Genomic DNA, 72,089 nt, shown 5'->3' with positions numbered 1-72,089 from the left:
TTTACAATGTTGCTTCCCATTCACCCATTCACACACAAACTCACACACCGATGGCGGTGGCTGCCATGCAAGGCAGAGATGATTTCTGCCTGACCCACCGGGAGCAACTTGGGGTTCTGTGTCTTGCCCAAGGACACTTCGACTTGTAGGTGGGAGCAGGGATTGAACCACTGACCCTGTGGTCCATAATCAACTGCCTTACCAACTGGGCTACAGCCGCCCCTCAAATATGAAGGCAAACCAACTTAGCTTTCAGTATTTTGCTGCAATTGGCAGAAACAAGCATATCAGCTCATTCTGCCTGAAAATGCTTTTAAGCGCATAAAAACTTACAGTCTTGATTTCTGGCTAAATAAAAGCTGTTGCAATGATATTTTCATGCTGAACTGAGTTGTTCTGGGTCAAATATGAAGGCAAACCCACTTGCACTTCAGTATTTTGCTGCAATTGGCAGAAATCAGCTCATTCGGCCTGAAAATGCTTTTAAGCGCATAAAAACTTACAGTCTTGATTTCTGGCTAAATAAAAGCTGTTGCAATGATATTTTCATGCTGAACTGAGTTGTTTCAGGGTCAAATATGATGGCAAACCCACTTTCCCTTCAGTATTTTTGATGCAATTGGCAGAAATCAACTCATTTGAGCTGAAAATGCTTTTAAGCGCATGAAAACTTACACTCTTGATTTCTGGCTAAATAAAAGCTGTTACAATGATATTTCCATGCTGAACTGAGTTGTTCCGGGTCAAATATGAAGGCAAACCACTTACCTTTCAGTATTTTTCTGCAATTGCAGAAACAAGCATATCAGCTCATTAGGCCTGACAATGCTTTTAAGTGCATAAAAACTTACACTCTTAATTTCTGAATAAGAGCTGTTGCAATGATATTTCCAGGCTGATCTGAGTTGTTCAATGTCAAATGGTAAATAGTCACTTATATAGCACTTTTATCCTCATCGCTTTACAGTGTTGCTTCCCATTCACCCATTCACACACACACTCACACACCGATGGCGGTGGCTGCCATGCAAGGCAGAGATGATTTCTTCCTGATCCACCGGGAGCAACTTGGGGTTCAGTGTCTTGCCCAAGGACACTTCGACTTGTAGCCGGGAGCAGGGATTGAACCACTGACCCTGTTGTCCATGGTCAACTGCCTTACCAACTGGGCTACAGCCGCCCCTCAAATATGAAGGCTGACCCTCTTTCCCTTGAGTATTTTGCTGCAATTGGCAGAAACCATCTCATTTGTCCTGAAAATGCTTTTAAGCGCATAAAAACTTACACTTTTGATTTGTGGCTAAATAAAAGCTGTTGCAATGATATTTCCATGCTGAACTGAGTTCTTCTGGGACAAATATGAAGGCAAACCCACTTTTCCTTTCAGTATTTTGCTGAAATTGTCAGAAACAAGCATATCTGCTCCATTCGTCTTGAAAATGCTTTTAAGCCCATAAAAACTTACAGTGATGAACTGTATATTATATATACACTGTATATATATATATATATATATATATATATATATATATATATACTGAATATTAAAATAAAATATAGCGTTGCATTGTTTCCTTGTCAACAAACTTTAAAAGTAAACCAGAAAGTTTTCTATCAAAGGCAAACTATCAAAGGCAAACTATCAAAGCTATATGGTGTCACTAATGACATTTATTTGCTTTTATAAAGCAATATCAGTACATAGACACATCACAAACATACATTACATTACACACACAAGCAAACATTACATTTAATGTTGGAAACTATTACTAAATTACTTTGAACAAACCCTAACAGTTGTTATCAAAATGGTGCTGTTTTTTGGAGCTTTATAAAACAAAAAATGTAAATGTGAACTGTTTTTAATTCCTTGCAGACTTTAAAACATAAAAACTATTGTTTCCTGTGTAACTGTGTGTGGCAGGAAGTGCATGTATGTGTGTATGTATTAAATAACAAATTGCTGACTTTATTAATATGTGTTCCCTCTATACACTTCATAAATTACTAGAGAAAAAGTTAATGTCACAATGTACCAAATGTAATTTCTAAGCTAATAACTCTTTGTGTGGGTGTAGTGAGAAGAGAGAGGGAGGGGGATGGAGGGATCTCTTGTGTTCTGCTTGAGTAAGTGAGTGAATGCATGTGTGTGGGTGTTTTAAGTCTCAAAAATGCTAATATTACAGACCACAATTTGCTGTGTTAGAGGTTTTTCTTTAACATCTGTGTAAAACACAATTTACAGTCGAGTGAAAACGTCATCCCCTTAGGAAATGGAAAAAAGAATATAACAAAGAAGGTTTTGTTTACTCAACAAAATTTTGCACATTCAGCTAGTATAAAACAGAAGTAACAGTCAAAGAGTGTATAAGAAGTCATAGTAAAGTAGTAGTAAATCAATAAAATAACAGCAAGAATTGGGTAAACAAGGTCAGAAATTCTGTGGTTTAATGAAACTGCCCTATTTTCACATTGATCAAACCACATTAAATTTACATGCAGTCATTTAGCATATGTTTTTATACAAAGAAACTTACAACTGAGTTACAAGGCAAGCAAAAATCTAAGTCATTGATCATTTCTTGTAAAGCTTTCACTGACCTTGACCGGTGGTATGGTTTCGTTATTTATCTTAAAAAGAAAGAAATTAGCCTCAGCTTTACCCAGCACCCTTGCAAACCTGAGATGCAAAACAAAACATCATAAAAACATCCCTGCTGCTATACAGAGCTTAATAAGCTTTAGCAATACTGCACAAGCACTTCAAAAGCTTTTTTTTAGCAAAAGCTCTAAATTAAATTATCTTTTTAAATGCTTAAGTATTTATGTTTTTGTTTTTTTAATTTTGATTAGTGAATGTTACGTATGTCTGTAACTGCAGCTTATCTTATCTATCCACAGATATAAATACACAACAATAACACAACCTAATCTAACCTATTCACACTACTGGCAATATTTATATTGGCCAGCTGCCATCCATGCAGTACAGACAAAAAAGATATTCGATAATTTTCCATTAACATTATTCAAAGGGATTGTAAATATGGAAGGTGTCTTATGACATGTTTTCTCATTATATAATTCCAGGCACAGTGAATGATAAACCTAGACACAAAAGGCTCACCACGTTTGGTTGTAGTAATTTCTGTGTGGTGCAAACACTGGTGAATTTGTACACAAGCATATTGACATAACTATTGAAAATATACACAGCCTGTAATAATAATAATAATCACCATCATTAAGGCTGTAACACTGCAGAGTATTGCAATATTGAATCATCAGGGACCTATGGTAAAAAAATTCTTAACTGGATTTGTCCCAGTCAGGGAAGAACCCACACACTATCGCAAATGGACTTAACCTATGTATATCTGACACATGATTAGAAAACAGCACAAGTAGAATGCTTGAGCTCAGTGAGGCCTGTGTCCTTACATGATTTTAACCATTTAGCCCTTACAGATTTATTCTCTTGTTCTATAGCTCTGTAGTCTGTGAATGATAAACATAGTGTTATTTCACATCAAAACACAAACAACCTGTACCTGCCCCATTGAGACTGCTGTAGCTGGTCATTGTTACTGTCATGATGTATTTTTCCTTGTTCGATCATGCTCTCTATCATTCCATTTGACCATTTCTATTGTGTTTTTATAGTAGCTTCCAGTATTTGTATCATGATGTTATTGTGGGCAACTGTAGCGCAGGAAGGTATAGCGGTCATCCACCAATCCTCCAGTTGTTGGTTTGATCCTCGGTTCCTCCAGTCACATGTCGAAGTGTCATTCAGCAAATCACTCAACCCCAACTTAGTTGCTCCCGGTGGGAGTTGGCCAGCTGCATAGCAGCTCCCCAATCTCTGTGTGTGTGTGTCTGTGTGATTGTGAGTGTAATGCAGGAGATGTAATAAATAGATTAGTTCATACTGTCAATGTTACATGTAACTAACTCTTTGTGGCTTATTTACAAGATTTTATTTAGAAGTAAAAATAACCTAAGAAAATAATTTGAAATCCAACTTAAAGGTTGAGGTCTAGAAGTCAATATTGATAGATAAACAAAATAAAACATAACATGAGTAACATGAAAGTATGCATAACAAAAGAACATTTTAATGTAAAAATGTTAATGGAACTATTAATATGTAATTTGGCAAATTAAAGATAACAAAATCCTTTAAAATTAATAATCATTATGTCACATCACTAAATTATCATCTTAACCCGAGGATGGCAGTATTGTACTTAAACACACTACCAAGCCAAGGTAAAAGCAGTGCTGGATGAAGCCTTTCTAGAAATGTCAGGAGGCATAAAGTTACAGTTTATACACTTTTGTTTTTATCTTTATGGATTATTTGTTTAAACTCTGGGTTTTAACAGAAACACAATTTTTTTAGACTGGATCTGTAGGAGTTGCCTAAAGATTTCAAGTTAGGTGGAAAACCACACAGGTTACTGATTGTACAACCCCAACCCCTTAATCAAATAATTGGCTATACTAACACATAGTGCCCATTTGTTTATTCCTGCATTTCTAAATGAACAGAATTTTCACCATCAGCACCTGTGGTTACCAAGAGTACCTTGGAAATTAAAACCTGCTAAATACAATACCGAGTAATTGCCACACAATTTGAATAAATTAGTTTGGAATTTTATTATTACCTTGTAGTTTTGGCCACAATTGCAATTTAGGCTCCTAATTACTTCAAAAATTGTCTACTATTAAAATAGCATTTCAGCACTGTAGCCAGGCTGACTAAGAGCCATAGTTCTGTTGATCCTACTATTCCCTTAACTTTGAGCAGCAATGACTTCATGACCTTCTTTATGAATAAAATTGTAGCTATTAGAGAAAGAATTCACCAGATCCTCCCCCAAAAATTACAGATAGATGTACAGCAGTGCTTGAGTCATCGGCCCCAATCCCTGTTAGACTGCTTTTTACCCATAGATCTCTCTGAGCTAACTTCAATTATTACCTCATCTAAACCAACAGCCTGTCTGCTAGACCCTATTCCAACTAAGCTGCTAAAGGAAGCTTTACCCTTAATAGATACGTTCATATTAGATATCATCAATATATCTTTAGAAGCAGGCATATACCACAGGCCTATAAGGTAGCTGTAATTAAACCACTACTTTAATAACCCTCTCTTGACCAAGGTGTTTTAGCCAATTACAGAACAATATCTATCTCCCCTTTATTTCTAAAATAATTGAAAAAGTAGTCGCAAAACAATTATGTGACCACATTCATAGAAATAATTTGTATGAAGAATTTTAGTCAGGATTTAATTCAATTCAACTTTATTTATATAGCGCCAATTCACAACAAAGTCATCTCAGGGCACGTTACAGAATAAAGTCAAGATTATAAAGATATATAAAGAGAACCCAACAATTCCCCCTGGAGCAAGCCATAGGCAACAGTGGAGAGGAAAAACTCCCTTTAACGGAAGAAACCTCCAGCAGAACCAGGCTCAGGGTGGACGGCCATCTGCCTCGACCGGTTGGGGTGAGTGGAAAGGGGAGAGAGAAAAGAACACAGCAACAAAAAGTAACAACAAAACATCGGGCAGATTGGTAGGACCAGTAGCTGCACGCTGGTAGACGCACAGCTTCAAAGCCGGGGGACACCTGCAGAAAGGGACAGAGAGAGGGGGACAGAGGAGGACAAAGATAACTACGGGAGAGAACACACAGAGTTAATGACATACAGTGGTGACAATTGCGGGGTGAGATGAAAGGAGAGAGGGTCAAGAGGAGGAAAGGAGCTCAGTGCATTGGGGGGTGGGTCCCCCAGCAGTCTAAGCCTATGGCAGCATAACTATAACTAACTATATGCTTTATTAAAAAGGAAGGTTTTAAGCCTAGACTTAAAAGTAGAGAGGGTGTCTGCTTCCCGAATCTGAACTGGGAGCTGGTTCCACAGGAGAGGAGCTTGATAGCTAAAGGCTCTACCTCCCATTCTACTTTTGGAAATTCTGGGAACCACAAGTAGGCCTGTATTCTGAGAGCGAAGTGGTCTACTGGGATGATATGGTGCTATGACATCTTCTATATATGATGGAGCCTGACCTTTCAGAGCTTTATATGTAAGAAGCAGGGTTTTAAATTCTATTCTAAATTTAAGGAAGCCAATGGAGAGAAGCTAGTGAAGGTGAAATATGATCTCTCTTGCTAGTTCCAGTCAGCACTCTTGCTGCAGCATTTTGGATTAATTGTAGGCTCTTTAGGGAGTTACTGGGGCATCCTGAAAGTAGGGAATTACAGTAGTCCAACCTGGAGGTAACAAATGCATGGACCAGTTTTTCGGCATCACTTTGAGACAGGATGCTCCTAATTTTGGCCATGTTCCGTAGGTGGAAGAAGGCTGTTCTAGAGATTTGTTTTATATGTGAGTTGAAGGACAGATCCTGATCAAAAATAACTCCAAGGTTCCTTGCAGTAGTACTGTAGGCCAGACTTATGCCATCTAGGGTAACAATATGGTTGGACATCATATCTCTGAGATTTTTGGGCCCAAATACTATGACTTCAGTTTTGTCTGAGTTTAAAAGTAAAAAATTGTGGGACATCCAGGCCTTTATGTCTTGTAGGCTTGAAGCTTTATTAACTGATTATTTTCATCTGGTTCCATAGATAAATATAGCTGGGTATCATCAGCAGTGGAACAGTGGAAATTTATGGAGTGTTTTCTAATAATGTTGCCTAAAGGAGACATATATAAAGTAAAAAGTATTGGTCCTAACACAGAGCCTTGTGGAACTCCATAGCTAACCTTTGTGTGCATGGAGGATTCATCATCAACATGAACAAATTGAAATCTATCAGACAGATAAGATTTAAACCAACCTAATATGAATGTATCTATTAAGGGTAACGCTTCCTTGAGCAGCTTAGTTGGAATAGGATCTAGCAGACAGGTTGTCTTGTATTAGATGAGGTAATAATTGAAGTTAGCTCAGAGAGATCTATGGGTAAAAAGCAGTCTAACAGGGATTGGGGCCTTATCCATGATTCTAGCACTGCTGTTCATGAAGATCTATCTGTAATTTTTGGGGGGAGGATCTGGTGAATTCTTTCTCTAATAGCTACAATTTTAGTTATAAAGAAGCTCATGAAGTCATTGCTGCTCAAAGTTAAGGGAATATTAGGCTCAACAGAACTATGGCTCTTAGTCAGCCTGGCTACTGTGCTGAACAGAAACCAGGGGTTGTTCTTGTTTTCTTCTATTAATGATGAATAATATGCTGTTCTGGCATCACTGAGAGCTTTTTTGTACGTTTTTAAATTATTTTTCCAGGCTAAATGAGAAATTTCTGGAACGCCACTTCCTTTCAAACTTTCGTGTTGCCTGTTTTAGGTTGCGTGTTTGTGAACTATAGGATGGAGATCGCGTCTTCTGGTTTACTGCCTTCTTTTTCAGAGGGGCAACACTATCGAGTATTGTACGTAGTGAGGCTGCAGAATTGTCAACAAGATAATCTACTTGTGCAGGAGTAACATTAAGGAGACTACTTTCCATTGTATTAACATATGGTGAAGCAAATGATGAAGAAATAATTTCTTTAAATTTGTTGACAGCTTTTTCACTTAAGCATCTGCTATAGTGGAATTTTTCCCTAACTGCTATATAGTCCGTTATTGTAAATTCAAATGTTATTAAAAAATGGTCAGACAGAAGAGAGTTGTGAGGAAATATGGTTAAATTATCGGCTTCAATTCCATACGTAAGGACAAGGTCTAACGTGTGACTAAAACAGTGAGTGGGTTTATTTACAATGAATTAAACGCAGTGCTCAGGCAGTTACTGTCAGCATCTACATGAATGTTAAAGTCACCCACTATAATGACTTTATCTGTACTAAGCACTAAATCAGATAGAAAATCAGAAAATTCAATCAAAAACTCTGAATAAGGGACTGGAGGACGGTACATGATAACAAATAATAGTGGTTTTTGAGTTTTCCAGTTTGGGTGTGAAAGGCTAAGAGAAAGGCTCTCAAATGAGTTATAACTATGTTTAGGTCTAGGAATTATTGATAAGCTAGAATGGAAGATTGCTGCAACTCCTCCACCTCGGCCTGTTCTTCTAGGAACATGATAATTAATATGACTTGGGGGGGTTGACTCATTTAAACTGACATATTCTTCCTGCTGCAACCAAGTTTCAGTGAGACAAAATAAATCGAATTGATGATCACTTATTAAGTAATTTACTAACAGAGATTTAGAAGAGAGAGATCTGATATTTAATAATCCACATTTAATAGTTTTCGGGTTTTGTTCTGTAAGAGGAGTAGTCTTAACTTTTATTAGGTTATTATGATTAACTCCTCTTGTTGTCATATTTACTTTATGTAATTTAGGTCGGGGAACAGACACAGTCTCTATAGGTATGTGGGAGTTGTGGGGGGGTGACGGTTGTAAGGACACTGCAGAGAGGCGTGTAGGACTGGATCTCTGCATCCTAGGCTCAACTCTGGATTGTCATACTTTTGGTTGTCTAATAAAACCAGCCATATTTCTGGATAAGAAAGCTGCACCATCTGAAGTAGGATGGATGCCATCTCTCCTAATCAGCCTAGGTTTTCCCCAAAAATGTTTCCAATTGTCTATGTAGCCCACATCGTTTGCTGGACACCACCTAAACAGCCAGCGGTTGAATGACGACATGCGGGTGTACATGTCGTCACTGGTCAGATTTGGCAGGGGGCCAGAGAAAATTACGGAGTCCGACATTGTTTTGGCAAAGTTACACACCGATTCAACGCTCATTTTAGTGACCTCCGATTTGCGTAATCGGGCGTCATTAACTCCCACGTAAATAATAATATTACTGTATTTACGTTTATCCTTAGCCAGGAGTTTCAAATATGTTTCAACGTCGCCCGCTCTGGCCCCAGGAAGACATTTGACTACGGCCGCTGGAGTCTCTAACTTCACGTTTCTGACTATGGAGCTGCCAATTACCAGAGTTGGTTTCTCAGCGGGTGTGTCGCTGAGTGGGGAATATCGATTAGAAACGTGAACCGACTGGTGGTGAACCTCGGGGGTCTGTTTAGCATTAGATCTCTTACGAACCGTCACCCAGCCGGACTGGCTTCCCGGCTGCTCGGGAACTGCCAGGGGACAGCTAGCAGGGGCTACGCTAGGTCGACCCGCACCAGCTACCGGGGCCTGACTAGCGGAGTTGTTTTCCATGGTGCGGAGCCGTGCTTCCAATTCCGTGAGCCTCGCCTCCAAAGCTGCAAAAACCTTACACTTGTTACATATACCATTATCACTAAAGGAGGCAGAGGAAAAACTGAACATGAGACACACTGAGCAAGTGAGAGAAGGAGAGACAGAGGGAGACAGAGAAGCCATTGCTAATGGATAACTGCTAAGCTAACGAAGCTAATATAAGTGAAATGTGGAATTTGTAAACTTTAGCTGGTTATGTTTTGCAAAAGCAGGTGCTTGTGTAATACAAGCGTATGTTACGACTAAGTATTAATCCTTGTGTGAAGAAATCACTTATTTAAGTAAAAATAACAGCTACAATTAATCAGTAAACAGTCTTTCGGTAGAAACCCAAGAGTGTGCAGAAACAGGAAGTGACGCTATACGCTTACCGCACGAGCAGCCGTTCCACAGGATGTTGTTGCTCTGTTCTTTTCTCTCTTCACTTTCCACTCACCCCAACCGGTCAAGGCAGATGGCCGTCCACCCTGAGCCTGGTTCTGCTGGAGGTTTCTTCCATTAAAGGGAGTTTTTCCTCTCCACCAGCAATTATTTTCACAGGCTCTCACCACTCTGTTTATATACCTCCTCAGTTCCCCTCACCAAGCTGCCAGATCTCTCTACCAGGCCTGCCTCTGTGTTACGGATCCAGACCACTATATTTCCCTACCCTATAGTCAAGTTACTAGATCCCACCGCATCTCAAGATTTGTCTATTCTACCAGGACCATACTTCACTCTTCCCCATAAGAACCTTGCGTCTCCTGTAGACATTTTCCCACTGACTCTAGTAAGTTTTGATTTCATACAGGTTTTTCTCCATGCTGGCATGTATTAAAGATGGTTCATCACGGCGAGTCCTTTCTTCAAATATCTAGTAACATCTGACTGAGAAAGAGGGAAAATTTCTACTACCGTTCTTGCTGAATGGAGTTAAGTTATTAAGAATTTCCAATGACTGAGGAGAACATAAGCCCAGTAATCTGGTCTGACTGTAGGGGGCAGGTAAGATGGCGGATGACAAGATGGCAATGCCCAGGGTGCAAGTGTCTCTGACTGTAGGAGCAGAGATCCTGGTTGGAGAGAACCAAGGTTATTATTAAAATTATTGTAAGAAATCTAGAAGGTGTGAGGAAAAGAAACAGAGCTGTGAGAGTATGAGTCAAACATCCTTAAATCCCAAATCTTCCAATATCTTAAGTCCAGTGTCTGTCCAATAATAATAATAAACTAATCCAAAAATCCCCATCTAAGATCCTTATCCAATAACTCTCAAAGTCTAATCCACAGGTAGAGACATCCACCTATCCAAAAGGTTATCCTACAGAACAAAGCACATAGAATCTGGGACGTCAAAACCAGTATTCAGGTCACAGCTTGAAAACCTATAATATCAATTTTTGTGACCTACAAAGAATTTGATAAGGAAAGTGTCATGCTATATGGCAAAAGTAACCTAGGAAACCTTTGTAATCACAGCGAGGAGTACAGAACCTTATCAAACACATTGCTGCTTTATAAATCTGTAATATAAAATACTTAAGAGTTCAGTATGAGTATGTTTAAAAACAGGAATTTGAAGTTTGATTGGAATTACTATTCAAAATAAAATTAATGACAAATGTTATCCATTGTAAATCCAGCCAAACACAAAATTTTAGTGATAAACTATGTGTTCAATCATCCTACACATTTTAATCAACCAGAAACTCAAATCTTACTTCTCATACTTTATGTGTCAGTTATCAACTGTATGTTGATTAAACTGAATGTTAGCACTGAGCCTCTGGTTGGATTTGTGCAGTGACAGTTTCTAAAAAAGTTTATTCAAAGATGATGGCCAAAAATATTTCTATAACGCAATGTGAACAAGAGAGGGAAATTGAGGCCCCTAGATTATTCCTATTTATAACATATAGCCGCAGCGACTATGTGCTATAAAGGACAAGAAACACTTTAACAAAAGGCCAAAATAGCTCACAGACAAAGCAGAGAAAGTAACATTAGCATTAGTTCCATTACTGTTAACTTTAGCTACATGCTAATTTTCTCTATTTTTATTGCCACCAAAATTGCAGCTGAATATATGGGCTCATTTTATACCATAATATGTGATAACAATGTCCAATTTGTGTGACTACGGCGTTATTATGCTTTTGATTAGGCAGATAGAGCAGCTGGTTAGGGTCAGGAGATTGAGGGCTGGTTTAACACAGGAAATGTCAGGTTTGGTATTTAGGGTGGACCCAAGTGCAACAATGCGAGAGGGGTTTGGTGAGAACATAAGTTTTATTAATAATTATAAGAATTACTAACACAAATTCACTCCACTAGGACTAAACTGACACAATTTCGGAAGGAGACAATTAAACTAAAGACAAGAAAATAACTCACACACATACATACGGGACTAAACAAGGGTTGAGTTGACATGCTAGAGAACCAGAATGAAAAGAAAACACGGACTAAACAGGTGAGGCAAAAACTAAAACTGAGTTGTAGACACTAGAACCCATAAGATAACCATTACTAGGGACCGTGAAACAAAAACATGCACCTTAATATAAACACAGGAAAACTAGGACTTAAACATGAAGAAGGGCACGACCGTGGTGGGTCTAATCAGACGTGTCAGCTTACAGAGAGGAGGTGCAATGGTTAACAGCCTGGCTGTGGAGCAAACAACCTGTCTCTGAACGTTGACAAAACCAAAGAGATTGTTGTGTACTTCAGGAGAGCACAAAGGGACCATTCTTCACTGATTGTCGATGGATCCTCAGTGGAAATAATTAAGAGCACCAATTTCCTTGGTGTTCATCTGGCGGACAACCTCACCTTGTCAGTCAACACCAGCTCCATCACCAAGAAAGCCCAGCAGCATCTCTACTTCCTGAGAAGGCTGAGGAAAGCCTATCTCCCTCCCCGCAACCTGGCCATGTTCTACAGAGGGACCATTGAGATTGTCCTGAGCAGCTACATCACTGCCTGGTTTGGGAACTGAAAAGTCTCGGACCGCAAGACCCTACAAAGAATAGTGAGGACAGCTGAGAACATTTGAGTCTCTCTCCCCTCTTTTATGCACATTTACACCACATGCTGCATCCGCAAAGTCAACAGCATTGTGGACGACCCCACACTCTTCACACTCCTGCCATCAGGAAAGAGGTTCCAAAGCATTCGGGCCGCCACGTCCAGACTGTGCAACAGTTTATTTCCCCGCAAGCCATCAGGCTCCTCAATACACAGAACCGAAATGGAACTCACACACTACAACTCAAACTTAACACACACTGATCACTCATTACTCATCTCAATTCATTCCACCATCATTTATTTATTTATTATTATTATTCTATACTTAACCACACTACACTGTTTACCTGCTGTTTTTTTGCACATTCCACTGCAATTGCACTGTATACATGCTGGACATTTAACTGCACTATACTCTTTACATAGTGTATGTGTGCTGAAGGTGCTTTTTGCACCTTTAGAACACTTTACATGTACTGTAAAATCGAAGTATACAATAGGTTTACTGGTCGGCGCTGTCTTAGGTTTTGTGTCCTGTCCTGTGTTATTTTGTGTTGTCTGCCTACACTGTCTGGCGTTACTATTTTTCTTCTACACGGTTTGCACTAGGTTGCACTCAATGCACTTTACATAGATTGTGTTGTTTTGTAGCACCATGGTTCTGGATTAATGTTATGTCGTTTCCACTGTGTACTGCGTACCACTGTGTATAGTAGAAATGACAATAAAAGCCACTTGACTTGAAGGCCTAAAGAAACTACAGAATTAAAAAAGGGGATAGTACCTAAAAAATCAATGTGAAATCATTAGCGAGACAAATCACGAACAAGGAATTCTCAAAACATAAAATGAGCACAGTAAAGGTGACTATGACAACGAATCCAAACCAAAACAAACCAAACCTCAGACCAGGACAAAGATAACAGAAACCGACACGTACAAGAGTCGGGAGTCCAAAACAATGAAACAGTCAAACTTGAAGACTGTGTGTGGCATGCATCACAAAGATAAGACGGAGATAATGATCTGACAGCAATTCAAGGGGAGAGCTGGGTTTAAAAAGGCAGGGGAACAGGTGAAAACAATTGTGACTGCTAATAAGTGGTAAAGGTAGAAAAACGACAAACAGGAAGTGGAGAAAAGGGGTACAAAATAAAAGTGAGGGCTAGATCATGACAGGAAAGTCGTGGAAAGGCAGAGTGTGTTTTATCACTAACACATGAATATTGTTTCTCTAACTATAACATCAGTGGGTTTCTCTGATAAAGCTAATCACATTAGCACTCAGGAACCAAACTCGGGTCTTTTGGTGTCTGCCATTGTTGAAATGCTCTCTCATACTAACAGAGGAAGAGAGAGTTGTTTGTGTAATATTAGAGCTCAGAGAGTGGCAATCGGGAGAACAGACAAAACAGAACATAATAGACTAAATTAACAGAATATCCAGACACTATCACACCAGTGACGAGACTTGAAAGGGCTGGACTTTTAACACCTGCCAACCCCCTAAATCCAGGGGGTTTCCATTAGTGGTGGGTAACACTGTTACTCTCACTAGCCACTTTGATGGGTTTAATTATACATAAATCCACAATCTGCTTCTTCAAAAACTGTGGGTCTGCTGAGTCTAGAAGTCTAGGTGCGTTAAAGGACACTACAAACTGTAGTGTAGTTTAGGCCATTTGTGATTTGTCAGAAAGCAGCCTTATGCAAGGTGTTCAGGCCGAACAAACGTGAACTAAACTCCCTCACAGCTAACAACAAAGACGCTCTTTCATAATACCATGTCTGCAGTTACATCAGCAAGATCATTCCTACTGCTCTGCATGCAGTCTCTGTTGCCCTGTACAGTGTACCCAAGTAAATGAGGATCTAGTAGTACAACTCAGAAAACCATGTTCACTGATGTCATGAGAAGTCAAAACTAATTAAGCCAGTCTGTAATTGCTCAGAAAAAATGATAGACCATAGAGCATCTCTAAGACCATTCCTTCCTAAATATGGCATTTTCTTCAGAATTGGAACACTTGTTGATTAAAAATGTGGAGAGTTTTAGGAGTATTGAATGCGATTATAGGTGTAAAAATTGATGTTTTTGTGTTCCCAACATTCAGTGAATGAATTTAAAACAGAAATATTTCAGAAAGTGACATAAATAAAATATTTGTGTATGTGCTCATGTGTGTGTAGGTATGTCTGATGCTGCTGGGTTAAGGACATACAAAAGCAAGTCAAGGATTAGACACCAACACAATATTATAAAGACAAACTCCAGTCCCTCCCTCCTTGAATTAATTACTGTCCATTTAGATGATTACATGTAATTACTTGTTAGCTGTCAGCATCAAAAAGAACCCTGCTTGGAGAATGTGGTAGAGGAAGGTAGAATTAGTGAAAAGGTTGGAAGGGGACAGAGGTGGTAGGAGAGAAGATGACAGAAGGAGGAGTACAAAGAGGAAGAAGTGATGTAAAACGAGTACTGAGGAACAGAAGAAGATAGAAGAGAAGGTAGAGGAGGAGCTGAGGACAGAGAGCAGAGCGTTGACACGTGTTTCTGTCAGCCAAGGTCAAGCTGATGCTGTCTCTTCTTTCAGCTGCTGTCCATCAGAGAATACAAGTGAATTAATCACCCATTCATTTGCACAGATGAGGTAGACCTGTGACAGCAGCAGTAATTGCAGGGCTACTGATCTGCTCTCAGATGAGAGAGCTGCTGCTTTTTCCTTAAGTCATGTGACAGTAACATTGAAGTCTCACACTGACAGATTCTGTTTTTTTAATTTAATGTTATTTTGTTACAAACAATCATTGATGTGGTGTTATTTCTACCTGCTTTGTATCTAAAATTGCCAAAACTAGTATCATAAATACTTATAAAACTGTAAGGCTATGTCAATAAATAAATTAAAGAATAGCTGGGAATTTATGACCAGCATAAAATAATACCAGTAAGAAAAACTGACAGTAAAAAAAATATCTCTACAGTTATAAATATTTAACATAATGTCTATTTACATTGCGCTAATCCTATAGTTAGATGTCATTTTTTTAGATTATATGAATGTCTAATACAGGTTCAATATTTGAACATCTGATAAGGACCTGTTCCTTCCATCTGTGGACTTTCTCAGTTTTTCTCAAGACCTATTTTAGAAGATCATTGCCATGCAAGAAAAGGCAGGAGGTCTCTCTATAACTATTTAGAATGTCTATAAAAATAATATATACTATAAAAGGTCACATATTATGCAAAATCCAGTTTTTGGTAACTTTTTCACATTTATATGGGTCTGTCTGACACACACCAAGTAACATAGAAGCATATTTCCTCAATCTTTCACTTTTTCCTGTTTTCTGAAATCCCCGGTTAATAGCTGCAACATTTCTGGATTTAAAACTACTATAGAGCTGAAGCTGAAAGTCCAACTGATTCTGTCTGTGACCCACAGTCAAACTTTGAAGCTGTAAGTGTTGCAGTTTTTAGGCTGTTTATATAGTCAGAATGTCCTGGAGACACTGTGTGAAACTTTTACAATCTGTTTAATGAGAGCAGAAGGTTGGATGGTGGAAAAGTAGCATGTTTCTCTAGCCTCATTATAACATTGACATTGTCAACTGCAGCTCAGCTGTTTGAGTTGTTGACCTACACAGGATCTCCTTGATCTCTCCTTATGCGTGTTTCATCAGAGTGATATGTCCTTATGCCACATGTGAACAGGACAATCTGACAGAAACTATGGTTACTAGCCAATCACTTGCTTAAAAACATTTAAAAAAGGACAGTGGCAATTTTTTCTCAAGCTCAGAACAACACCACAGCTGTTATGTGTTGAATATTAGTGGACCTCCTGCTTCGTGTGTAACTATGATTTGCACCAACTTGAAAGCTGCAGTGGCAGCAGGACATCAAATTACCATAATTATTATTATTATTATTATTTATGACACTACTGTGTTACTTATTCCAAAATGGATTAAATTCATTATTTTCCTCAAAATTCTACAAACAATACCCAATAATCACAATGTGAAAGAAGTTTGTTTAAAATCTTCGCAAATTTATAAAAAATAGAAAATGAAAAAAAATCACAGGTACATGAATATTCACAGCCTTTGCCATGACACTCAGCTCTAGTGCATCCCCACAACTTGATTGGAGTCCGCATGTTGGAAGTTCAGTTGATTAGACATGATTTGGAAAGGCATACGACTGTCTATAGAAGGATTTAACAGTGCATGAGGCTTTAATTAGTGCAAAAGGTTCCTCAATAAAGTATTGAGCTAATGGTGTGAAAACTTACGTATGATTTTTTTCTTTTTCTTTTTAATATACATTTGCAAACATTTCAAATAATCTTCATTCACGTTGTCATTATGTGGTATTCTATTTGTAGAATTGTGAGGAAAATGATGAATTTTATCCATTTTGGAGTAACCGTGTCATAATAAAATATGGAAAAAGTTGTAAATACTGGATACACAGCATATTGCAGGTCTGTTGCACTTCAGTATAAAATGGGTATCCTGTACTCTCTTTATAGCCACAACTATTTTTCTAGTAAGGTTTGCAGATGACACAAGAGTGGTGAGGCTGACAATAATAACAATACAACAAGAGCAGAGGTACATAACCTGGTGGACTAGTGTTTAGCAAACAAGCTTTCTCTGAATACTGGGAAGACCAATGAACTCATCATTGATTTCCGGAAATCACATGGTGGGGATTAAGCTCCAGTCTTCCACTGTGGGAGAACGTGAAGAGAGATCCGAGGTTTCCTAGGCGTTCACATTTCATAGGACCAGACCTGGACAGTTAACAAATTAAAAAGGCACAGCAGCGGCTGTTTTTCCTGAGGACATTGAAAAAGGCCAGTCTGCCATGAGAACTACTTGTAGCCTAATACCGCTGCTCTATAGAGAGCGTTATAGAGAGCAATGTGTCGTCTCTAGTGCACAAACGGTCCATGCCATCAGGCAGATGTTACAATGCCATCTACTCCCATACAATAAGATTTAAGAACAGCTTCTTTACAAAAGAAATAGCCGAATCACATTATCTACCAATGAGAACTGGCCACAGTACTGCTCGGTGCAGAGTGGCTAGCAAATCTTTTCACTAGCTCTATGTACAGTCAATTAGACATATCACACTACACTACTGTACACTTAGTGCCCATTAGATACAGATACTTTGTATACGTTTTGGAGGCCATTTGTGGTACTGTTAAAGTCTTCACATTTTAATTTACTTTCAAAGTATATAAGTAAACACAAGCATTCACTAAAGGAAAACATTTTTCACTTACATAGTTCCACAACTGTCATTTAGTGTCACAACAGTTTCCTAAAACTGTATGCTTGACTACATGTAAACATTCATAAAAGTGACAAGGGGGTGGATGATATGTCTGGACATTTTTAACTTCTTTCTTATGGGCTAGCTTTAGTTCTGGAATATTAGGCAGTAAGGGTTGATGGAACTGTTAATGGACTTCTGAATAGCATGATCCTCCAAACCATTATATCTGTGCAGTCAAAATAAATTTTAGAGCAATTTAGGCATAAATTGTAAATGTAATTTTACAAATAAATCTGTTACTTTAAAGTGAAATGGCTTCCAAAAAAAACTTAACTTAACTCACATATCCCTTTTTCTAGTTTTGGAAATTAAACATTTTCTATCTGTAAATTAAGCCATGAGTAAGTTCATGACTTACTCATGGCTTAAGAGTACAACAGATACACTCTTTGCTTTGAAGATTGCTACAGATCACGTCATCTGCAAACATCACAGTCCATGTATAATTCTGTCTAACCTCATCTGTAAGCCAGTCCATGACCAGAGCAAACAAGAAGGGGCTCAGAGCCAGATCCTTGATGCAGACCCACCTCTACCTTGAACATCTGTCACATCTACAGCACAATTACAGCTCCCATACATCTCTTGCACCACTCCAACACACTTCTCTGATACTCTAGACTTCCTCATACAATACCCCAACTCCTCTCTCTGCATGTCTGTGTGTGTGATTGTGAGTGCAAATGGGTTTATAAGAAGCAGTGTAAAGCGCTTTGATTGCCAGTAGGTAGAAAAGCACTATATAAGGGCAGACCATTTACCATTAACCATTTACCCTGTCATATGCTTTTCCTAAATCTAGGAAGACACAATGCACCTCCCTCTGACCTTCTTTGTACTTCTCCATCAGAATCCTCAAAGCAAAGACTGCAGAACAGACTGTTCAGTGATGAAAGTGGAGACTTTAATTGATGTTAAAAGCTGACTATTTGTATTCTAGGATTGTTGCTTTGTTAAGTTTGATGCAGATCTCTCTCCCTGCGATAGAACAAGCGCCTGGTTTCTGGCTTCATCCTGGGGAGGAAAACAGTTATGACACCTCTCCACAAAAAGATATGTTTTCTATTCCAGAAGGATTCAATTCAATTCAATTCAACTTTATTTATATAGCGCCAATTCACAACAAAGTCATCTCAGGGCACTTTAGAGAATAAAGTCAAGATTATAAAGATATATAAAGAGAACCCAACAATTCCTCCTGGAGCAAGCCATAGGCAACAGTGGAGAGGAAAAACTCCCTTTAATGGAAGAACCTCCAGCAGAACCAGGCTCAGGGTCGACGGCCATCTGCCTCGACCGGTTGGGGTGAGTGGAAAGGGGAGAGAGAAAAGAACAGAGCAACAAAAAGCAACAACACAACATCGTGCAGATTGGTAGGACCAGTAGCTGCAAGCTGGTAGACACACAGCTTCAAAGCCGGGGGACACCTGCAGAAAGGGACAGAGAGAGGGGGACAGAGGAGGACAAAGACAACTACGGGAGAGAACACACAGAGTTAATGACATATGAGATGAGAGCGCATGAGGAATCAAAATAGTTGGATCACAATAACCAACAATGTCTCTGGGTGCCATGGCAGCTTTCTTTGCAGCTGCCACAACCCGCAGGCAATGGGGTAATCTAGCAGGATCCAGACTGCGGATGAACAGCTACGCTGAAAAGTAAGCAACGCGTCTAAGTCTGTCACTATGGTACACAGATGTCATGCAATCAATTCTCTTAACAGATGTCTATGTGAATGGTCTGGTGGATTCAGGCACACCCATATATTGGAGAAGTTTCGAATGCTATTTTTAAGTCCCTTGTTCTGCCTCTGGTATCCTTGTTACCTTCATTATGTACCACAATATACCTGAGTGGAGCTGAATAGTAGAAGCACATTCCCATAAATAACATGTTTCTTGGTGATAGGTTTCAGTATGTTTTGGATAGCTTCAATTAATTTGGTGAGAGGGATTTGCAATCTGCTGTGATCACATGACCCAGAAATGTTACCTTTTGCTGGACAAACTGGAGTTTAGAGAGGCTGGTTTTATGGCCTTCTGCAGCTAAATGTTTCAAGTGTGCAATTGTGTCTCATTTTAGATTGGTCTCATGTCAGGCTGCAAATCATCAAATCATCAACATATTGTAACGGATAGGCACCTCTAGTGAGCTGTAGAGGTTAAAGCCTTTTCGAGAGCGCTTCATTAAAGATTGTGGGAGCTTTACGCAGACCAAGACATAAATGAGTGAATGTATAATCCCTGCTTTTCAATTGAAAGCTGAACCAATATTAGCTTTGAGGATAAACAGGTACACTGAAAGGTATTTTTATACAAGCATTTACAGCTTGTAAATGTACAATGCGCCACTCATTTTTGTCAGCTTTTCGATATGGAAAAATAGATGTTCCCACTGGTGAATTTTCACAAGGGACATTAACCCCTGCCTTTCTTAGAGATTCAAAAACTGTTGTAATTCCATGAATGGCTTGTTGTTTTAACACTTGTGTTATGTTCACTTTTTGGTCCATTTGGCAATGTTCAGGTAAAATTGACCTGGGACAATTTTGGGGGTTTGTAAAGCATTAAAATACATAAAACCCTCAACATACACTGTCTTTATCTCAACCACAGACACTATAGTTAACATTTGTGGTTAATGGTTGCAATTAGTAGATCAATTAAGAAAAATTTAAGTGGAACAAATAAATGGAATTTATTAAAGTTTCTTATTGTATGTATGTATGTATGATTTTGATTCATCAGCATACCTTTTTCCAGTGTCCTTTAGGTGTGGTAGATGTGACATTGCCTCATTGATGTCCACTTTTGATCAGGCAAAAAAACACAATTGAGTGCCCTGTGAACTGAACTGGTGCTTTTTGTTGGGTCAAAAGGAGATGCTACAGACCAGCTGTCCCAACCATTGTCATGGGGAATGTGAGATCTCTGTCTAATATGATGGACAAGCTAGCAGAGTGTAGCATCAAGCATGATGCTACACTCTGCTAGCTTGTCCATCATATTACATATTAAAGCAGTTTATGGAGTCTTGGCTAACTAAGCTAACACTGGATATGGCTGTGGATTTGGATGAATTTCTGCTGATGCGAGCAGACAGGACCAAGTAGAGCAGTAAGAGAAAGGGAGGAAGATTAGCCGTATTTTGAATAATAGATGGTGTGTCCCGTGGCACATCACTGTAAAAGAGCAGGTCTAAGGAATTTGAGCTGTTAGCATGAGACCATACTATAGAGACCCACAGCTTGTGGTAGCTAACTGTGGGAGGTGGCGAAGCTAAGGCTATGGCTAAGGTTAACACTAACTGATTTAGCTAAGTGGCTTACTTGGGCGGTAGCAGCTAACACGGGAGCAAACTTCCCAAAATGGCAAGCAGAAGTGAGAACACTTGTGCCCCGTACTCCGCATGACCCCAAGTGTCTTGAGCTGGGTAACAGGAAGAAATGACCAGACAGCCCTTGCCTTTATTATAGCTACGTATAAAAGAACACACAGAACTACCCATAATTCCCACAGGGCTCACTGTGCCAGCCCCCACACTAATTCACTAGCTGGGCCGTTACTATACTATCTGCTGAGGGAATTCTCAAGTTATCATGATAGCTACTTATATCTCTCCCTCAGCTGATGGTAAAGAGGCTTATGATGTTCTGAATGACATTGTGACATCTCTGAGCAGCACCTTTAGTGACATATTGTTTCACTCTAAGTTCCTAAGGAGGGATATCGTAGGTCTTTTCTCCCTGCTGCTTTCAGACTTTGCTACTTTGCTTGAACTGCTGCTTTCAGACTTTGCTGCTCCCAGTAAACCAAAACTCACTCCAATATACATTCCTACCAAGGATTGTAACAATGTGCAATAACATGAACCCCAGTGCAACTGTTTCTTTGGTGGTTGTATACTTATTTGCACTGTACGATTTATAAAATAACTTTTTTGTATCGTACATATAGAGATTAATGATTTTGCAATTTCTATAACTGTGTTTTTCTTTTGTCTGACCATGATAATCCTATCATGTTTTGGGTAATTGGATGACGTGTTCTGAAAAAGGCTGAAAAGGGTGGGAAAAAAAAACACAAATACAAAAGTAAATGGTCTGCACTTATATAACCCTTTTCTACCTATTGGTACCAAAAGTGCTTTACACTGCTTCTCATGGCCTACACTCACTGTGAGCAACTAACTTGGAGTTCACTGTCTTTCTAAAGGAAACTCCGACATGTGACAGGAAGAGCCGGGGATCAAACAAAAAAACCCTGGGATTGGTGGATGACTGTTCTACCTCCTGAGCCACAGTTGCCCCACACGAAAGTGTGAGACATTTGTGCTAAATGCTATATGGTCTGCAATAATGTAACACTTTTCTATGAGAGGCCCCCTGAGCCATAAATCATACTAAGTCACACACACACTGCATCATAATCTCACACGTAAACTACTATACTCTTTTACACATATCCATACTATGAGACATAAATCATACTAGGTCACACACACACACTGCATGATAATCTGACACGTACACTACTATACTCTAAGGATCTATATGAAGCTTTGTTTAAAAAATGTAAGGATTATACCGCAGCATGGTGCCCAAATTCTTTATATTTTTTTACTTTGTTTTTCAATATCAGGTGTTTGTGGAAGTAAATGAAGAGATTATGATGCAGTGTGTGTGTGTGACCTAGTCTGATTTATGGCTCATAGTATGGACGTGTGTAAAAGAGTATAGTAGTGTACGTGTGAGATTATGATGCCGTGTGTGTGACTTAGTATGATTTATGGCTGAGGGGGCCTCTCATATTAAATGGTAAATGGTATGCACTTATATACCGCCTTTCAACCTATTAGTACTCAAAGTGCTTTACACTGCTTCTCATTCACCCATTCACCCTTACAATCACACAAACCAATGGGGGAGCTGCTATGCAGCTGGCCAACACTCACAGGGAGCAACTAAGTTGGGGTTCAGTGTCTTACTCAAAAACACCTTGACATGTGACCGGAGGAGCTGGATATGGAACCAATAACTGGGGGATTGCTGGACGACTGCTCTACCTTCCTGCACCACAGTCGCCCCCAGTTTCTGTCCGAGTCTCGTAAGGAAATGGAGATATAGCTCTAATTGATTTCACAACACAGGGTGGGAAAATACGATGGCTTTCCTTGGAAAAAGTTCCTATTACAGGATCTATGGTTAAAATTGGTGACATGATATATTACCTAAAATATAATATATTAGCATTTGATTTGCAAATATCTGCCAAGACAAAGGTAATGGCCCAAGCCAATGTTAGAAATCTTTCTAAACCTGACACTATAATGTTGGTTACTCAAAGCCAACACACAAAGCCAGACAGGGCTGATATCATAACTTTACTAAAAGCTAGTAAGACAAGCATAAACATAAACTTGGATGAGCATCATGTTAGTACAATTGAATGCTATTATGGAATAGTGTTCAGGTAATGCAATGTGCCTGATTTTAGCCAGATTGCATTACAATTATCTTTAAAATATTAGTTAATTAAACAAGAAATACATCCTAGAAGATGAACTCCTGGCCGCAACAGCAGAAACAAGGTTTGATTTAACCAGTAACAATAAAAAGATGACAGTATTGCACAGTGCAGTGTAATTTTTATGGCTGCTTTTAAACTATGACTGTGCATCTGTAGAGGCCTTCGGGACAGATAAATTGTTGGCGTGCAGAGTGGGGTTGAAGGGGGGCAAATTTTTATATAGGTGCACCGTATGGTAGCGTTTACTTCCACCTCTCCTTCCACCTTCAGTCTACAGTTTTTCTGATGTCCTATTGTAAACAAAACAAGCATGCTAATTGGCTAGAAAATACTGACTATGATATACAAAAAAAATATAAAAAGAAAACAGTAATTTTACTTTCCATTCATACGTATATGATTTTTTTTATTGGTTTTGCTACTTTTCATTCAGCTTGTCTGTGAAGACTCCAGAGCCTCCAGAGCCATGTGTCCCTACTGTACATTCAGTTGTCAGTATATCTGTGATTGTACAGACCTGTAATCAGTTCTCTTTCATGAACTTAATAATGTTCAGTTTTTTGGAATCGTGAATGATGTAGTAAATGCTTCTATAATTTTATCAAATTATACTGACATGTGGTGGGCTCAGTAATAGAAACATATAATTAAGGCTAGGTTGTCTATTTAGAGTAAAATGCAGTGCATTTGAACAGCAACATGAAGCGATCCATGCAGCACATTTGTTATAAATAAAAAAAGTATTGCTACTGCAGTGGGTCCATTTTACAATACTTGTTTGTAAAAGTGTAAGTGTAAGATGAGTTTAAGTGGCTGAAACATTTGTCTTTGATTATTATATTGCTAAAAAACTGTTCTTTTCAAAATTACCTGTTTTTCTGCAGTGGGTGGTTGTTGGCTGAGAGCCAGCTACCCACAGCTGAAGTTGAGGAAGAAACTGTAGCTGCAACATGGTACTGTTGGCAAATGTTGCTAAGGGTCTTGAAGGGGAATTCTGACAATACAAACCAGTTAAACATTAGACTTTGATATTCCCAACGTAATGCAATACTGTGACCTATATGCAGCTATGTTTTACTGCCGGGAAACTGAGAAGAGCCTGGTTCTTTTCCAGTTCTTTGTCCAAGTTTGCCAAGAAAAACTGAATTAAAACATTCTGCAGAACTAACAAGAGCAAAAGAAAAACCTCTGTTTTTACTTGTCTACCATTAAAAAACTAATGGTGAATTGCATTAAATTTCCTTCATTAGTTTCTCTCCATTGGCTCCTGATGAAATCCAGAATTTAATTTGAAATTGCAAAGACAAATGCAAAACTGGGTTACTTTTGGGGATATCAGTGAGTTACACACCAACATTAATGGTAAGAAAGAAAACATTCTCAATCCAAGAACAAGATTTGGGAGTTTATGTGCAAGCTTTCTAGGACCTGCCAATGATGTTTCAAATGTGGCACTCCCCGAACAAAATATGCATCTGTATTGTTAAAATGATTATTTATTTGTCTGGTTGTTATATATACCTAATTTTATCAGTACAGCTGTAATCTAAGGTGTTGTTTTAGCTTAGAACCTCTGGTTTAATTCATGGTCTAGTTGCACCCTCTACTGGCAACAAATTTGTTTTGGGTTTTTGTGTAACTACAAAACTGAAGTCAACCTTCCCAGAGTTCTGCTTGTTGTTTGGTTTTTATATACCAGAGAGTGTTCGATGCTTAATGCCAGGTTTTATAATTAGCTTACTGGATTTCTTTGTGGACATTAAAAATGATTCAGTAAGAAACAAAGCACATCTAATGGTACAATTATTAATGGTACACCCATACTCATACACGTGTATATACACACGTGTATATACATATACGTATATATATATACACACACACACACACACACACACACACACACATATATATATATATATATATATATATATATATATATAAGTGTATACAGATACTGATACTTTATATGCAAATAATAAATCGGTAAATACCACTTGAACTGCAAAACATCTACAGCTTTGGGTGATGATAATGTTGTTAAGATTGCACATACTTGTCACGGTCAGAAGTGCACTTCCTGTCCGTGGACGTTTACTTTATGGCCCTTTCTCCCTACTTCCTGGGCCTTGGTTCTTTTCCCCAGCTTTGCCTTCATTTGTCCCTGATAGTTTGCACCTGTTCCCTCCTCTATTTAAGTTCAGTCTTCCCTGGACTCTAGGTAAAGCTTAATGTGTGTTTCATGGACTCTTGTATTCTGGACTTTTGTTTCTTTTTGGACTTTTGTATTCTGGACCCTGTGCAGCTTTCCCCTTTGCTCTGAGGTTTGGTGAGATTCCTGTTTGCAGTTTTGTTTATCCGTGTCTCGTTAGTTTAGTTGATCTGTTTGTTAATTTCCTTAGACTTCCCCGTGTGTTTACCTGTGTAGTGACTTATGTTTGTCTGTGCCTTATTTATCTGGTTTACCTCTGTTTGTCAGTTTTCCTTAGTCCCCCTCTGTGTATTACCTGTTACTTTTCACTTCATGTTTATCCCTGCCTTGTTTATTTAGTCACCGATGCTTTTCCCCATGCCCTGTTTTCTTTCTGGAGTTTTATTTCAGTTTGTTACACTCCTAGTTTTTCCCCTGTGTGGTCATTTAGGCTATTTGATTTTCCAGTCTTGTTATTTCTGAGTCTAGTGTTTATTTTTGGTTAACTAAGTTTTTCTTTTGTTGTCGATGTTAGTTTCTGTTGTCTTCCTATTTTCTATTATGTTAACGCCCCTCGTGTTTCGGTCCTGTGAATAGTTTGTCTTAGTCTTATCTGTTCTGAACCTGTTTTCTGTACCCTCCTGTTAGGAGCGATTTCCATTACCCTTATCAGTCTGTCAATAAAAGCCCTAGGTTATTTTCTATCACTCCCACTGTATCCTCTTTTGGGTCCATCCTTAACCAAAACCCATGACATAAGGGTCTGGCCAGACTAGGACCCAGAGATGTGCAAGTGCTTTTTCTTTCTTTTTCTTTTCTCTTTCCTGCCATGGATGCCATGAGGGCATAGACCCCAGAGGCAAGACCAGACTCCGTTCCTGACCGGTTATGAAGGGACCCGTCTGGCTTTCTGTTCTCCGGGCATTGGCCCACGACGTAGAAGGTCCAAACCTCAGACCAAAGCATTTGTCCCTGGTCCCTCTCAATCTGCCCCTGCTCCTGAGTGTATTTCTGGGCTGGCTGACGCTCCCTCTGCCCCTGACACTACCCCTGAGTCTGGCACAGCACTGCCTGCCCCTAAGCCGGCCTGCTGCCCAACTGTTCCATTTCTGTGTCCTGTAGAGCCCTCTCCACTGAGGTGTCAGCTCTTGTTTCTGGGCTGGCTACATGTCCAGTCGACGCCGAGGGTGGCGACCGCGCGTCTGGTTCCTGTTCCTGTCTCGGCGACCGCCCGTCTGGTTCCTGTTCCTGTCGCTGCATTTCTCTGATCTCTGTTTGTCCTGTTTCTATGTGCCCAGGTCCAGCTCCCGACTCTGATCCTACTTGGGCACCTGCCTTTCGACCGGTCAGTGCTCTGCCGGGCCCCTGCCTCCAGGTCATTCGATGCCTCGTCCTGCCTCGACTCAAGTCCTGCTATGGCACCTGCCTCCAGGTCGTCGCCACCTCGCCCAGCCTCGACTTTGCTCCGGGCTCTGTCCCTGTTCCTGGCGCCGGGTCTGCCGTGGTCCGGCCTGGCTCTGTTCCTGTCCCTGTTCCTGGCGCAGGATAGGCAGTGGTCCGGCCCCCTCCTGTTCCTGTACCTGCTCCTGGCGCCAGGTCGGCCAAAGTCCGGCCCGCTCGTGATCCTGCTCCTGTTCCCTGTTCCGGGCTGGCCGACACTGCTGCTGGTCAATCTCCCGGCCTTCCACTATGGGGTCTCAGCCGTCATCGCCGGTCTCCTGCCTGGCCCCCGGAGGGCCTTCGCCTAAGCAGTCGTCGCCGGCCACCTGTCTGGCCCCCGGAGGGCCTTTGCTTCTGCCGTCGCCGCCAGCCTCCTGTCCGGCTCCCTGCTGTGTCTCCTGTCTGGCCCCGGAGGGCTTCCGCCCAAGCCCACCTCCAGTCCCCCGCCAATACTATTGTCATGATCTCCAGATCCACTTCTGATTTCCTGGCTTTTATTTCATAGTCACTAAGTCCCACTTTCTGGCTATAGTCATTTCAGTCACTTTAAATAGAGTCAGTCCTGAATATTTTTAACTGTGCACCTGTCTATTTAAACTCTCTTTTCCCATCATTTTCTTCCAGTTGTCTCCTGTTAGTTAGCCTTTTAGTCTTTTTTTTTCCTTAATTTTTGGGGGTGGGGGAACCTTTTGATCATGAGAATCTGCTCTGCCTGTTTTTGTCCTGTTTCATCTCTGGCTATCTCCCAACCTGTCTACCTGACTGCCTGCTGTTTCTGCCTGCCACGTGGCATGCCACCAGATCAGACTGAGTTAATTGTCGAATTGGATTGGAATTACTGGATTGAATTGGATTGTTTATTGAAGTGAAATTGTATTCTGCACTCTGACACCCTGTGTATTTTTACTCCTACCTGTTGCCTGTTGCTCTGGAACCTTCTCCTAAAACACCTCAACCTATCGGCTATCTCCCCAGTCACATTGTGCTTCAACTTACCTGTAGAGGTCAGCATCTTCCACCATATCCACCAGTAAGTCCTCTACTATTACAAGTCATCCTGGCTAGACATGAATAATTAGACATTTTAAGCTGGACCAAAGTAGTGGAGCAGCTAAGACATACACAAGTGGCAACCACCACAGATTTTCATTATCTCACTTGGATAGGCAGTGTTTTTGTAGGCATGATAAAAGCCACAGCCAAGTTTGGTCCCCAATTCTAATACACAGACAGTATGAGATGTATACCATCAGATTGTGCTTAGTTGATGTACCATGGAGTCCAGTTTAATTCAGTTTATTAATAAAATAATGCTTTTAACAGAAATGCATGTGGAGGAGGTCTTCCGTGTCTGACAAATATAGTGTGCGCCATTGTAAAACCAAAAAACACCATCAAACACTCAAACGACCAGTAATATTACAATAAAAAGATTTAAAAAACAGATGTAAAAGGATAAAAACAACACATTATCTAAAAAATAAACAAATGGATAAAAAAGTGAATATGGTATCACTTATGTCAATTACCAGACACACTTAAGGGGGAAGGTAGAGCGGTTGTCCACCAATCTTGCAGTTGTTGGTTCAATCCCTGGCACATGTCAAAGTGTCCTTGAGCAAGACACTGAACCCCAACTTAGTTGCTCCCGGTGAGCGTTGGCTAGCTGCGTAGCAGCTCCCCCATCGGTGTATGAATGTGTGTGTGATTGTAAGTGCGAATGAGTGCAGACCATTTACCATATAACAATAAAGTTGTTTTACACTCTGTAAGAGTGATATTTTCAGTTTGTGTTCTCATGTCTGTGCAATTTAACAATAGATTAGATTGGGATTGTTCCATACTCTCTCCAGTCCACTCAGTGTCCTACTTCTTCTTTGCTAACCTCTTTCTATCTATATGTATGAACTTCCTCATTCCACCACCAAGTCTCCTTGTCCACTTTCCTCTTTCCCGATAACACACCAAGTACCCTCCTACATTCTATCTTCCGGATCACATTAACTGTAGTTTTCCAGTCATCTGAAAGCACTTCCTGACCCCCCAGAGCCTGTCTCAACTTTGTCCTATGCGTTGTCAAATACCTAGCTCTCTCTGTCATAGCCCAAAAAATTCAGAGTCGCTACTGTTCAGTTTATTAATAAAATAATGCTTTCCAAATGAAACATAAACATAAAATAAGTCAGTTTAAACAAATAACCTTATTTGTGGATCAGTGGTAGAGTATTAGGTTGGGATGCAGAAGGCTGCAGGTTCAAATCCCACTCCACTAGATGTTGGACTCAAGCCTGCATAAACTACCCACAGGAAGGATGTTTGTTAGAAGAGAAGGAGAAATTCTGGAGTGAGTTAGATGCAGAGCATCCCCAGAGGTGAGAGAGTGGTGATTGGTGAAGATTTCAATGGACATGGGAGATTGTGGCGCAGGAAGGTAGAGCGGTTGTCCACCAATCTCACAGTTGTTGGTTCAATCCCTGGCTCCTCCGGTCACATGTCGAAGTCTCCTTGAGCAAGACACTGAACCTCAACTTAGTTGCTCCCGGTGAGTGTTGGCCAGCTGCATAGCAGCTCCCCCATCGGCGTGTGATTGTGAGTGTGAATGGGTAAATAAGAAGCAGTGTAAAGTGCTTTGAGTGCCAATAGGTAGAAAAGCGCTATATAAGTGCAGACCATTTACATGTTGGTGGAGGGAACAGAGGTGATGAGGTAGAAGCACTCATCTGTTGACATAATCTGAAAGAGATCAGTATTGGTAGGGGAGGTGTGGATGGTGGTGTGTAAAATGTTTCTGGTGGTGAGGAAGACGAAGAGGACTAAGACGATGAAGTGGTGGAATATGAAAAAGGTAGAATGTTGGGTATTTTTATGGGAGGAGTTGAGACAGGGTCTGGGTGGTCAGGAGGTGCTTCCAGATGACTGGACAACTACAGCTAATGTGATCAGGGACACAGATGGGAGGATACTTAGTGTGTCATTGGGAAGTGGAAAGTGGACAAGGAGATTAAATCCATCAGGTTAAATTAGTATTAATTACTCTAAACACAATTAAAAAATTGTATTAATAGATTTGTGTACTTATTTTCCGTTCAGTGCTACTATATTGCCTTAAGTGTAGCTGTCTATTGTAGGCTAAGTACTCCCTGGTTTAGTCGATCACCAAAATAAAAAAAGATTAGCTAGCATTCTCGCTGATTCTATCGTACAACACGCCTAAAACTTTTCTCCACCCATTCCAACCTGCTTGCACACGCCTCTTAAATTTTTTTCCCATACGTACTTAAAGTCCAACACCTTTACCTCTGTTACATGTAACCTCACAGTTCTACTTGGGTGTTTTTCGTTCACATACATGTATTCTGTCTGTAACATTACAGTAATAAACAGATGTAGAGTCTCTCACCTGATGAGACACTCAGGCTGTAACTTGGCCTAGTGTCTGTAGGAGCTGCCCCTGCTTCCATTAGACATAGAGCAAACACCAGGAAAACTTACTTCATGTACAACACAACTTTAACTTCATATCCACTAATCTTACTCAGTAACACTCAAGTACACATAGAATGCTATAAACTGATCAGTATTATAAAAATGTATAGGTATGTATATAAAATATAAAAATGTACGAACAACAGGCAACAGGTCATCCCTCTTAGTTAAACAGGACTCTCAAGTGGCCCTTTTTCAGTATGACAGAGGATTTAAAAAAATCTGCTCGCACTTACATACACGCATGTCTCACTAGCCTGTAGACAAGAAATATTTACAAATATTTTAATGTTTATTTACATATGTTGTAATTACATGCTATTTTAACCGACTGCATCCTCTCTTCTGGGGTGCTTCCCTCTCAGGCCAAATCAACCCCTCCTTACAAACTCACTCGCTTAGTCACTCATACACACACACACACAAACCTCTCAGCTTTTGCAATTCACCCCCCTTCCCTCTCCATCATCTCTTTCTCTTTCACAGTCTGCTGCACCTCCCACTCACTCTCCCTCCCTCTCTCCACCCTCCTCATCAGAGGACCGGCTCTGTCCCTCTCAACACTTGTCTCTTCAGTGAAGGAGAAACTAATTGGAAGGAAGGACAGAAGAAAGGAGCCGTTGGAAACTAAATTTTACTTCTCTACGGTATGCCACAGAAAGGTAAGCTTGCCCCCACCCCCTCCCCGTCAATCTCTTGCTCTCTCTTTTTCTTTCTCTCTCACTCTCGCTCTCTCATACACACATACTCTCTGTCTCTGTAAATAGTTATGAAGTTAAACAGTTGCAGGTTGTTCATGAGGGACGATTGTTGGTAATGTGGAAATACAAAGATAGTGACAACAAAAGTGTTATGTTTAAGATGAAAAGAAAAAGGAAACAAAATGTGATAAAAGAACAACAAAAAGTAAAAACATCTGAACAGCTTCATTGTCTCTATGGATCAGAGGAGGACAGAATGGAAGATTAGTCAGCTTTCAGAGACAGAAAGACAAAAAATATATATATATTTATTTGGGTAAAAGAAATATTTTGTAAGGCAACCACTAAAATACACATAAGCAATAAAGCGCAAAAATGTCTTCCTATACTATTATATTTTAAGAGATTATTCTTAAAAGATTTAAGTCTGACTGAATAAATACGTCTCTATTTGCAATATTAAGTACTTTACATCGAATATGGCATTACTTATCAGATAATTATATTAGTTTCAGAGGTGATACTGAAGTTAATTGGACTCACATACTCCAATTTAAGAGAAAAAAGTAAATAAAAATAATGCAAAAAACCAAAAACAAAATAGCTTAAAATTCCTACCATTTTCAATAAAACTTGAATCCAAAACAAAAACATTTGTATTGTAATGTTGCTGAACCAGCCCCGTAAATTTGCAGTATGGTTATAGCTTTTTTAAAGATTTTAATTTTCAAAAATATAGCATGAAAAAATATACCTGTCAAAGAGAACTGACTATTACAACTCAGGCCAAAACAACACAAATCCAAAAACAGAGTGCAGTGCTGCATTATGATGGTAAGGGAAGAGAGATGAGATATTTTTAAGATTTCTCAAAAAGGGTAAAAACGTGCCCCATTGCAGTTTTCACATTTTAGGTGAAATAAACAATAATTTCTCTTACTGGTCCTTTCTGTCCTGTAATGATTTTGAGAAATCTGTTAACAAAGTTGTTGTATTAATGCAAGTTTGGAGATCTGTTGATCAGCAGGTAGGACTGCACATTTTTACCTGTTATTTAGGTATCTCTGTCTTTGAGAACAGATGTATTGTATTATACGTGTTCGTGACAAAATCATTATTTTACAAGCACTGTAAAATCTGTTGATCGAAGCTTACGTACAGTTGGAACCCCACAAATTATTACAAACAGTTTTGAGGCTATCCGTAATGTTTGAAAATGTTAACAACTTTATAAAAACATCTAACTGCCCATTGGTTATTCTTAAAGTAATATCACTAACGACTGCATTTGACCCGATTATTACATGATCAAATTAACTGATTAGTGTGGGGCAGCAGTGGCTCAGTTGGTAGAGTGGCCGCCTACCGAGCGTCGGAGGTTCGCGCCCCGCTTTTCCTGAACACATGTCGAAAGTGTTCCTGGAGAAGACATTGAACTCCCAACAGTCCATACCCATCCCCAGACCTGCAGTGCCGGTCCCAAGCCCGCTAGAAATTAGGGAGGGTTGCGTCAAGAAGGGCATCCGGCGTAAAAACTGTGTCAAATCAACATGCCGACAACTGATCCGCTGTGGCGACCCTGAACTCACGGGATATCCCGTGACTAATTTACTTTTAATTACTGTACTTTAAAGCCATCATATGTAGACAATTTCTAAATATAGGGTACGTATTAGTAAAATATGTTTCTTTAAATAATGGAGATTTGCGTCTATAAGTCTTTTACCATCATGAAGTTGTTTAACCCCTCAAATGATTACATAGAATTTCTGAGTTGTGTCCAATGAAGGCCTATAAAAAAATAATAGGTTGAAAGGCCTGCACCATAAAATTGCTAGAGAAATCAGAAAATACATTTGTTATATATATAAAAATGTTCCAATGTTTATTGGAAAAAGAAAGTATGGCTTTCTGTATAGTGTGGTATTGTTAAAATCCAAAGCCAGCATATACAAGACATATTAGTTATTCTTAATTGATGATCTAATTATCTCAGCTGTTCATTAAGGCATAAGTTAAATCTGTGCCAATTAACCGCATGGTTAATCATGTCCAAATTGATTCGTCCAATGTTAATTTCTAACATTTAAGAGGCCCCCATCCCAAAAAAGGGAGTGACCATGGTAGGGAGGAATGCTACTATATGTTTCGATAAAGAATTATATGTACAGGCGCCCTCTTGTTGCGTGCACCTGAGACACATTTTATTTTTTCAGACAGCAGAGCAGTGGAAACCTCTAACCTTACAAAAAAACGATAAAACGATATATATATATATATATATATATATATATAAAATATACAATTGAGAAGAATTAAAACAGAGCGGACAAAGCATCTCACAAAATGCATCAGGCTAAATTAGTATTATTACTCTAAACACAATTAATAAATGGTATTAATATATTTGTGTACTTATTTTCCGTTCAGTACTACTATATTGCCTTAAGTGTTAAGCTGTCTATTGTAGGCTAAGTATTCTCTGGTTTAGTCGAACACCAAAGGGAATGTGGCCTATCAACGTATCTCATAAAAGGCTTAAAAGTGCCTACAATATTGCCTAGAGTACTGTGAAAATGTGCCATTTAACTTTTGTTAAGTTTTGAGTCATCTGAATATATTGTTCTGTAACATCCTTCTATTAATGTCAGTGGGAGCTAAAAAGTATTTTAATACTGAGATGGCAGTCAACTACACGGATAAGGTTAACTTAGGTTTGTGTCCAAGAATGACAGTAAAACTTTATAAAACAAAACTATTATTATTATTATTATTATTATTATTATTATTATTATTATTATTATTATTATTATTTAATAAAAGTATTATAAGTATACATTGAGGCAACCTGACTGCTCTAAAAATAGGGCAAATCAGAAGCAGTGTTCGACAGCATCTCTGCCTCTCTCTGCTCTTTTCTCCTCATATCAGCGTGGTGAATACGGCTGAATTAAACTTTTATATTGACATCAGTGTGTTCAACAGAACTCCTTTATGTCCGTTTTACTGGTCAAATTGGGCTCCCCGTCGCGGTTTTGTGTCGCAGGTTTTTTAACGAGCCGCAACTAACGAGGCAACCACACCAAAATCTCGACACACAAAGCCTGGCGGGTATTTACCGAGCAGAGCTGCTCCTCCGGCGCTCCTCCGGCTCTTTGTCTCTTTTCATATGGAGAAAGGCGTTGAGTTATAGTGTGGAGAAGGTGCCTTCATCCTGTTTGTTCTTGCGTGGAGCTCCTTCGCGTTCATTATGCAGGTTGTTGTTAACAAGAGCTTCAGAGGAGGAACTGCTCTTGCACATTGCTTTATATGTTAGCTGTTTTTGGTTTAGTTTTGAGAACTGGAATGAAGACTAATAATTGTCAACTCCTTTCTACATGCATTGATGACAACAGTTAATCCGATAATCTTGCCAAACCTAATCGATGACGATGAAAACTAGATGCGATTGTTTGATTTCTAAATATTTAGAAATTATTCAAATGTTTATTAAAAATACTGCAATTCTGCAACGTGACTAAGTTATTATTATTCAGTTTTAATCTTAATACATAAATAAATAAACTGATCATTAAATAAATATTATTAACTAAATGAACAGTAAACAGCAATGTAAAACTGTGCCGATTGTTTGAACCTACATCCAAAATGAAATGTATTGTTATATTCCTATTCATTTGCTGAATAGGAATTCGCTGTTTGTTTCCATAACATTTTCTTTTCCAAATGTCTATTTTTCACAACATGTTTGTTTTCAATGATAATGCCACTAATCACAATTTCAAATAACTATCAATATGTCCATCAACAAAAACAGGGCACAGCCATCTGGCTTTTGCTTTGGTCTGAGCCAACATTCGGGAAAAACAACGATTTCACCAGAATATTATACAGGTTGAAAATAGGGCGAAATATAAACTATTGACTAATGCATTAATTTATCTAATTATGTATTTAATTTTGAAGACATTAGGTTATTAATCTCTGAGGGTCCAGTAAATGAGAGAGAATCTACCTGTAGGTGCCTTTAAAGCATTTAAAGATAAGATAAAAATAAGTCTGGTTGTATTCTCATGATGTACATTTTTCACACCTGCATTACCATTGCTGGAAGATAAAACATTAGTGGAGTGCAACCAGATTCTAACTTAATTAAAGGATTTTTTATACAGTGTTGAAAAGCCAGTGTATATGTAGCTTGAATGCAGCTGTGTAGCAATGTTCAGCCAAAATTGTAGAAACAATGTCCAACTGACAGAAGAAAGTGTAGAAATGATAATTTTTGCTTAAAGAGGTGACAGCCTCTGTTTTAACTGAAACATGAATTGTCTTTCAATTGACAATTCACTCTCAAGAGAAAGTTTAAAAGGTTCATATCTAAAATAAGAAACAGACACATATGATTCTGATTCCAGTCTTAGTATAACTACAATCTTGTAGTATAGAAAGTTTTGTCCTTATGGCAGAATACAAAAATATATGAATAAAATATCTTCACTATGATGGGTGTAGCTTAGTTGGTAAGGCAGATGTCCCAGCTATATGTCGAAGTGTCTCTGGGCAAGATACTGAACACCCAACACCCAACAGCCCACTACCAACCCCAGCTAAGCAGGGCTGGTCCCAAGCCCAGTAGCCCAGTAGAAATTGGGGAGAGTTGTGTCAGGAATTGCATTGGCAAACTGTGCCAAATCAACATGTCGACAAAATGATCCGCTGTGGCAACCCTGAACTTGAACGATAAGCCAGAAGGACAAAAAAAGAAATTTGGACATAAAGTTGTCCTGCTTATTGGAGTGTGGCAGGACATCTGACCTGAGAATAAGAGATGAACTCCAAATCTTTGCCCATAACTTTATTAAAATTGACACAATCTGCATATGAATCACTAAGAGAATTCATTGGTATTCAAGCCATTTTTTACAGACAATATCTCTAGGGGTTTCTTTTGTTACTTCTGCATGTTTACTGTCTGAAGAAAAAGTTTTACTACATCTACAAACATATTCATAAAATAGTTGGTGGTTTTTATGTGATTCTTAAGAATTGTGGAGATCCGTTAAGATCCAGGAAAGTATAATTCTCCTCTTTTAGTGTACACTTATTCAGTTGTGTAGGCATATTGTCTATGCACGTTCTCCAATTGAAAACATTAAAATACAATGTGTTTGTTTGTACAGATTACAGAATTCAGACAAGCTGGGAGACTGGCGTGACCTCCATGATGCAAAACAGTGAGTTACATCTACTTGTTATTATATTTTATGCATTTTATATTATTGTTTTTAGCATTGATATTTCTGTATTGTTGTGATATTGCATTGATATTATTGTATGCAGAACTATGTATACAGCTATGACTACGGGGTGAATGTGGCACAGGAAGGTCGAACGGTCGTCCAGCAATCCTGCAGTTGTTGGTTTGATCCCTGGCTCCTCTGGTCACATTTCGAACTTGACCAAAACACTGAACCCCAACTTTGTTGCACCTGGTTAGCCATAGCAGCACCCCCATCGGTGTGTGATTGGGAATGGGTAAATAAGAAGCAGTATAAAGCACTTTGAGTGCAATAGGTAAAAAAGCGCTTTCTAAGTGGTTAACAAAAAGACAACATATATTCAAACAACAAAGATGTATGATTATATTTGTTCTAATAATGATTTGTGATGATGAAGTATAACAATTTATAAAAACATTAAAATTTACATTTTGTTGTTTGACAGACGCTTATAGCTTGACTGACTTACAAGTAACATATAAATCAAGCAAAACTCTAACTCAAAGAGAAGAAACTAAATGCAAAGCGCTGCCAAGATCACTGTAACAATAAAAGCTGTATAATTTTTGCCATATGAATACATCTTAACATTTAAACTAATCATCCTCTCTTTGCTCGCCCAATACTGGTTTATTCAAAGTTTTTTAACTTTCTTGTTGAAATTTGATTTTGGATCAGAGTTAAAGGGTGGATGATTTTTAATTGAATATAGTTTTGTCTTTCATTGTAATCAGTATAGGTTATATTGACACATATGAATGTAACAAAATCACTAAATGTTATTATTAATTATATAATTATTACTGCTAACACTTGTGGACAAAACTAAACTTACCCTGGCTATAATAAACTGGAATTCTACTATACTATAATGATTAGTGTCAACAAACCTATACTTTAAATTCTAATCTCTTAAGTCATATAATATGCATTGCCAGACTCTTTAAGTCGTGTATGAAAATGTACCTTAAACAAGCTTTTCATTAAGTTACTGATTGGGCCATGCATATTAGAGTAAATCGTATTTATTTTAATGGAAATAAAAGACTGTATAAAATTATTTGGGTGGCACTAATAGTAAACTACACACAATTTCATCTTTAACTGGACCGAAATGACAGAATTAGTGGAATCAGACAGCCTACAGAATGTGTCATGAGTATTCACATTCTGTTCAGTATCTAAGTCTTTTTTGAATTATGTGAGACTGTACATGTGCATGAGTACAGTTTACATGTGTAAAAGACTAAAATAGAATAGTTGGTGTAACAAGAACACGAGTGTCAAGGAAGAAATGTGTTTGAGCAGTCTCCTTACATGTTTTGGAAGTATTTTGTAAACTAGAATACAATAAAAGGTTGTTTTGCTGTAAAAACATTTTAATTAAACTTTTGAGCTGTCTGAGTAGCTTGAAAACGTACCATATAACTACAACATCCTCAATTTTTCTTAAGCTGAAAATTTTTTACATGTCTTTTCCCTCTGAACTGTTCTAACTAGTTATGGTTTATAGTTAGTTATGGTATGACAGGTCAGCCACCAGTAGCAAATGAATATGGGGCCAGGGATCTTCTAGAACAGTTCAGCAGGGCAAGGTTTGCTGGATCAGTATCATGTGGTTCATTATTCTTTTTTCCTTTAAATTTTAGTTGTTAAGACTAATTTAACTTAGTTGCTTCCTACCCTATTAGGGTAGAGCTGAATTTTTGTATGATCCCTTCCTAAATAGCTCACAGATCCAAAGGAGGGAGGCCTAGTTATTGGGGGTTGTTGTGTTAAGTTGCCATTATACTTTCGAGGATACATTTTGAGTGAGAAGTGGAATATAAGAAACACAGGCAGACACACACACACACCAAAGCCAGTAGAGCATAACATACAGACAGCTATTGGATATTCATTGCAAATAGTGATTAGACAAACTCACTCTAGTTAACACATATGCTGTCACTACGATCTTTTTGAGTTTATGTTTTCTATGGCTGGGCTCTGTGTGTGTCCTACACGCACATGTAGGAGCTCTATGCCCTCAGTTACACAGAAAGGCAGAAAGAGGAGAAACTGCATCAGAAACATCACAGCCATAACTTTATTTTTGTTAATTTCACTATGCTAAGCAAATAAAATGCTGAAAATGCGTCACTCACACTGTTGAGATATGCACAGATAACATAACAGAACCATTTAAAACTATCAAAAAAATTAATAAAGGAATTTATGTTAAAGCATTATTATCCTGTTAATATTGACAGCCCTGATAAAAGTAGACAACCAGATATTACAGTAAAATTCTAACAATATATTAAAGACTTATAATGTTTGTATAACAAAAATTTGTTATAGATATAAAGAAAATATTTATAATAATTTGTGTGTTTATAATATGCCCTGTGGAAGGAAAGTGTGCTCATGTGCAATTGTATATTTTTATTGTGGTTTATGCTTAAACATTCACTTCAATGCCTTTGAAGTAATTTTGGACATTGTATGATGTGTGTGGCACATCCATGGGCTGGGGTATTTTTTCACATTATTAAAATGTGTGGTAGCATCCTTCAGATGATGACAAAAAGGAACATCTACTACAAAAGCTTTAGATTATAGCAGCCCCAATTGACGACATTTTGTGTGTCTGTGTTGACTTATATTATTTATTAATGTCCTGTTGAGAGGTTTAAAAATCTGCAATATGCTTTTTCCTACTGAACCATTAAGAGACAATAGACAATTGACTCTGTAAATCCCTACTTAATCTGCACATTGTCACAGGGTCTGCTGCTGCTGAGTCTGAGTTGCAACATATTGATCAGCCTACACTACATCCCACTTTGTTATAACAAGAATTGGCCTGAGGTGGTCAGTTCACTCTATGTCAAAAGTTTAGATTATACAAAATCTAAACTGGGAAATCAGGAAATGCGCGCACACACACACACACACACATATATATAGATAGATAGATATAGAGATAGAGATAGATAGATAGATAGATATAAATCGATCGAGACAGCCAGGTAGATTGTACTACCAGAAGGCAACATATCAGATGTTGAGGATAGCTAAAAAGCAGCTACTACCAAGTACCTACAAGTACCTACAGAGAGTGAGGCAATTCAGAATGAAACTACAAAGATCCATAAATACATCAAGAAGATGGCCCCAACTGATGACATGCTTAATGAATACCTCAGGGAGCAGAGACCTAAGGAGGGAAGGAAGGAAAAGCAGATATAGAAGAATTTTACCAGTGGCTGGGCAAAGCTGGACAAAAAACCAGCACAGGGAAAGTAATCCTAGCAGCACAGGAGCAAGGCTTTGCCATACCAGGCAGGACTCCAGTTGCAGACTGTGCAAACATGCCCCTGACAAGATCCAGCAAAGCAGGGTGCAAGACAGTAGCAGGCAGGGCATACATGGAACACCATAACGAAGTGGCTGGCAGAGTGTACTATAACTTTCTTTTGTTTTCCTTTTGTTGTGTGTGTGTTTATGTGTCTGTAGGTCATAGTGGCATAAACCAGCTTGGAGGTGTGTTTGTAAATGGGAGACCTTTGCCTGATTCCACCAGGCAGAAGATAGTGGAGCTGGCACACAGCGGAGCTCGTCCCTGTGACATATCCAGAATACTACAGGTAACCTCATTATGCTAACAGTTGTTTTTTAGTGGTGAAGTGAAAATTAAATTTGATTTAAAATAAGATAGACTCAGTGGTAGTAAATGGGACTACTTACTTTACCTACAGGTACTACAAGTAATGTGCCTCTGCACAACTTGCTGTGGTACTCAAACAGAAGGACACAACAGTGAAATCCAGTTTCTATGTCTACAGACATAGGGGTTAGTTGCTCTTTGTGTAGTGGGTTAGGGAAATACACTGATCAGCCATAACATTAGCACTTGTGGTCTTAACATTGTCATAGAGAACAATGGTCAGCATGGCGACTCTGAGCATTCTGTGGCTACACATCCCTTGTATGCATCAAAATGTGACACATTGTGTGCATAGTTGGTAGATGTACACAAATTCACAACAGTGCTTCTGTTATAATAGTAGAGGCATTGTAGGTCACTATGCTAATGAGACCTCATGCCTACACTACACTGTAAAACCTGATGAGTTAGTTGAACTCAAACAGTTTGAGGAAACCAATTGCCTTAAACCATTTAAGTTTATTAAATCATTTCTGAACCAAAATGTTTTTGATTGGAGTACAAATAACTTAACACTGTGAAGTAATTTGGACTCATATAAGTGAAGAGAACTTATCAAGATCAAGTAAGACTAACTTGTGTGCATTGTTCAGATTATTCTTCATTTACTTATTCACCTTCCACTAAAATAAATTATGACAACTTTAACCTCGGTTAAACTCAAATCATTTGAGGGAACTTATTGCCTTAAACCATTTAAGTTGCATTAACAAATAATTTACATTTTAATGTTCAAACATGTTACATTTCTTTGTTCACAGCTCTTAATGAAGTTACTGTTATTTGGGGTTACTTTTAAAATTATGTATTAAAAGTAAAAGTAAAGAAATCCCATCAAGTTAAGAGTGCAACGTTCACACTGACATTGACATAGCATCAGATTCAAGTACATAAAGTTAAACTAAAATAGCCTTAATTTAAAGGGTCTAGAAATCACAAAGCCCTACTCTGCAAGTATGTGTTAACAGTTATTTTAAAGATTTTGGACACTGATGAAATGGACCAGATATCTTTAAATGGACTTGAGCCCAATTTGTCATCACAATTACTTTAAAGTAAAACAAAAAATACACAGTACAATAATATAAATGTGAAAAGCATAGTCAGTCGTATTACAGAGCTACCTGCCTTCAGTTTCCATAAAGAAAAAAATATCAAAATTCTCTTACATTTACTGTACGTCTTGTTTTCTGGTGAATGGCCTAAATAAACTATGGTACAAATTGTACATTCTACAAACTGCTTTAATTGCAGATGTAATTATAACATGATGTCAGTGAAACTAAGAAGACTGTAACTTTGATTTGAGCTTTTTAACCATGATTTAAAATGATTTAAGAAGACAACCCATACTAATACAAAAAAGCTTCTTCACTATTAATTTCTTATTTCAAAATGGAGAACTTAGATCGGTCCAAAAAAAATCACCAGTGAATCTGTCCAAAATTGGGGGGGACACCTGCAGGTACTTCATCTTTATTGACCACTTCCACCAAAGCCACTCTTCCTTTTGGGTTATATCCAACTCAAGCTGTAAAAGGAATACATATGTGTTTGTAAGTGCAACTGTACAAAAACTGTACAAAACTAATTTCTTCATATCAAACTATTAAAAACACATCACGCAGACACACAGCTCCAGTGGGTGATATGTTTCTTTATTCCAAAACACATCAAGGAAAAATGTTTAACAAATGCTTCTACAAATACTTTTATGCCTTAATGTTTACAGTGATCTGAAGTAAAACAGTCACATGGATGAGATCTTCTATAAAATTATGCTGAGTATTTGTCAATATTTGTCAGAATATGTTTTTGAATAAAGAAACACATTACCCAGTGGATTGTCTGGCTGATTTGTTGTTATTGCTTTTTGGACAACAACAGAGGTCTGCAGGCACAGAACATGAAGCTAATCTAGGTTGCAGACTGAAATACATCAATCATGTATAGAAGAAAATCATTGTTGGGTTTAGTCTGAGGATTGTTCAAAATATGATTAGTTTAGTAAATGACCAAAGGTACATATTAAATAGATGAAGGTGCTGAGGGAAAAGAGAATAGTGTAAGTAGAGGAGATCTCAAAATCTTGAAAAGTTCACAGTTTGGCCGCCCAGGGTTGCTGTTTTATGCACTGATGCTGTTCTTGTCCTGCTGCAAAAAGAAACAAAATGTATGCATATGGGGATGCATAAGGTTCACCATTCAAGTTTAGCCTGTCAGTGTCACTGTAATGAATTTCTTGGGTGTGGTATTGCATATTTATGGTTCTCATCTCAAAACTTCCAGTGAATGCATCTTAAGTTTTCACTTTCTCTGGATAACAAAGCAAGATCTGGGAAAAAAAAGTCCATGAGTCTAATATCTTCTTGTGTAGCCACAATGTCACCATATTGGTCTCTTGTTTTTCACTTTTAATGCATTACACGTTAGGATGATTCAATTATCAGTGTCATTATAATAGTTACAATAACATAAATAATTACAAGTAATCATCACAGAGCCAATTTGCATTGTGAACAAGTTTATGTAAACTTGAAACTTGTCATAATGCAACTAACATGAGTAAAACGTAAATTATTTGGCTACTATAAATGTGAGCATGGCACCAAAGAAGAGGATAGATGGGGATGCTTAGCAAATAGTAAATTTAAGAGTAAATTTATTTATTTATAGCACTGCTTCACAACAAGCATCTCAAAGCACTTTACATAATGAAGTTAGGACTATACAGATACTGTATAAATCCCCATTAAGCAAGGCAGGCAACAGTGAAGAGGAACAACTCCCTTTGACAGAAGACACCTACAAAAGAACCAGACTCAGGGTGGGCAGCCATCTGCCTTGACCATCTGGGATGAGTGGACAGTGGAGAGAGAAAAGAAAATAACAACCAGAAGAAACAACAAACCACTGGGCAGGTTGGTAGGACCAGTAGCTGCACATTGGAAACACACAGCTCAAAGGCCAGTGATACCCATAGAATGGTAGAGAGAGGGAGACAGAGAGGGAGAAGCACAACTATGGAAGAAAGAAGACACAAAGTTATTGTCATGCAGTGCTGACAAAAATGTACCTGTGATGCAGGTATAGAGCTATAGAGCTGCAGGTGAACCAGCAGTTAGAAGCAAACATAGAACATCTACCTGAGACCCAGAGTATTCAAAGAACTCCAAAATTAGCCTGAATTTGTATCAAACTACCCATGGTAATTAAACTTCCAATTTGGTAACAGGGACAGGATGCAAGGACAGTTTTTGGGAGCCTGTATGAGAATATCAATAAATAGATCTCTTGTGGGAGGAATTTTGAAAGAATAGTCCAGTGAGAGGCATTAGAACTCCTATACCATTGTTGGTTCCAAAATTGTTTATAAAAATCAATACGTCTAGACCGATCACTTTTTTTTCCATTTATGTTTTTGCATAAATTAACCAGAGAGATTGTGGAGTTGGGATTGTAGGAAGTACAACTTGAGAAATACGCATTATGGCACTGTATAATTATCTTACCACTTCCTTGTTTGTTCCTGACAGACAACATTCATAGTATTCATATTCACAGTACATCCTTGCAAACACATAATTGTAAACCAATTTTGATTAAGACGATTCCCTACATTCTCAACTAAAAGGTAACTTTGTTGATTTATTCCATTGATAATATTTTAATCTGAGTTTTCTGTTTCTGGATGCAGGTGTCAAATGGCTGTGTGAGTAAGATCTTGGGCCGTTATTATGAGACAGGTTCAATCCGTCCTCGGGCCATAGGTGGAAGTAAGCCCAGGGTGGCTACTCCAGAGGTGGTGGGAAAAATCGCTCAGTATAAGAGAGAGTGCCCATCAATTTTTGCTTGGGAGATCAGAGACCGACTGCTTGCAGAAGGAGTCTGTACCAATGACAATATACCAAGTGTAAGACCCCTGTTCTTGAATTGTCATGTCAGTTAGCTTTGTGCAGGGCATGCTAGTTAAAAATATGCACTCACTGGTAAAACCTTGTACATAATAGCTAATTCTTGTGTTAGTTTGCAGAAGTGGGCAGGTGTGACACAAAATATAACATGAATGCACACGCATATAAATTTTGGTGTGTTATTTTTATTATTATTATTTATGGACTTAAGAAAGTAAGGTGAATACACCTTCAAAACTCAGTTCAACTATTGATGCATGGTGCCCACTGCCTATCTCTCTGCTAAACCTAAGCCAGGGGAAGTATGGAAAAAAATTACTTACTTTTACTTTTAATTACTTTTTTGGAATCTTAGAAATTATTCTGCAGTTCTGAAATAGGCTCACTTGTGCATGCAGCATTTTCTGGGGTGGGCTGTAAGGTCAGCTGTTGTTCAGTTGTCCACAAACCACAGGGTTATATATGTGTCTCCTAGTTTCCCTGGCCATGTGTTAAAGTGTCCTTGGGCAAGTTGCCCCTGGTGTGTGAACCTTACTTGTAAGTCACTTTGGATAAAAGCATCTGCTAAATAATAACTAACTGTAACTGTAATGCTTCCTTCACATTCAGGATCAGACACCATTTTAAAGAGAACAATGTTACTACTATTCACAATTTTAGCATCTCCATCTTTACTTTAGTAAAGCTATAGCATAGGAGGATATACATTATTAATTTCCGTAAGTAGTGTTCCCTTTGGCCACACCTTAAGCAGAAAGGGTGCTCATGAATAATGTGATTTATGGTTTTATGTAACTAGATTATGATACGTTCTGCTGAAAGACAGAGGAGATGGTGGGCTGGTTTTATAGATATATTTAGAGAAATCAACTTTGTGACTAAAATGACATAGATACTGTATATTTAAAATACATGCACTATCATACAAAAACCACCTTGTGTGGTGTCCTTATTTATGATGACGTTTAATGTGTTGTTATATTGATACATTTCTCTGTATTCATAATCCATTTATATAAAATATTTAAATGGTCTGCACTTATATAGCCCTTTTCCACCTATTGGTACCCAAACTGCTTTTTATTCAACCATTTGCACTAACAATTAGACACACACTCACACACAGATGGGGGAGCTGTTATGCAGCTGGGTAACACTCACCGGGAACATCTAAGCTGGGGTTCAGTGTCTTGCTCAAGGACACTTCGACATGTGACTCGAGGAGCCAGTGATCGAACCAACAAGTGTGAGATTGGTGGAAGACCACTTTAGGTCCTGCACCACAGTCGCCCAAAGTATTTGTTCTTATATAATCACATCATTGTATTTGTCAGCAGGTTTCATCAATAAATCGAGTGCTCAGAAACCTAGCCAGTGACAAGCAGCTAATGGGCACAGTGGGAAGTGATGGAATGTTTGACAAACTCAAGCTGCTCAATGGGCAAACCACCTGGGGAGGACGTTCAGGGTGGTATGCTGGAACTACACTCACTACAACTGGTATGACACTAACTCATATTTCTTCTAACACTACTACTACTTCTGCTTTACTACTATTACATTTCTGAGAATTTTCTCTATAACTGAGGCCAGTGCAAACACTAGCACAATCCTTAGACTGAATACCAGTGTTATTAAAGTTTCAATATTTTAAGTTAGTGTTCATTTCTTTCTCTACTTTAAAATCATTATTTATTATGATTTCAGTTTGTTAGTTTTTTTTTTTTAATAAATATATTTAATTTTAGTCTATAAAAAAATAAACATGCTCTCTACAAATGGTTGGTTAGTAGGGCAAGTGAAGTGTCACAAGGACTAACTTGGTACAAGTATCCCTTTGGTTTTCCAGAAATGCACTGATGACTCCACTTCAACTCCCAGTTGAAGTTAAGACTTGCTCAATAGAATTTAGAATTTAGAAACTTCTTTACGACTCAAATAGTATCTGTGTGGACCAGTATTAATTTTGAGTTTGTGAATCTTGTGACGGCGACTAGAGGAGGTACTTGTACAGCCCCTCATCTCTCGCTTATTGTTGTAGCGGAGGTTGAGGCTGGAGTTTGTTTCTTTTCAAGGGTACCAGCAAATCACTGTTCGCATACTCCACCAGCGGCTACTCACAGATCCTGTTCGTGATGCCAAATTGTCGTGGCAAAATTCGACAATTACTGGTCACAGACAACTCTAGTGTAATCAGTAAAGAAGCTTCCCATCCAGGATGTCTTTTAAGGTTTTATTTTCTTGCAAGAGAGAAGTGCAGAGAAGTGCAGCAACAGTTTCAAGCCTCCAATCAAGTCAAGTCAAGTCAAGTCCAGTGCAGTTCTTAGGACTTGGCAAGTAAAACACAAATGTATATCCTTCTGCTGCTGGGCAGAAACCTCTTTACCCTCCAGGCTGCAGCTTCTAGCTTTTCTCCTTTTGTGGTAAGTTTTCCAATATACCTTAAGCACATAGGAATCTCATGTACCTTGGAGACATCTCTGTGCTGACCTTGAGCACTTCTACAGACACTTATCAGAACAAAAGCATGTATTTGAAACCAAGTGTCACAACATCCCTATAAAATATCCTGCACAAAATAAGTACATTGTATCATTACAACTAGACAAATATAATTATTCATACCTGGTTTTCCATCACAAAGTATAGTTGAGGAAGAGGGGCTGCTTGCTCCCATATGTGTCTTTTTCTGCCTGACTGATTGTGACACTGAGCAATGGCTTCATTCTGTTTTTCAGTCTCTGTCTACTGGGGATAGTGAATGATTTTGTTAGCATGACAAATAAGACAAGTTCCACAGGGAACTGGAGTCAGGGGCCTGCCTGGTCAGTGGTCACATGTGGTGGATCTCACTCTGATGAGCCCTTTACTTTTACTTATCTTTATCTCACATGCATGGTTTAATTTTGTGGTTTTAAATACTGCCATTGGTTTAGATGTTATTGATAATGTAACTACATTTACAAACATTGAAATAAATAAACAAATATTGCACTTTAGAAATGTTAATTTGATAATATTAAAGAATTCTCAGACTGTAGCACCGGTATTTTAAAAGAAAAATTTGTTTGACTTTAAAATTACCTTATCAAGTATATTTTTCATGATAAAACTAAGAGTGAAAGGCAGTTTTATACACTTTTGGAACACTAAAGGGCAAGAGAAAGCAGTCAAATCATGACCCTTTTGTTTTTTATATTGTATTGTATTCTTTTTCTTTTTAATTTTGATCCTATTGGAAATTATATTTGAACTTTACCAATTTTCCAACAAAAGTAAAGCCACCATCTTTACAGAAGGTCACAAATACTGTGACTATGTGAGCTCTGATGCAAAATAAATATGTCCTGCTATAACAAAAAGGATTTACATTTTTTTACTTGTTCTCACTGATCAGTTTCATGCAGAGAGTGAATGTTGACTTTATTGCTACTTTGAGAGGCCAGTGTCTTAGAGGTTTCTCCTTGTTATTTTGCTTTGTGAGCAATTGTACTTACTAGAAGAGTCCTTTACATTACTGTACAGTATGTGTACAAGGATAGTTGAAGAAATTTGACTGGGGATTCGCTGTCCAGCTGTGGGCCTCTAACTTGGTGTTTATTTCTTTTTTTATTTAGATTTTAGAGCCCCATGTGCTGTCTTGGGCTAAATTTCTCAGTTATACTGAAGATATTCAATAGGATAAATAGCTTGTGAGTGCACACATTAGGTTAGTATAAGTTTGCTGTTTTAATGTGTTTATTACTAAAGTGTGACTGAGTTGATGAAACATTTTTGGCCAATGTGGCCAACCAACATGTTACTCTGTGCTAAATATTTTAACATTTCTAAACTATATTTTTGTATATAATGATTTAATGATTTAATCTAACCAGGTGTAACTTAATCTGCTATCACATACCTGGTGACTATGGCTACACGCAGGCTACACTATACATATGCTTGAAGTTAGAGTTGGAATTCTGTCTGTTGGACAGACAGAAAACTAACCGGCACATGTCACTGGTGATCAATTTGGTGCAAAACTGGCTCATCTTAAACAAGTGTGTATTGTAAATCTAAACATAACTGGTCTGAAAACACAGTAATTAGATTCTTCCTTCCTTTTTTTCTTCCTTTTTTACCTCTGTCTTTTCTTCATGCCTACCTTCATTCCTTTCTTGGTGCAGAGTGTTCAGCAGGAGAGGCAGTAGAGAACACCATATCAGTTGGTTCCATTAGTGAAGAGTCAGAGGAGACTCAGTTAAGACTTCAACTAAAGAGAAAACTTCAAAGAAACAGAACGTCTTTCACACAGGAACAGATAGAAGCACTGGAGAAAGGTTGGTTGTTCATCATTAGATCATGCAGCTACAGTACATACAGAATAGGGCATCATGCACTTACATAATTAGATTCTGCATACTGTAAGAATGATGAGATAAACTGTGTTGTTTTTTGTGTAAATCCTGCAGGTTTGTTTCTGTTTTTGTATAATATGTGTAAAAAAGCATCCAGTTTAAGATTCACAAAATTGGGCAACTATAGGAAATGTTTACATAATGACATGGTAGTGTTTAACAATGTCTGCATGGCTGTTGGGTACAGTATGTAAAAAGCATCATTGCTAATTTCCTAATCCATAATTTTACTTTAATTTTGGTTGTTATGAAGATTTATTTTTTATGGTTTGGAAAAAAACGCCTAAATAACATTCTATTATAAATTCAATTCAATTCAATTTTATTTATATAGCGCCAGTTCACAGCACAGTAATCACAAGGCACTATACAGAATGAAGTCAGACTATAGAGATATATAAAGAAAACCCAACAAGTCCCCCATGAACAAGCCTATGGATGGTCTGCACTTATATAGCGCTTTTCTACCCATTGGCACTCAAAGCACTTTACACTGCTTCTTATTCACCCATTCACACTCACAATCACACATTCATACACCGATGGGTGAGCTGCTATGCAGCTGGCCAACACTCACCAGGACCAACTAAGTTGGGGTTCAGTGTCTTGCTCAAGGACACTTCAACATGTGACCAGAGGAGCCAGGGATTGAACCAACAACTGTGAGATTGGTGGACAACCGCTCTACCTTCCTGCCCCACAGTCGCCCATAGGCAACAGTGGAGAGGAAATACTCCCTTTAACGGAAGAAACCTTCAGTAGAACCAGGCTCAGGGTGGGCGGCAATCTGCCTTGATCGGTTGGGGTTTGTAGAAAGTGGATAAAGGAAGCAACAACAAAACTCTGGGCTTCATAAAAAACTTCATAAAGTTTATCTTCAAAGTGTTCACAAACTTAATTGAGTTCTTAATTTTATAAACAATATCGAATTATGGTTTCAAAGCCCATTCTTATCATATATTCTCTATATTAATATGTATTTAATACAATAGTGATATGAAAAACGTAAACATATCAAAATATCTCACAAAAAGACAAAAAAAACAATAATTATAAAAACAATCAAAACTTCATTCTCATCCAAATTCACCCATACAATACAAATATGAATTCAAAATACAATGTTTTGTACACAAGATAGACATTTTCCTCATTTAATTTAATTTCTTGGATTTTATAAACAAAATTCTCTATTTTTAATCTGCTCAACTAATTACTTTACTTATCGGGCTTGTTTTCTGCTTCTTTATTATTTTCACTGAGCTTACGTTTAATATTCTTAATATTCTTATATTTTTCCCTTTGCTGCCATATTTCAAAAAGCTATTTAATCCCAGGTTTAGGGAAACCATTACTCTTAAACTGTCAACAGAGTGAACTGCTCACTGGCAGCTGCAACGTACATGTTTCTGCAACAAGTTTCTTTTTCTTCCTTTCCTGCAGAAAGCTGACATGACCCATTCATACATCACATGTATTACTTTTAAATCAGGAGAACAAGAAAAAACTCTCAAAGACCTCTCTTTGGAAACATTCTTCATCTTTTCCTTCAGCTGTTTCCTTTCAGGGGTCCCCATAGTGAATTTTCTGCCTCCATCTAACCCTATCTTCTGCATCCTCTTCTTTCAAGATTCTCTCTTTTCTTTTTTTAATTTAATTTTATTTATTTTTTGTCCTTTCGGCTTATTCCGTGAGTTCAGGGTCACCACAGTGGAGTCCGCATGTTGATTTGGCACAGTTTTTACGCCGGATGCCCTCCTTGACGGAATCCTCCCCAATTTCTACCGGACTTGGACCGGCACTGCACAGCTGGGGATGGGAATGGACTGTTAGGGGATTGGTGTCTTGCCTAGAGACACGTCTCTCACACCAAGTAACTTTATGTCCTCTCTCACTACATCCATAAATCTCCTCTTTGGTCTTCCTCTAGACCTCCTGCCTTTCAGCTCCAACCTCAGCTTCCTTCTTCCTTGTATTCACAATCTTTCCTCTGAACATGCAGAAAACTAACACAATCTGGCCTCTCTGACTTTATTTTCAAAACATCTAAAATGAGCTGTCCTTTTGATGTACCCATTCCTGATCCTATCAATCAATGTCACCCCCAAAGAGACCCTCAATAATTAAGCTCTGCTACCTCCAGCACTGCGTGCTGTCTTTTCTTCAGTGCCACTTTCTCTAAGCCGTACAACATTACTGGTCTCACCACCACCTTGAACATCTTTCCTTTTATTCTTGCTGAAACGCAGAACACACCTGACACTTTTGACACCTGACACCTGACAAACCTGCTTGCACACACCTTTTCACCTCTTATCCACACTCTTCATTGCTCTGGACCATTGGCCATGAATTACCTAAACTCCTGCACCTTCTTTACCTCTGTTCCATATAACTTCACAGTTCCACTTGATCTCATTCACACACATTTATTCTCTCTTGCTGCGGGTAACCTTCATTCCTCTGCTTTCTAGAACATACCTCCACCTCCACCTCTTTAGATTTTCCTGCACTTCCAAACTGCTCTCGCTACAGATCACAATATCAACTGCAAACATCACAGTCCATGGATATTCCAGTCTAACCTCATCTGTCAGCCTGTCCATCACAAGAGAAATCAAGGAGGGCCTGGTCACCTCCACCTTGAACTCCTCTGTCACACCCACAGCACACATCACCATGGTCTGACAGCTCTCATACATGTACTGTACTCTGCTTAAAAAACTATACTAATAATACTTAACTATAATAATAATTTGATTGTAATAATGTGTATATCAAATTATTAAAACTTTGAATAATTTATATGTAAGCATTCATTTGAAATGTGGCAGTAGTTTTGGAAGTTTCTGTAAAACTCAATACCCATCTGTCCTTCCAAAAGAGCTACTGTAAGTTTCTAAGTCTGAGTCCTCTGAGTGTTGGCAGGCAGCAAAAGTGGCTGTGTGCACCTCTCCAATCCTTATATTTAACACCCTTGTGGACAACATTAATCCTATAACGACAGAGGGAATACCAGGACCACTGTTAAGCAGAGCACAAAACATTATATGTGATGACACTATGTATTTTTTTTCCAGAATTTGAAAGGACTCACTATCCAGATGTGTTTGCCCGAGAACGCCTTGCCAACAAAATAGACCTTCCAGAGGCAAGAATACAGGTAGGTTAGGGTATCTATTTTTAGGCTTAAATGTTTGTGTGTCTGTATTTTTGTGTGGTAAATAACAAGTAAAATTATCAGTCTTAAACAACCTTTTTATTTCTTTTCTTTCTTTGGCTTTTTTGACAACAACACCAAAGTTCAATTTTTTAAAATAGGGATAGGACGACATTCCTCTCTCCATATGGGGTATAAGGTTTACATTTACATTCAGTCATTTGGCAGACGCTTTTATGCAAAGGGACTTACAAGTGAGGTACAAGGTACGCAAAACTTTAAATATAGAAAAAACTTATATGGCCAAGTCCTATCAGAGGTGCTTCCGTGTCATGGGAGGCAAGTGCAAGAAAGAGCACTTCTGTTTTTTAAATAAATTTCAGAAAATAATTTCAGATTTCAGAATATTTATGGTATAATAAAATTGTAAGTAAAAATTGTTCCTTTCAATTTTTGACCCTGGTTTAATATATAAAGCAACCATTTGGCCATGAATAAAAATTGATAAGGATAAAGTAAAATAAAAGTCACTATCTTAAAGAAATCTATCTGTGACGCATAACCACAAACAACATTTAACATCATTCTTTCAATTTCCAGCTTCAGACTCATCAACCTATCTGAACTCTTTTCACCTCCAGAACATTCCTCCCAAACTCCTCTTTCATGATAAGTCCTACTCCATTTCTCTTCCCATCCGAGCCATGATAAAACAACTTGAAGCCTGGCCCTAAGTCTTGCTACCTTTTCACCTGGTCTCTTGGACACACAGTATATGCACCTTTTTTCTCTATATCCACACTCTAGCCTTCCCTGTCATAGTCCCAACATTTGGTTTTCCTCTTTGGTTTTCCTCTTCTCTCTCTGCCTATGTACACGCCTTCCTCATCTCCTTTTTCAACCAACAGTATCCCAATTTCCACCGGCACCGTGTAGGTCAACACCACTGATGGCAGTCGCTTTTTTAACCTGGGCCCTGACCGATCTGGTATGAAAGTCAGATTCATGTTTAGTTGGCATGTCTTTTACATCGAATGCCCTTCCTGACACAACCCTCTGCATGTATCCAGACTTTGGACTGCCACAAGAAGACGCTGGCTTGTGCCCCCTTGTGGTTGCATTAAATATTGATTACTGGTAAATTCAATAAATAAAAAATTAAAGATTTTTTGTTGTTGTTTATTTTTACAAAGTAAATGCAATTACTATGTGCTTCTCCAATAAAGGGCTTTTTGCAGTGCACTTAAATCTGAAGAAGATCCTATCATTTTTTTGCCTTTGCATGTTTAATGAAACTGAAACACGTCTTCTCGTTGAACATTGATTTAATGTTTTCGCCTTGACTTACGTTTTGTCTTGCCTTCTACCTCACTTGTTAATCGCTTTGGATGGAAGCTTCTGCCAAATAACTAACAGTAAAAGTAATTGGTGATGCTAAATTGCTTTTAGATGGGAATGTGAGTGTGAGTGGTTGTGTATGTCTCTCTATGTTGACCCTGAGACAGACTGGTGACCTGTCCCTGGTGTACCCCGCCTGGGAAAGGCTGAATGGGGCTAGATTGGATCTGGGCTGGATTGCCCTGGGAGACTTCTGTATCTAACCTGATACTATCTATGTGCTATTTTTGCCCATCTAATGAAAATCACTACATGGACATTATTAATTAATTAATGCACAATTAATGCTGAATGAAACCAAACACACTGCTGCTATCTTGACATCCTTTCTCCGGGAAGGCTTTGATTATTTAAGCAACAAAATGCCACATTACAAAATGAGCAAATATTTAAAAATATCTAATATTATATGCTTTGTACAATTCCAACCTTGTGGACAAAATTGTTTCTTATACAGCTAAACTGCATTTGCAAATATATTATTTCCGAGGAATGTAATTACATACAATGCTGTTTATAAACAAAATATAAATGTGTTGGTATTTAAGGTAAATGCCAATTTGCAAATATGTTGAATATTTACGATTAGAAATACTGTAGTTGTCAATTTGTTTGCAAAAGACTGCATTCTCTTTTTATTTATATTTTACTCCATGTCTCAACTTTTCTAGAAATGTGCGTTGCTTGTTGAGTTCTATTTACATTTATTACAAACTGACAAGTTTACAAGTTAAAGTCAAATATCTGTTACATAGTATCAATCCCGACTTAAGTCCTGAACATTATCACAGCTGTAGGGACAAATCCTGTAGGGATTTTAAATTTACTGTCAGTTAAAGTTCGATTCCTAACTTTTCTATTAAAATTATTACAGGTAGATTTTAGTTTTGTAGTTAAATCTAATGTTTTTTTTTATATTTGCAGTAGTGACTTTATTGTGTGCTTGAATAAATACCTCTATGCAGGCAAAACTGCCATCCTTTTATGCCTGTTCTTTTTTATGTAATGTAAACAGTTTCTAATGGCCATGGATGCAGTAATTTACCTTGTTCATACTTGTAAAACAATGGCCAACTGGACAAAGATGTTGCTATGTCTTCTCTCCCAGTTTCCTAAATGTAGTTTTCTTCAGGTGTAATTATTTTTATTTTATAGCTTTCTTCCTCTTTGGATTTCTCCACACTCAACCACAAACAACCAGATGCTGTATAACCACCAGTAGACAAATGCAAAAAGGAATAGTCAGAAGACAGGAGAGGAAATACAATTACATGAAGTAATAACCACCTCAGTTTAAACAAAGACATGCATTTTTTGCTTCTGGACAGAGAAAAACTTTACTAAACAGTGTTTTGTTTGTTTGTTTTTACTTTCTGTGTAGGTTTGGTTTTCCAACAGACGAGCAAAGTGGAGAAGAGAGGAAAAGTTGAGAAACCAACATCGTCAGGCCTCTAACTCCAACAACCATATTCCCATCAGCAGTAGCTTTAACACCAGTGTTTACCAGCCTTTACCACCACCTACAACATCAGGTACTTTTCATAGGCATTTGCTGCAAGAATATACAGTAACTAGATATTAACTACATGTTTGACTACTAACTAATCAGTGTTGTTTAAATTAATAGATTTTGTAAATTATGATTAATTTTCTAAATTAATTGTATTGCCCTACAATCACCATACAGGTTTACTTACACTGAATCTTCTCTACTAATATCAGTTTAGTTGTTAGCCTGCTGCCTGGATTATCACCGTCTGTGTCATGGACCTGAAATGTTGTCAGACTGACAAAACAAAACAAAAAAAAAAAGATACACATTTGGCATTTGTTTTCAGAAGCTACAAAATTGTTTAAATGACACATCAGTGCAGTAATGGGGTTACTGGGTTGCTTCCCCGTTGGTGTAGTTTGTTTGTGCAGGCCTGAACAAAGCAGTTTCACCTAGGTGTGGACCAAAACAACCACATAAAGACCCTTTATTTGATATGGTCTGGGTCTGATCAGAAACAATATGTTTTGTGTCTTCCTTGATGACAATAAGGACACCCCTCATTTCTAGATGGACAGTATCTTGCCCAATGTCCTCTCTGTTTGCAATTGTGGCACTCATCTTTGGCTGCAGGGGGTTGGCCTCCATAACTTCCTCGACGTCCTCGTCCTTTGCCTGTCCAATGGTGTTCATCTCATGTAATCTCAGTGTAGCGATTGCCAGGTGGAGTTCTCGTTGGCCCTCTGGTCCAACCACTTCGACCACTGATGCATTAAATTCCACTTTTCAGGGTTTGTCCTTCATTGATCTGGTTTGCATTCTTCTGAATGAATCAGATGGCCCAGAAATGGTCTGCACTTGAAGAAGTGGCTGAATCAGGTTCTGGATGCTGTCCTCCTTCTGCTCCTTGAGTGGTGGTGGTGCAGCTGACGGGCAGAAGTCCAAGTCGGTGTCCAGTTTCAGAGCCATAATGTCTGGATAGAGAGAAGACACACCACGAGTATATAGTAGTAGTATGTGTTTAGGCTTTTCTACTGCGTGGTGCAGTAGTCATGAGCTTTTGCATTCGTTTTCTTTCCCTATTTTCTAATTCGGTTTTCCATTTGAATTCCATTAAATTAAAGCCTTTATTTTCATTATTTCATTTATGTCATTTTGCTTTTAGTTTCTTTTCTTGACTTAAAATTTTTTCGTCTAATTTTATTTTCAAACATTTAAGACTTTTGTCACCATACTTGGTTTTCATAATCTCAACAATCCCAGACCCTCCTTTTACTTCCCTTATTTCCCATGGGAAGTCTGTGCATGGCTCTTAAGCGTAGATGTCGGGGGTAAGGGTATTCCTAAACTCCCAATCACTAGCTTTGTTAGTTGGCCCCTTTGTTCAACTTGGTTGTTGCCCTTTATACCCTCAACTTAACTAGGAGTCATTAAGTTATTTCACTTAATTGACAATGCCCTTTAATCACCTCATTAACTCAGAGTCTCTCAATTTGATCAGAGTAATTCAATGAAGAATGACAACAGCTCAAATGGGTAGTGTAATTTAAAGTGGAGCCTCTTACCCTTTTTTTTTTAAATCTGTAGTTACACTGTAGTTACACCATAAGTACAATAAATGAGGGTTATAATTTAGAGTGGAGCCTCATACCCTCTTCTTATTTTTGTTGCACAAAATCATAAGTATTCCCACCTATCATGTAATATTTAATAATTAACCCTTAACTACAAAATGCTTACACTGTAGGTGTTTTCTTGTTTTCATCTTGTTACCCTGTTATTCCCTGAAGTTTGTTTATGGTTATCAAATAACAACAATACACACTATATTCATAGGTACTGTGGACGTACACTGTTGTTGCTAATAAGTACACAGTAAGTTCAGTGTACTTACTCTGTAAATCACAGGCTGTAATCTAAAGCAGTACCATGGCAAAATCGACAATCTCTGGTCACAGAAATCTCGAGCGTTATTAATAAAAAAGCTTCAAAATCCAGGATGAAGGGTTTTATTTTCTTGCAAGAGAAAAGTACACCAACAGTTTCATGTCTCTGTCCAGTGCACTTCTAAACCTTATACATAATACATTTATTTTATATTCTTCTATTACTGGGCAAAGTATTCTCCACCCTTGGTCTACTGCTCCCAGCCTTTTACCCCTTTTATGGTAACCTTTTCCCTTTTCAGCAATTTGATAAACCCATGTGATTATGGAGTGACTCTGGGTCATTACATTGTGGGATCTGTTAGACAGTAACTGACCTTAGAGCAGTTCTGCAAACACTTCAAGACAAAATGTGTAAATGAGACAAAGTTTGTTAAGCCCTTTAAACACCCTTCATAAATACAATAAGTACAAGTTAACATTACTTAATTGTTCATGACAGTTGTACTGTCGATCACATTGTCGGTCACAGACTACATCAGTGGTCCAGGCTTTTTACTAGCTTAAGTGCTTTAAAAGAGTGGCAGAAAAGTGGGAAAACTGTCCAATTTCAGCTACAGTTAGCAATGTTTGCAAGTATAAACAAGGACCCTGAGGTCAAGGTGAGGAGGAATCTGTGGTCTTATGAGACCACAATTGAGCTTTTTGACCATTAGACAAAATGCAATGACTGGTAAAGAACTGTTTGTGTCTTTACACAGTCTGCCATCTCAGCTACTGAAGCTGGTAACTCCTTCAGAGGCGTCATCATTTTCTTGATGACCTTCCATATAAAAGGTTTATATAGGTTCAGTCCTTTAAACACATTCACTTAATTCAGGTGAGCAACTCAATTTACCCAGTTGTGTGACTTTTAATACACAAGTATGTTACACAATTGATGATTTAGAAGAATTAGATGATTAGGGGCAAATACTTTTGATTAGTAGAATTTAGATTTATAGTAATTGGGATTAGTTTGTAGAGATTTGTGGCAAGGTAGAGCAATCGTCCACCAATCTCACAGTTGTTCGATCCCCGACTCCCGGTCACATGTCAAAGTGTCAAGACCGTAAACCCCAACTTTTTGTGCTCCCAGTGAGTGTTGGCCAGTTGCATAGCAGCTACGCCATCGGTGTGTGTGATTGTGAGTGTGAATGGGTAAATGAAGCAGACCATTTACCATCTGTTTACACTTCGAAGTGAAACAGATGGTAAATGTTTTTTTGTAAATTTTTAAAATAAACACGATTCAGTCTAGTAATTAAAAGACAAAAAAAAAAAAATAGTCACAGTAAATATAATCCACTCATTAATTGCACCTGTAATTTTTCTGCTGTAACATGTTTAAGTGGTCTTTTTGTTAAATAAAGCCCCTTTTACTAAAAACAGTAAACTGCAATATTATTATATTGTGTCCATATAGTGTATCAATATGGTTTGTATTTGTGTGGTATCAACTAATTGCAGATACAGTTTACAGTGATGTTCAAAACTTACCACCCCCTCTTTAATTAAGTTATTTAGAGTAAAAATGTGATCATAGGTGATCTTATTATTAGGCAACAAAAAAGCAACAACATAGACTCATAAAACATCCAATTGATCATCCAATTGCAGATGTCTATAAATGCAGAAGATTTGGCAGTTTGCTGGTCTAGAGCTATTAGGTGTGTGTTAACACAATGCAAAGAGGGAAAGACATAAATGGTAAAATCTTATATAGCGCTTTTCTACCTATTGGCACTCAAAGCGCTTTACACTGTTTCTTATTCACCCATTCACACTCACACACACACACTCATACACCGGTGGGCGAGCTGCTATGCAGCTGGCCAACGCTCACCAGGAGCAACTAAGTTGGGGTTCAGTGTCTTGCTCAAGGACATTTCGACATGTGACCGGAGGAGCCGGGGATTGAACCAACAACTGTGAGATTGGAGGACAACCGCTCTACGTTCTGGCGCCAATGTCACCCACATAAGCAATCGTCTTAGAGAAGCAATTTGTTGCTTCACATGTAGATTGTTATTAAAACATTTTTAGTTCAGTATTCTACAGTGAGAAAGATTATTCACAAGTGGAACGCACAAGCAGACATCCGAACACACTCACCCCATGATCCAGCTGAACAATGATCAGAGAAAGTAAAAAAAGGCAAGTTTACCCAAGTGAAACGGTGAGGTTGTAGGGAGCAGAAGTAGAAGAAGTAGAAGCAGAAGCTGACCTACACTCACCAGGAGCAACTAAGTTGGAGATCAGTGTCTTGTTCAAAGACACTTCCACATGTGACAGGAGAAGCAGGAGATCAAACCAATTACCCTGGGATTGGTATGACTGCTCTACCTCCTATGTCATATTGCTTAAGATGTTGAGGTTCTCTTGGGAGTGACAAGGATGGAGTCAGAGAGGCTAGATTAATGTGGCTAGGACACATTTAAAATAGAAACTGTGAATACATCGTTAGAAGGATGGAGGTTGGAGCTGCCAGGCAGGAGGTCTAGAGGAAGACCAAAGAGGAGATAAAACATAAAACATTACGTTAAGAAACAACAACGGTCAGGGTTAGGTGCAAAAACTTCACGGTAAGGTTAAATTACAAGATAAATTACATAAAAAATGGCATACACGTGTTCCTTAATATAGTAACCACGTGCACCTCCCTATGACACCTTTTTTCTTCTTATTTTACGTTATCAATTTTGGTATCAAATACTGAAGTGCTGTGGTTTCTAATTAATTAACAATAAGTAACGGCACACACGTGCTTCCTTAGAGCACCTTATAGTAACCGCGTGTGACACATTATGAAGCAATCATCAACAAAGCAAACATCTCACACTAAAATCAAACCCTGGTCTCTTGTGGAAAATTCCTGTGTCTGGTTGTACCATCCACCACCCTGTCCACCTGCCAATGAGACTTCTTCTCTTCATAATCGATTTTGGCATCAAATATTGAAGTGCTGGGGTTTCTTGCTACACTAAAAGGTTTGAGCGTCAATCACCAATGCAAACGTGTATTATCAGCACCAGCTTGTAAGGTAGAAGGTCTTGACAAAGCTTTTTAACGTCTCATGAATGAGAATGGGTTATAGTCTGATACTAAAGGTCTAAAGTTTTATGTTGTTTTACATTTACTGTAGGTGTCTATACTATAGTTAAAAGCTGAAAATCTGAACTTTTATCTCATATCAATGTTACACACAATTGTCTTTAATGAACAGCAAAACCAAATGAATTATCCTTGCCATTCCAATTCTTTTGGAGAGGACCGTACATATGCTAATCATTTGGATGTAAAATTATATTAACTGAGCTACTGTACAAACTTTTTTCTTGTTTTGCTTTCCCTTTTCCTATCTTTCCAGTGTCCTTTTCCTCTGGATCCATGTTGGGAAGGTCAGATTCAGTTCTGTCCAACAGCTATAGTCTTCCAGCCATGCCTAGCTTCAGTATGGCTGGTAGCCTGCCTATGCAAGTAAGTTTATGTTACAGCACAGCACAATCTGTTTGTGACTTCCATTGGAGCTGGATGATAAATGTGCATGTCATAATTGTCATAAAGCCTTTTTTCCTAAGTAGCACTCAAAGTGCTAATTACAATGATAAATATAAACTGGTAAAGTAAAATAGATACAAAATTAAATGGCAAAGAAAGATGAATATGACCTGTTTATCTTTAAATAATCTGCTGTGATTATTTCATCTGGATTATCAGGATTCCAGTCCCTTCCAAAAGTATTTGAACAGACCAATCAATTTTTGTTTGTTGAATAAGTTCTGAATTTTAGCTTTTATTTGATGATATATACACATAAAGATACTTTAGAACATTGCACCCTTGGTATTATCTGGCACACATAAGTAATGGGATGAACTGGAACGTGTGACTGACATATGTTTGTTACCCAGGGTTAAGTGATTTTTTAAAATAATAAGTAATTTAATTCTAAAAGACTTGGTTTTAGCTTTGGGTTTTACTTAGAAGGAAAGGGAGTCGTTTGTGGGGAAAAACAATCAAAGTATTCGGCAAATACTGGTCATAGCTAATTAAAAAATTGGAACCTCTTGAAAAACATCCATAAAACTTGTCAGCCAAGGAAAGCAATAACCTCGTCCACAGTAAGTCCAAAGACATGCATGCTAATTGGTGACCCATAGGTGTGAATGTGAGAGTGAATCGTTGCCTATTTGTGTATGTCTCTCTGTGTAGGGAGCTAGTATAGGCTGCAGCCCCACTGCAACCCTAAACAGGATAAGTGGTTACAGATAATGGATAAATTGATGGAAATTGTAAATGCAGGGATGAGCCATAAAAGTTTTGGACTGATAAGACCACAATTAACCTCTACCAAATTGATAGAAAGGCTAAAATATTTTAGAACCAAGGACTTGCTCATGTTTTTAACCACCCAAGTTTACCTGTAAAGCATTGTGGAGTTGTCAAGTTGTCATGGTTTCGATTTGGGTGACTACTTCTCATTCACAGATCCAAGTTGATGATATAACAAAAAGATGGAAGCAGCAGAATAAAGAAAGCTACAATAAAGTCTTGTAAAAGCATTTTAAAAGAAAAATACAACAGTTTGGTGACGTCAGTGAGTCATAATCTTGATGTATTACAAGTTATAACAAGAAAAATTAGAATTTTTTTTTAAACTTTAGTTTACTTTAATTTTGCTAAATTTAAATTGGGTTAATTAAAACAAAACTTGTTCTATTTCTAACAATATCCAGGTTGTACATACCATCAAATAAAAAAAGTTTTAAAGTTCAGAACTTTTGCTCAGCAAAAACATATAAATTAACCAAGCATTGAATCTTTATATTTATGTTCAATTAAAGTTTATACACTGTAATTCAAGACTTCCTTACTCTATTTACATGACATCTCCAGCAAGTGAATCTTACAACAGGCTAAGCGCATCTCCCAAGAGCATTTCTTGAACTCTTTTGTGAATCTGGGTGTTTTCTACTTTTTAAACAGGCATCCAGCCAGACCACTTATTCCTGTATGTTACCCACCACCCCGACGATAAATGGAAGAAGTTATGAGACATATACTTCTGCACACATGCAGCCACACATCAACAGCCAGTCAATGACATCCTCTGCAACATCAGGTTTGAAGTTGTTTACAGGCTAGTTTTTTATACTTTCCATTAAAATACAGAGCCAATTGTTGGTGAAACCTATACAGTATATTACCAATATCATATCAAGTACATGTTCTCCAATAGCTCTTTTTGTATAGATAATTTGTTTCATTCAAATGTGGCTTCCTTTGGTGAGGAAATCCAAAACGTTCTCATCCGACAGGGTCAGATATTGGCGCTTCCTAAGTCATACAAACTGTACCGCTTTGTACGTCATTTGTCGTATCATATTGAGGAACAACTGTGTCTGGTTAAGACGCTGCAGGTGTACTTTGGTGTACTTTGGTGTCAGCATTGATCGCTCCAGGAGTGTCACCTTTTGACGCCCAGGAACGACTTTATATGCACAAAAAACTACATTAATTTTAGGCAAAACAACTCCAGCGTAACATTACATTAAGAAACAACTACAGTTAGGATTAGGCACAAAAACCTCCCGGTAAGTTTAAGTAAGAAGACAAATTACATAAAAACAAAATGCTAAAAAAAGGGACAATGGCATACTCGTGTTTCCTTAATATAGTAACCACGTGCACCTCCCTATAATACCTTTTCAATACCTTCTTATTTTACGTTATCAATTTTGGTATCAAATACTGAAGTGCCGGGGTTTCTAATAAATTACACTGAAAGCTCAATCAAGCACAGACAAAAAAAAAAAGGCGTCAGCATGTAGTTCAGAAGGTCTTGACAAAGCAATGCTTTTTAACACCTTGGTAATGAGAACGTGCCCGGGAAATATTGCTTGCATTAGTTCTGTGTTTGCAGCTTTGCTGCCCCCAAACTTCAATTTGGGTTTAGTCAAACCACACCCTTAAATTTTTTCATGTCTATGCACTCTAATGATGTCTTTATTCACCTCTTACCAGGCCTCATTTCCCCTGGTGTTTCAGTACCAGTTCAAGTTCCAGGAAGTGAAGCAGACTTGTCACAGTACTGGCCACGCCTGCAATGATGTAATTTCTAACCGCAGTTGTTCGTGTCGGCAGAAATCATCAGAAGGTCATCAAAAGGACTGTATGGGACGGTGAAACAAACTGCACAGCAGAAATGTAATGTGAGGAGAATGTGAGGAAATGGCTCTCAATGCTGGGAGGAAAAGTTTGAAAATAATTTTACTGTAAACCTGTAGCAATTGAACTACAACTGGGTCAAAGGTTTTGGGAAGTTTGCTCTCCACTCCACTGCATCTGTTGGCATTCAAAATCTGGCTAGTGAGGATACACAGACTGAAAAGATCATGAAATGTAAACAGTCAGGGGGTGGACTTTCCTTTGGCAAAAACAATCACACATTATTTCCACTTTCAATTTTGAATTGATGACATGTTGGTGTATTTTAGCAAAATCTAAATAAAGACTGGAACATAATTGAATGTTGTTTTTAAATAATTGCCTGCAGTGAATTTGTTTCATCAGCAGATTTCTAAAGAAATTATTTTGTAAGTGTATAGAATTTCAGGATGTATGGATTCTGTTCATATGTGCTTTGGTACTATAAAACCGTGATCTGCTTTTGAAAATCTAATTTTCTGATTTTGAAGTGACAAAATACGTAGGCAAAAAAAAATAATTATTCCAAAGCTCAACATATCAAAAGACAAAAAGAAAAACACTGTCGTAGCTTATAAAACCTGCATATTTGATTTTTTTCTGGGATGTGAATCTATTTCTGATTTCAAAATGTAAAATACTTGTGTATTCCAAAGATCTTAGTGGACGTCCATAATAAAGTTATTTCAATTGTATTGATTGGTATATTCCAATGGGCCACATGTAACTGGAAAATTACCAAAACTTAATTTCACAGGCATGAAGAATTCAACTTGTAGTACACATAAGAACCACAAAATAGAAAGCTGGTTGAATAAAGGAGTCTATGCATTTTCATTGTATTTATCCATGCCAGACAAACTAGTGGCTATGGGTTGCTTAAGGTCACTATGACATTCTATTTTAATTAAAATATTTGAGATTTCAAACAAGTAACTGCTAAACATTACCTTTCCACATTATAAATTTCCCTAAAATAGAATATGAATCTAGACCGGTATCATGTTTTACACTATTTTAGGAACTGCAATTCACCTGCAATACAGAGTAATTCACGTATCCAACATTATTTTTTTTTATTTGATTTTTTTGTCCTTTTGGCTTATTCTGCAAGTTCAGGGTCGCCACAGAGGATCATTAGTCTGCCTGTCGATTTGGCACAGTTACTAGGCTGGATGCCCTTCCTGACACAACCGTCCTCAGTTTCCACTGGGGTTGGGAGCGGCACTGCGTAGGCTGGGGATGGGCTGCCGGAGGTTCAGTATGCTGCCCAGGGTCACCTCACCATGGAAGAGCAGGGCGGAAACCTCGAACCCTATAGAGGGTGGGTGGCAACTCTACCAACTGAGCTTCTGCCGGGGCCCCCTCATGTATCTAACATCATAGACAATAAATACATTTTGAGCATTGTTTACAAATTAACGAGTACATATTGAGAAACATGGTTATAGGCACATTAAACACATGCAGTCAATTTTTTTTTCTGTCCTTTATTTTTAATTAGGAATATAGAAAGATTGTTTCCTGTTGATAATTGTGAAAAAAGTCATAAACCATAATTCAGTGTTGTAAATAAAAGGTGAAACATTACAAGAGGGGAGGTCAATTCTTTTGTGTGCCCTGTGGTAAGTCTTTAAAAGTAATTAATTTTTTATGAGATACTGGTTGGTCACAAAATAGCGCCCACTATATGGCATGCCAGTGGTAAATAGACCATTTTAGTGCATATACCTTACCACCATAGAATGGGCTAGGTACCACTGGCATGCCATATAGGGGGTACTATTCTTAGTGCATGTACCTTACCAGCACCCCTTAATGGTCTGCTATGGGTAGGAAAACCTGATTATTAGCTTAATAGATTGGCTCATGGGCCTATATTTAGACCTACTGGACTGTCTGCTCAGTATCCAGCAGTTTAGAGAAAGTGTGTTGAAGGTTTTTCTGCTATATAAATTTTAATTGGAAAAACTTTTGGGAGCAAATATTTATGAGGAGTCAACTTTTCATTATAATCATTATAATAATTGAATGGGAAATAGAAATGTATGTATTTCTAGCAGAAATGCTAATTCCCTCTATGCAATGTAGTTTGTTGCTTCAATTTTATTTCACCCGACACTGGCATAATTCAAAAAGCTTGTTGAGTAAACAGTTGCGTAAATTTTTTTGTTGAGCCAAAACATCCGTTTTTAAAGTGTACCTTACTATTTAATGTGAATTTTACACATTAACACATACATGACAGTGGGAACATTTCGAGCAAAGAGAAACGGAGAGATATGGGCTTGTACAATTTAGATTTTAGGTTTAGCTTCATTACTGTATGAGCCAACCAGGGTTTCCTCAGTTTAGTTTTTGTTTCATGTACTATGTATTGTGAACTGTACTGATTAATGTGTGTTGTGTTATGTTTCTGCGTACTCATACAGCTTTGATGGTTGCCTTTGACGGTTGCCTTTGTAGTTTACGTTTTAAGATTGTTGTGCAGTTGTCAAGGGAACAATGCAGCGCAAAGGGTTTGTAGCAAGAGTGCAGGCATTTCAGCTCAACTACTGAAGGGTGCAGATGTGACACGGTAGCTGGAGCAGAGGAACTGACTATGCTATGGAGGCACTTTTTTTTAAAAATCGGGTTCTATGAGTTCAGCAAGTTCAGAAGATTCTGCCATACTTTGAGAAACTTGTTTGAGGAAGCTGTTTAGGAACATGCTAGTGAGATTACCATACTTGAACTTGTATGTACAATTGACCCCTAATCGCCTAAGTTGCTCCAGCTACTTTTAAGTCTAGGCTTAAAACCGTCCTCTTTAATAAAGCATATAGTTAGTTATAGTTATGCTGCTATAGGCTTAGACTGCTGGGGGACCCACCCCCCGATGCACTGAGCTCCTTTCCTCCTCTTGACCCTCTCTCCTCTCACTCCGCAATTTTCACCACTGTATGTCATTAACTCTGTGTGTTCTTCTCCCGTAGTTGTCTTTGTCCTTCTCTGTCCCTTTCTGCAGGTGTCCCCGGCTTTGAAGCTGTGTGTCTTCCAGCGTGCAGCTACTGGTCCTACCAATCAGCCTGAAGTTTTGTTATTGCTTTTTGTTGCTCTGTTCTTTTCTCTCTTCACTTTCAACTCACCCCAACGGGTCAAGGCAGATGAACGTCCACCCTTCTTCTCTTTCTCCCCCTCTCTGTCCGTTTCTGCAGGTGTCTCTGGCTTTGGAGCTGTGCGTTTTCCAGTGCGCAAATACTGGTCCTACCCACTTGCCCGATGTTTTGTTGTTTCTTTTTGTTGCCCTTTTCTTTCTTCTCTCCACTTTCTACTTTGCACTCACTCCAACTGGTCAAGGCAGATGGCCACCCCACCTGAGCCTGGTTCTGCTGAGGTTTCTTCCATTAAAGGGAGTTTTTCCTTTCCACTGTTGCCTAAGGCTTGCTCAAGGGGGGATTGTTAGGTTTTCTCTAGAAATCTTTATATTCTGGACTTTAATCTGTAAAGTGCCTCGAGATTACTTTGTTGTGAATTGGCACTATATAAATGTAGAATTGAATTGTGGCTGGCTGTGATGGTGGGGATTAGTGAAAGATTCTATTGAAATAACTATGTTTAGTGTAAATAGTTTAAAAAAATATGAATAAACTGCAGACAAATCAAAATAAACAACTTAATGACAGTAAATGTTTACTAATATTTTTGTTTACTTTCCTGAGAACAGAGTTTACATACATTTTACCTGTTTGTCAGATCCTGCGTATGACAATATCATCTACAGGTAGACAGTAATTTTCACTTTGCATTCTTGTCACGCACCCTGTCTCATATTAAAGGACTCCTTCACTGATATGTAACTTCTTTTGGTTCTAGTTTGGGTAGTAAGTAAATAAATGTCATTAAATGTCACTCTGGCATCCCTATATTAAAATATCTCTCTACTTCTAGCTGAGAAACACCTCCAGATGACATCAATTGGAGAAACCTTCAGTACAGATTATGTCATCTTGTCATTGTATATTTACACCCTAAACTAAATACTGTGAGGGAATAGAGTAAATTTAGTCATATGGTTAGATAATTAGCAAACAGTCAACCAAGATGGGCTATTGAAGAGGTCACAAAGAGGACAAGAGATCATAGGCTGGGTCGTGTTTGGAGGAATTTTTGAGCAGGCAGCAGGAACTTTGTTGGTACAAGGCCCAAAGAAATGTAGCAGATAGTGAGTCCTGGGGTCACAAGATCTAAAAGAGGGTGCAATAAAAGGGTTTTATTTACTTCACAACTGATATCTTCAGATAACCTAGAAAGGGACAGGTGTGATGACTGTCAACTGCATGCACCTGGTTTCTTCATTTATGTTTTGTGAGGGTGGGTCCTTTCTTGGGTTTAAGTATAAATAGAAGGGGTTTGAGAGATACAAGTCAGAAACAACACTCAACATCCATGTGTTCTTCTCCATGCCGGCATGTATTAAACTGAGATGGTTCATCACGCTGATTTCTGTCTACAATTCTTCCAAGAGGGAAAATTTCTATCACAAGACATAGAAAGCAAGTTAATTGTCACAAAATTAGCTATCTACAGGTAAACAGCCCCATTGTGTCGCTATCACAAAGTCCATCCAATAACACAAATGCAACAAAAATTACCTGAAGACAAAGGTGAACTGAGAATTACAGATTTCATATACAGTAAAGTTTTAGAACTATTGCATTCTATTAGTAAAAATTATACAAGTTAGAGAAGGACAACCTATGCCAAGCTCAATATTCAAAGCTATATTTAGCATTATTGTCAGTTTTTAGTCACCCATAGAGACATTGCTATGACAGTTGTCTACAGTGGTTCTGGGGGACATTAAAAAGTGCTAGACAAAACTGAGACACGCTTTTTATCATAGTTTCTGATGCATTTACCACAGCTGACTTACCCTCAGGGAGTTGGTAAATTATCTGGTTAACACACAAGTTTAAAGAATGTTTTTTTTTTACTATGCTGGTGACTTCTGTTGACCTAGTGTTGGCGTTTTGCTAATTACAGTCCAGCTAATGTAATTAATCTGATGAAATGTTTATGCAGATTGTAGACAGGGTTAATAGGGGCTTTTTAGGTTTAGTGCAAAAGCAGAGTGTTACTCTCACAGATGTTACTATTATCTTATGTGCCACAACATTTTTCTCAAATTGTTTGTGTTGTGGCATTTGCAGTGAGTTTTGCATGTTGTGCCCGTGTTAAATGGTCTGCACTTATATAGCGCTTTTCTACCTATTGGCACTCAAAGCGCTTTACACTGCTTCTTATTCAACCATTCGCACTTATAATCACACACACACACTCATACACCGATGGGTGAGCTGCTATGCAGCTGGCCAACACTCACCAGGAGCAACTAAGTTGGGGTTCAGGGTCTTGCTCAAGGACACTTCTACATGTGCCCGGAGGAGCTGGGGATTGAACCAACTGTGAGATTGGTGGACAACCACTCTACCTTCCTGCATCACAGTCGCCCCACAGTGTTGTCAAATTGTTAAATTGTTTATTTAATTTCCTGTGTTATGTATATATACATATATATATGTCTACCAGCCCAGATCACTGTGCCACACTGGCATAAAGGATGTTTTAAGACACATCCCACGTGATTAATCTATTCACCATAGTTTTAAATTACTGGTAATGCTACTAATATTTTTTAACCAACTTAAAAGTAGAAACCAGCTTTAGTATTATCTGTGTGTGTTTGTTTGCATGTGTGCGTGTGTGCGTGCGTGTCCATCCTCAGACAGGAAAAACAACAAGAAAAACAGAGGTAATTAAAGTGGGAACAGTATATTGTTGGATGAATTAAAAATCAATTCAATTCAATTCAACTTTATTTATATAGCGCCAATTCACAACAAAGTCATCTCAGGGCACTTTACAGAATAAAGTCAAGATTATAAAGATGTATAAAGAGAACTCAACAATTCCCCCTGGAGCAAACCATGGGCAACAGTGGAGAGGAAAAACTCCCTTTAATGGAAGAAACCTCCAGCAGAACCAGGCTCAGGGTCGACGGCCATCTGCCTCGACCGGTTGGGGTGAGTGGAAAGGGGAGAGAGAAAAGAACAGAGCAACAAAAAGCAACAACAAAACATCAGGCAGATTGGTAGGACCAGTAGCTGCACGCTGGAAGACACACAGCTTCAAAGCCGGGGGACACCTGCAGAAAGGGACAGAGAGAGGGGGACAGAGAAGGACAAAGACAACTACGGAGAGAACACACAGAGTTAATGACATACATTGGTGACAATTGCGGGGTGAAATCAGAGACAACAGATTGTTGTCTCGGCAGCTACTCCCATAGCTGCTGATATCTTCATACAAATAATCATTTCCATTCTAATTCATCATCATCATTATGGTAATAATTTACATCTTAATGAACTACATTTGCATGGTAATCAGAACATAGTGGTATTATGACAGGTTAGCATTCTGCCATTTCACAGACATAAAGAGATGGATGGACAGAGTGGACAGACAGATAGATAAAAGCAAACGTAAATGAAACCACACAAAGCAGATGAGAATCATTTCAGTGTCTGATTCAGCGTGACATCTTAATTTCAGCCAGTGGGAATTTTACCCCAGAGGGACCCCTCTACACACAGGTCTTAATAAACAAACATTTACTGAGCTCTGTTCTGTGGCCTCAGATAACTAAATAAAGGAACTGAAGATTGTCACTACAATAGAAGCTTTTAGAGAATCAGAGTAGAGAATTTTTATAATGGATCAATTATTTCAAAACAATTATTCACACACTGACATTGTTCACATAGACTCATGGCTCTAAACATTTACTGTATACTAAGTATAGAATTAAAATTAAGCAAAATTACATTTTGCTCACTTGTGTCTCACACACATAAAATTAAATGATCTGCACTCATATCACGCTATTTCTACCTAAAGGTATCCAAGGAACAAGAGTCTTGTTCACCCCTTTAGGCAGAGGTTTTCTGTTAGCCTAGTAAAGAATTTTGCTCTCTGTATTAAAAGTCTTTCTTCTGGACAAATAAGAGTTTGACTGCTCTCGTCATTAAATATGTAGGTCGACCTGATCCACGTATAAAGTAGAGAGGCTGGCTCAGGCCACAGAATAAACAGTGAGGCTGCACTGAGCCACACACTAAGCACATTTAATCTTTGCCTTGCTCTCATATTGGGACACAGACCTCAGACAGCCTTCAGACTGTGGCAACTTGAGTACTCTTACTCTTCACAGCTTCTCTCCTTTTCTTATCTTCAACTGTGGACAATCCTCTTAGAGCACAATACCATAGAAGATCCTTTGGAACCACAATGTCGTGTGGCTGCAGCGTGGACAATCCTGAACAGCTACAAAAAACGACATTCTCTGCTGCTCAACCTAAATTAGTTGTGCTCTACTACATTTCAATACAACTTCAGTATAATTTAAATATGGCTCAAAACATCTCAATTCAACCTCAATGCTTCTCAATACAGCTTCAACACTCCATCCCCATGTTTTAATACGGCTCAGTTCATCTCAATAAGGCTGCAACAGATCAAAATACAGCCTCAGAGCTGGTCTATGAGACCATTCAAGAGTTGAGATTTACTCAGCCTTCTGGGCTCAGTTTGTTGCTGCATTGGATGAATGAGTGACAGAATGGAAAGGATTCCAGTTTGGATGCTCTTTCAAGAATTTAGTTGGATTCATAATGACAGAAGCTTAACACTGACTGAATAGTTGTAAGCCCTGCAAATTTAAATCTGACTCTGGACTTTGATCAACATTTATCCTAAATAACATGTGCTTCTGAATAATGTGAGCTCTGAATAAAACAACACTTTAACTAAGTTTAAAGTGAGTTGAAATATATTTTAAAAAATATTTTACTTGAAAACTTATTACTTGCAATCTAAAATAAAATTTAAAAAACACACTGCAGTCACGTCAGCACCATGAACAGAGAGATGACAAACTTTAATTAAAATCTAATTTTAAACATGTAATCTGGATTGGAAAACCTTTTTGAAAAACAAACATTAAGTCAGCATCATTGAGTCGCATACACAGACAGCTTTTTGAAAAAAAAGACTGCTGATTTTGGAGATTACAATGACTAAGCAATCATATTAGCTTGGTCATTCCTCTGATCAAACTAGAGCACAATTTAATCCTACTGGTATTTTATTAGTAGTAATAGTTTAAATCAGAGTCAGTCACTCATCTCTAAACTTTTCCTGTCAGATCATAGGGCTGCATTTGACACCACTCATCACAAAGTTTTTTAAGAGAGACAGAAATGATTAAGATTAAAGGAACTGCACTAGGTTAGTGTCAGGTTTATTATCATGGTGGACTCAAATGCAATCACAGGGGAAGGGAGCGTAACAGTGAAACTAAACTTTATTTATTTATTTTAGCACAAGGAAGAGGAAGGAAAAAAAGGGACCATTACAAGCGAGATTGCAATAGTTTAGAAACTAAAATGAAGTCCCATAAACTGGACTGCAGAGTTCAGAGATGGATCCATAACAGTTTGGTTTAAATCAGTTGTTCCCAAACTTCTTCCCTCTGAATTGTATTTAAGAAATGCCAAGTACCCCACACAATATATTGTACTTCTCTATTGATACAAATAAATATTGAAACAAACCAAGCAAAAAAGGACATTTTGGGTAACCTGACAGGCATACCTCCCAAATCTTAATGTGTTGTGTGGAGATCTGCCTCGGCATCAAAATGGAAAAACAACTGGAAAGAATAAAAACTGAAAATTAGAAAAAGAAGAAAGTTAACTGTTGATACCAGTCTAGATGATCACATTGCCTATATATTTTATGTAATATTTATATATGTTCTTATATAATTTTTGTTTTATTGCTGCTTTATTCAGCCTTTTTGTATTAATTTTGTTTTCACTGTGTTTTGAGCCATCTAAATAAAAAGGCAACAGGTTCCCACTTGAGTGTTTTGATATGTGTATTTTAACTTATGACTTTTTGTTTTCAAAAAAGAAAATAATAAAGGAAAAATCAGAAAGGGCTTGATTTGATAGCATATACTTCACATGGGACACGAACTTTGGTTAATAAAAACTAGTAGTTTTAAAATTTCCTATTTGATCTTTGAAATGACCAAATCTCTGTTATCTCAAAACCTTCATAGGTTTATCCAATAACTACAAAGAACAGGACAATGTAGTTTTCTATAGATGTCAGAAAGGAAGGTAACTCCAGGCTTCACATACTTTGTCTTTTTACCTTAGGTTTGCCTTAGTTGATGTCATAAATATGAAACATATTGCCCGGAAAAAATCTTTGTGCAAACTGAATGGAAGCAAAAGGATCTTAAGAATCTTTACAAAAAACACACAATTAGCTATTTTCTCTGCTAATTTCCAGCTCCTGAGTCTAAATATCTCCCCCACCCCCCTTTTTTTATTTATTTATTTTTTTAATTAAATAGAAAAGCACCTAGAGACTTCAACTTATCACATTACAACAGCAACTCCCAAGGAAATATAAGGCACAAAAAACCTTCATCTCACAAAAACACATTTAGATCTGCCACAATAACATTTAAGGCCCCATTACTATGATGGACACTTCATTA

General features: G+C 38.1%; 1 protein-coding gene across 1 annotated transcript; it reads left to right on the top strand.

The window, feature by feature from the left end:
- The first annotated feature begins 30,817 nt into the window (after positions 1-30,817).
- LOC137126341 (paired box protein Pax-6-like) lies at positions 30,818-63,938 on the top strand. The gene is made up of 11 exons (XM_067503010.1): positions 30,818-30,944; positions 36,164-36,217; positions 39,764-39,894; positions 43,672-43,887; positions 45,226-45,388; positions 48,058-48,210; positions 51,369-51,451; positions 54,228-54,378; positions 59,634-59,743; positions 61,253-61,388; positions 62,291-63,938. Exons 1-11 carry the CDS (start codon positions 30,932-30,934, stop codon positions 62,374-62,376), a joined length of 1,296 nt encoding a protein of 431 aa, XP_067359111.1. The 5' UTR covers positions 30,818-30,931; the 3' UTR covers positions 62,377-63,938.
- Positions 63,939-72,089: the final 8,151 nt, after the last annotated feature.

This window comes from Channa argus, chromosome 4 (assembly GCF_033026475.1).
Source record: "Channa argus isolate prfri chromosome 4, Channa argus male v1.0, whole genome shotgun sequence".
NCBI classification, from domain to species: domain Eukaryota; kingdom Metazoa; phylum Chordata; class Actinopteri; order Anabantiformes; family Channidae; genus Channa; species Channa argus.
Note: the sequence above shows the minus strand (reverse complement) of the source record. Positions and strands in the feature narration are given on the sequence as shown.

What these genes read in the sequence shown, in the direction of transcription:
- LOC137126341 (XM_067503010.1), top strand. An exon ending in ACATATCCAGAATACTACAG is followed by an intron (nt 39,895 to 43,671) that starts GTAACCTCATTA and finishes TTCTGGATGCAG; the next exon opens with GTGTCAAATGGCTGTGTGAG. An exon ending in GATAGAAGCACTGGAGAAAG is followed by an intron (nt 48,211 to 51,368) that starts GTTGGTTGTTCA and finishes TTTTTTTTCCAG; the next exon opens with AATTTGAAAGGACTCACTAT.